The 72089-nt window shown below is 49.2% G+C and overlaps 2 long non-coding RNA genes across 2 annotated transcripts in view; both read right to left on the bottom strand.

The window, feature by feature from the left end:
• Nucleotides 1-36126: 36126 nt before the first annotated feature.
• LOC147115194 (uncharacterized) lies at nt 36127-56926 on the bottom strand. The gene is made up of 5 exons (XR_015079084.1): nt 56710-56926; nt 54374-54627; nt 46403-46558; nt 41372-41420; nt 36127-36549 (listed from the first exon to the last, which is right to left on the bottom strand). It is a non-coding gene; the product is annotated as an uncharacterized LOC147115194 (long non-coding RNA).
• A 12358-nt stretch (nt 56927-69284) lies between these two features.
• The window catches only part of LOC147115193 (uncharacterized), a 14284-nt gene continuing 11479 nt past the window's right edge, over nt 69285-72089 (bottom strand). The window contains exon 3 of the long non-coding RNA XR_015078932.1: nt 69285-69466. This is a non-coding gene — a long non-coding RNA (uncharacterized LOC147115193). The remainder of the gene's footprint in view (nt 69467-72089) is intronic.

Here is a 72089-nt window from a genome sequence, read left to right as displayed (position 1 = left end):
GACCATATTTGCCAGGAATGGGCTGCCGGAACAGATCTGTTCTGATAATGGACCGCAATTTGTGTCCGAAGAATTCAGGAAGTTCTTAAAAAACAATGTGGTTAAGCACTACACGTCCGCCCCATACCATCCCGCCACCAATGGATTGGCTGAAAGGTTTGTCCAGACCTTCAAGAAGGCCATAAAGGCCATGGGTAATGAAGACATAAAACTTCAGCACAAGGTGGATAACTTCTTGTTCGCATACAGGAATGCAACACATATGGTTACAAACCAAACTCCCGCCATGATGTTCTTCAATAGAAGCCTAAGATGCCGGCTGGATTTGATCAAGCCCAACATCAGAAGGGACGTGGAGAACCGGCAATTTCAAGGCATGAATGAAAGGCCAACTAGAACCTTCCAGATAGGTCAACAAGTTTTGGCCCGGGACTACTGTACCGAGAAATGGCAGCCTGGAACTATCTGCACACGACTAGGACCGCTGATGTATACCGTGGACATCGGAGAAAACATAATAAGGTGCCATGCTGACCAAATCATAGAGTCATCCGAAAAGGGACAACCTACACCACAACTCTATACGCCTAACGATGAAGTAGAGATACCCATATCTACCTCCGATCCGGTGATACTGGAACCCGATGAACCCGACACTGGCATTCAAGCCGAATCAGCCTTGCCAAAAGAACCTACTACACCACCAGAAACTACTACACCACCGAGGTGTTATCCGGACCGAGTCAGGAAGCCTCCAGAGAGACTGACTTATAATTAATTAACTGCAGCAATGTGTAGATTATTTTTCTTGTAACATGTAATTAATAATTACTTAAAATATTATGTACTGGTTGGCTAAAAGGGGAGGAATTGTAGTGTATGTGCCTTTAAGAGCCCCATGTGTACTGTAATGCCGGTAATGGCCACTCGGGCTATATAAGCCTGTATATTGTGTTGTATCAGTTAGTTCCCCTCCAAACACCTATGAAACCAACTCCTGTCTTCAGTGTCTCTATCAACACACAGACACAACAGCCACGTGCTAGTGAGTACAGAAATAGAGCAGATGAATGCATGGCTGGAGAGGTGTTGTAGGAGGGAGGGCTTTAGATTCCTGAGGAATTGGAACCATTTCTGGGGGAGGTGGGATCTCTACAAGTCAGACGGGTTGCACCTCAACAGGAATGGGACCAATATCCTTGTGGGGGGGTTTGCTAGTGCTGTTGGGGAGGGTTTAAACAAGCTTGGCAGGGGGATGGGAACCTGAGGGTAGAATCAGAAGGGAGAAAAGTTAAGCTGGAAATAAATGATAGGGATTCAGGTAAAGGGGTATTTAGGAAGGCAAAGAGAAAGGAGAAGACAATAGTGCAGGGCAACGACAGGGGTAATGATAACCAGAATGTATCAGGAAGGGGCAGAGCGTACAAGCATAAGAGTGCACCAGAAAATAGAGTCAGAGTAAGGAAAAAAGATAAGGTAAAATTAAAGGCTCTTTATCTGAATGCATGCAGCATTTGTAACAAGATAGATGAGTTGATGGCAGAAATAGAAATAAATGGGTATGATCTGATAGCCATTACAGGGATGTGGTTGCAAGGTGACCAAGGCTGGGAACTGAATATTCAGGGGTATTTGACATTTCGGAAGGATAGGCAGAAAGGAAAAGGAGGTGGGGTAGCACTGCAGTGGTGAGGAATGATATTGGCTCAGAAGCTCAAGATGTAGAATCAGTTTGGGTGGAGTTAAGAAATAGTAAGGGTAAGAAGTCACTGGTGGGAGTAGTACATGGGCCTCCTAACAGTAGCTATACTGTAGGACAGAGTATAAATCAAGAAATAATGGGGGCTTGTAAGAAAGGTACTGCAATAATCATGGGCGATATTAATCATCATATAAATTGGACAAATCAAATTGGCAAGGGTAGCCTTGAGGACGAGTTCATAGAGTGTATTCGGGATGGTATCTTAGAGCAATACATTGAGGAACCAACCAGGGAACAGGCTATTTTAGATCTGATAATGTGTAATGAGACTGGATTCATTAATGATCTCATAGTAAAGGATCCCCAAGGAAAGAGTGATCATAGCATGGTAGAATTTAAAATTCAGTTTGCGGGTGAGAAACTAGTGTCCTAAACTTAAATAAAGGCAATTACAAGGGTATGAGGACAGAGTTGGCTAAAGTGGACTGGGAAAATAGATTAAAGGGTAAAGGTAAGACAGTAAATCAGCAGTGGCAGACATTTAAAGAGATATTTCATAAATCTCAAAAAGGTATATTCCAGTGAGAAAGAAAGGCTCTACGAGAAGGATACACCATCCATGGCTAACTAAGGAAGTTAAGGATGGTATCAAATTGAAAGAAAAGGCATACAATGTTGGAAGATTAGTGGTAGGCCAGAGGATTGGGAAATTTTTAGAAACCAGCAAAGGATGACTAAAAATCTTATGAAGAGGGAGAAGATACAGTAAACTAGCAAATAATATAAAAACAGACAGTAAGAGCTTCTACAGGTATATAAAAAGGAAGCGAATAGCTAAAGTAAACATTGGTCCCTTGGAGGATGAGACTGGGGAATTAATAATGGGAAATAGAGAAATGGCAGAGACTAAACAATTATTTTGGATTGGTCTTCACAGTAGAAGACACTAAAAACATCCCAATAATAATAGATAATCAAGGGGCTATAGGGAGGGAGGAACTTAAAACAATCTCTATCACTAGAGAAAAAGTACTAGGCAAACTAATGGGGCTAAAGGCCAACAAGTCCCCTGGACCTGATGGCCTGATTCCTAGGGTCTTAAAAGAAGTGGCTGCAGAGATAGTGGATGCGTTGGTTGTAATCTACCAAAATTCCCTGGATTCTGGAGAGGTCCCAGCGGATTGGAAAACCGCAAATGTAACACCCCTATTCAAGAAAGGAGGGAGACAGAAAGCAGGAAACTATAGGCCAGTTAGCCTAACATCTGTCATTGGGAAAATGCTGGAATCCATTATTAAGGAAGTAATCACAAGACATTTAGAAAATCATAAGACAATCACTCAGAATCAGCATGGTTTTATGAAAGGGAAATCGTGTTTGACAAATTTGCTAGAGTTCTTTGAGGATGTAATGAGCAGGGTGGATAAAGGGGAACCAGTAGATGTAGTGTATTTGGATTTCCAGAAGGCATTCGATAAGGTGCCACATAAAAGGTTACTGCACAAGATAAGAGCTCACGGGGTTGGGGGTAATGTATTGGCATGGATAGAGAATTGGCTAACTAACAGAAAACAGAGAGTCGGGGTAAATGGGTCATTTTCCGGTTGGCAATCAGTAACTAGTGGGGTGCCACAGGGATCAGTGCTGGGGCCTCAACTATTTACAATCTATATTAATGACTTGGATGAAGGGACTGAGTGTAATGTAGCCAAATTTGCTGATAATACAAAGATAGGTGGGTTAGCAAGTTGTGAGGAGGATACAAAGAATCTGCAAAGGGATATAGATAGGTTAAGTGAGTGGGCAAAAATTTGGCAGATGGAGTATAATGTGGGAAAATGTGAGGTTATCCACTTTGGAAGGAAGAATGAAAAAGCAAATTATTATTTAAATGGAGTGAGACTACAAAATGCTGCGGTACAAGGGATCTGGGGGTCCTAGTACATGAAACACAAAAAGTTAGAATGCAGGTACAGCAAGTAATTAGGAATGCTAATGAAATGTTGGCCTTTATTGCAAGGGGTATGGAGTATAAAAGTAGGGAAGTTTCGATGCAACTTTACAGGGTGCTGGTGAGACCGCACCTGGAGTACTGTGTACAGTTTTGGTCTCCATATTTAAGGAAAGGTATACTTGCATTGGAGGCAGTGCAGAGAGGGTTCACTAGGTTGATTCCTGGGATGAAGGGGTTGACGTATGACGAAAGGTTGAGCCTATACTCATTCAAGTTTAGAAGAATGAGAGGTGATCTTATTGAAACATATAAGATTCTGAGGGGGATTGACAGGGTAGATGCTGAGAGGATGTTTCCCCTCGTGGGGGTATCTAGAACTAGGGGGCATAGTTTCAGAATAAGGGGTCGCCCATTTAAGACGGAGATGAGGAGGAATTTCTTCTCTCAGAGGGTCGTGAATCTTTGGAATTCTCTACCCCAGAGAGCTGTGGAGGCGGAGTCAGTGAATATATTCAAGGTGGAGATTGACAGACATTTGAACTACAAGGGAGTCGAGGGGTATGGGGAGAGAGCGGGAAAGTAGTGTTGAGGCCAAGATTGGATCAGCCATGATCTTATTGAATGGTGGAGCAGGCTCGAGGGGCCAATTGGCCTACTCCGGCTCCTGTTTCTTATGTTCTTATAATAATAGTAGAGGTTCACTTTCTGTCTGTCTACTGTGTTAGTGATTGGGCCCAAAATAATATTGATGTAAATGTTACTGCCCAACACAGGGGAATATTTTAGTTGTTGTAAATTACAAAGTCAATAGGGGTGAAACGTAACTCTCGTTTTCATATGACTTAAGGTGCAGTTTATTCTTGCTCAATAATTGATTTATTTCCTAACCTCTCGGTCATGTGCCTGATGGATGTTCATTTACGAACTACACACTTGCCCCCAGGTCATCCTGACCTTGCGCTTACACCTAGTGAGTTACAGTCATTAATCAGCCTCTGCTACATGAAGTGAAAATAGTTCCAAAGGTTCATGCGTCACCGATACAGGCCCAACTCATCCTGGCATGGTGCCAGGGACAGTCTTTGAAGGACAATGCTAATGACAAGTCATTTCTTCACCTAGTGCTTTATCATTTATTCTGGTATGGACGTTGTCTTATCTCATGTGTTACGTCCTTCTCATTCCCAGTAAGTTACAAGAGCTTCAGTAAGCATGGTAAATAAACCATTGCAAAGAAAAAGCAGTTGTATTTCGAATGTCAATTGATATGGAAAATAATCATTTTTTTGTATAATTAATATTCAATGCAAGATTACTTTTTTAGAATGCAGACAGAGGAATGCCTTGGGGTCAGCAGAGATACTACAGGCCAGTCTGTTGCACAATACCACTCTGAACACTATTGTCACAATGAAGCAACGAAAACCAAAGCAATTAACATAAACACACTTAAATTATAAAACATAGTTATTGTAATGTATTATCACATGGTTTGTCACATGGTTTAGTATGAGCATGCTCTGTTCACTCTGACCTAGTAAAGCAAACACATGAACTAGCAACTCATCGTGTCTCTGTCCTTCATTTGTTCTACCCACATATATTACAGTTACAACATTCATTTAGAATAATACATCATAAAATTATACGGCACTTGCATCCGCTGAGTTGACATTCTCAAAATTCTCTGCTGTGCTTCCAAACTGCAGGTGTTAACCAAGCAGCCTGTCACAGTGAAAAATGTTGAGAGAAATGATCCATAAACTGGAGGAAGGTTGCAAAAGGAATATAATGTTTGGTCTGTTATACTGCCTCCACACTAAGCTAAATTGAACTCTACTGGGCTCAAGTTTCTAAGTAAAGGACAGTAAGCTCAGAGAAGCCAACACTAAACAATGCCAGTGGTGTAAAAGTTTAATGCGGTAATGACCATCGTACCCAGAGGAAGAGCGGTTATGTCCAGTCAACTTCCAGGGTAAGGACAGCTGCACAGAAGCCTCTTTTGTGCTGGAGATAGGTCTTCTCGGACATGCTCAGAAAGGACTGTCTGGGCAGTAAGTGTGGAATTTGGGGTAAATATAGGTGTGTATGTACAGTGGCACTTGCCTTTAATGTCCCGTCAAGAACTGCTCTCCCGCCTCCAAATCTAGGAATGCTATTGAATCCCAACACAATTCCCATCCTGTCCACTTTGGATGCTGCAAGTGAAGTAGCAGCTGGGAGCGAAACAATTGTAAGAGACAGAGATGGAAGTAGAAGTCTTGCAATGCAAAAACTCAGGCCTAAACAGCAACAAGAGGGAATTCAGAAGAAACTTCTTTATCCAAAGAGTAGTGAGAATGTGGAACTCGCTACCATAGGGAGTGGTTGTGGCGAATAGTATAGATGCATTTAAGGGGAGGCTAGACAAGCATAATGAGAGGGAGGAATTGAATGAAATCAGTATTTGTAGGGAAATGGTGTTCGGGAAATTGACGGGATTGAAAGCCGATAAATCCCCAGGGCCTGATAATCTACATCCTAGGGTACTTAAGGAAGTGGCCCTAGAAATAGTAGATGCATTGCTGGTCATCTTCCAAAATTCTATAGACTCTGGAATAGTTCCCATGGATTGGAGGATAGCTAATGTAACCCCACTATTTAAAAAAGGTGGTAGAGAGAAAACGGGGAATTATAGACCGGTAAGCCTGACATCGGTAGTGGGGAAAATGCTAGAGTCCATTATAAAAGATGTAATAGCAGAGCACTTGGAAAGCAGTGACAGGACCGGACAAAGTCAACATGGATTTACAAAAGGTAAATCATGCTTGACTAATCTACTGGAATTTTTTGAGGATGTAACTGGTAGAATAGATAAGGGAGAACCAGTGGATGTGGTGTATTTGGACTTTCAGCAGGCTTTTGATAAGGTCCCGCATAAGAGATTGGCATGCAAAGTTAAAGCACATGGAATTGGGGGTAAGGTACTGACTTGGATAGAGAACTGGTTGGCAGACAGGAAGCAAAGAGTTGGAATAAACGGCTCTTTTTCCGAGTGGCAGGCAGTGACTAGTGGGGTACCGCAGGGATCTGTGCTAGGACCCCAGCTATTCACAATATATATTAATGATTTAGACGAGGGTACTAGATGTAATATCTCCAAGTTTGCAGACAACACAAAGCTGGGTGGGCATGTCTGCTGTGAGGAGGATGCCGAGAAACTCCAGGGTGATTTGGACAGGTTGGGTGATTGGGCAGATGCATGGCAGATGCAGTATAATGTGGATAAATGCGAGGTTATCCACTTTGATGGCAAAAACAGGAAGACAGATTATTATCTGAACGGCAATAGATTGGGAAAAGGGGAAGTGCAACGAGACCTGGGTGTCCTTGTGCACCAGTTGTTGAAGGTAAGCATGCAGGTGCAGCAGGCGGTTAAGAAGGCAAATGGTATGTTGGCCTTCATAGCGAGAGGATTCGAGTACAGGAGCAAGGATGTCTTGCTGCAGTTGTACAGGGCCCTGGTGAGACCACACCTTGAGTATTGTGTGCAGTTTTGGTCACCTTATCTGAGGAAGGATGTTCTTGCCATGGGGGGAGTGCAGCGAAGATTCACCAGACTGTTAGCTGGGATGGCAGGAATGACGTATGAAGAGAGATTGAGTCGATTAGGCTTATATTCGCTAGAGTTTAGAAGAATGAGAGGGGATCTCATTGAAACTTATAAAATTATAACAGGATTAGAGAGACTAGATGCAGGAAGGATGTTCCCGATGGCGGGGGAGTCCAGAACCAGGGATCACAGTCTAAGGATAAGGGGTAAGCAATTTAGGACTGAGATGAGGAGGAATTTCTTCACCCAGAGAGTGGTGAACCTGTGGAATTCTCTACCACAGAAGTCAGTTGAGGCCAACTTATTAAATCTATTCAAGAAGGAGTTAGATATATTTCTTAAGGCTAAAGGGATCAAGGGAAATGGGGAGAAAGCAGGGACAGGGTACTGACTTTGGATGATCAGCCATGATCTCATTAAATGGCGGAACAGGCTCGAGGGGCCGAATGGCCTACTCCTGCTCCCATCTTCTGTGTTTCTATGTTTCTATATGGGGGAGAAGGGAATAGAGGGTTATGCTGATAGTTAGATGAGGAAAGACAGGAGGAAGCTCGAGTGGAGCATAAACGCTGGCATGAACTGGTTGGGCCAAATGGCTTGTTTCTGTGCTGTATATTCTATGTAATCCTATGTAAGAATTAATGCATCAAAGCAAAATACACAATAATATATAACAATATACAACCAACAATAAAACCTGGTGTAAGATTAATTTGAATAAATTGCGATGCTTTACCGAGGTTTGCACCAGCTTCCAAAAAACAGTTTTCTTTGCCATGGAATGTGTTGCAGTAAGAATTTTCTTTCTCTAGATCTCAGTAGTGCACTTTGGAAAATGCAATGCATTGTTTTTAAGTTCATAATAGAGTATTCAATATTTCATGTACTTCACAAGGGTGTACATGCAAAAGCAATATAGTATTGTGTAGTGTAAGATTCGCAAAATTGAACATTGTCCTATAAGGGTCTATTGGCAGAAGAGGTCTTAATTTCAAAGACTGTTTAAAAGAAGCCCAGAAAAAGGGGGCATACAAAATGGCCACCAGACCCCCGTGACCAGCTTTTTGGGACACTTTAAAATGGTTCCTGCAGTCCCCAGACAGCCTTTGTGGATTCAGCCCACAGTAAGTTCTGGAAGGCCGTTTCGGAGAAAACAAAACCAGACAGAACCACATACATATGGATTGGATGCAGATCCAGTCAGATCGGCCTGTAGATAAAGGCCATCTAGATGTTTACCCAGACAAAGGAAAACAGTTTCATATTCATAGGGGGAACATCAAGGACCGTTTAAGACATCAGAAGGACATTAAAAACAATACAGGGTCATTCTAGACCAGAGATGGCTGTTACCGGCCATCCCAAAGTAGTTTAAAACATAATAACTACCCCGCTGGCTACAAGCCCGCCAAAAGTTAAACAAAGACTAACCTTGATTTGGCGGGAGATAAAGGCCTCTTTTGAAAAGTATAACTGGAGTCCCGGGGTAGCCATCGGTAGCTTTTTAGCTTTTGCAGCTTTTTTTTCAGCTTGGAGCCTGTCGCTGGTGGCTTTTGAGCTAGCTTGCTCTTTCGAGAGCCGTGGAGGAACATCGATCCAGAGACCAGCCAAAAAGGTGATTCGAGTCTGCGTCCCGCCCCGGGGTAACCATCGGGAGATCATCGACAAACCCCGGGCCGTTGACGAGACAAAGGACAGCAGCCCTTCAGAAGAAACCTATCTGAAAATGGTAAACCAGCTGGGCTCTGCGAAGAAACCTATTTGACCATGATCAAATAGGTGGTCTCCGTCCACGCCGCCGTCCAGGCCCGCCAGCATCCAGCCTGTCCATGACCTTCACCTCGAGGAAGAGAGAGAGTCGCAGCCCGCAGCGCTGACCACGTGGAGAGAGGACGCCTGAAAGGATCAAAACGCAGACCTTTTTCAAAACTCTATACTTTCCAACTGGATTGGTGAGCATGTTTCTGGCCCCTCATAATCTGATCTAGATAGGCTTAGGGGGTGAGCATTTAAGGGGTAATTTTAACAATGAGTTATGATGGCCGGGGAGTCCAGAACCAGGGGTCATAGTCTAAGGATAAGGGGTAAGCCATTTAGGACTGAAATGAGGAGGAATTTCTTCACCCAGAGAGTGGTGAACCTGTGGAATTCTCTGCCACAGAGGGCGGTGGAGGCCAGTTCATTAAATATATTCAAAAAAGAGTTGGATATATTTCTTAAGGCTAAAGGGATCAAGGGATATGGGGAGAAGGCAGGGACAGGGTACTGAATTTGGATGATCAGCCATGATCTCATTGAATGGCGGAGCAGGCTCGAGGGGCCGAATGGCCTACTCCTGCTCCTATCTTCTATGTTTCTATGTTTCTATGAGTTGTTGTCCCTCGATGTTCCGTGTGTTTCCCCATTTCGTGATGACTTTTGTAAAGTATAATATGCCTGTATATAGCTTAGCCAGTACTGTGTTATGATTTGTTTTTCCCTCCCATGTACCTTATTGGCTTGCAGTTTGATTTGTTCCTTTATGCAATAAAGTTTCATTTAGTTTTCATTAAACCTGGTCTATAGAGTTTTCTCTGCATTGTAGTTCCTGCCTCAAAGTCCAGTGTCTAGAACCTAAGGGGGAGTGGGTCGAACCACTCAAAATCTTACTGTGCAAGAGAGAGAGAGAGAGACCTCTGCGATCTCTAAGAACCCCTTACAGTAGTATAGTGCCAGTCGTGGCTCAGCGGGTCGCACTCTTTCCTCTGAGTCAGAAGGTTGTGGATTTAAGTCCCACACCAGAGTTGAGCACAAAAATCTAAGGGGCATCAAGGGGTATGGGGAGAGCGCGGGAATATGGTATTGAGATAGAGGATCAGCCATGATCATATTGAATGGCGGAGCAGGCTCGAAGTGCCGAATGGCCTATTCCTGCTCCTATTTTTCTATGTTTCTATGTTTCTATTTAGGTTGACACTCTAGTACAGTACTGAGGGGGAGCTGCACTGTCAGAGGTGCTGCCTTTCAGATGAGATGTTAAACCAAGGCCCCGTCTGCTCTCTCAGGTGGCCATAAAAGATCCTATGGCGCTATTTCAAATAAGAGCAAGGGAGTTATCCCCGGTGTCCTGGCCAATATTTATCCCTCAACCAACATCACAAAAACAGATCATCTGCCCATTATCACATTGCTGTTTGTGGGAGCTTGCTGTGCGCAAATTGGCTACCGCGTTTCCCACATTACAACAGTGACTACACTTCAAAAATACTGTTTCCATGTAGAATAAATAGGAAGGTTTGAGAGAAAGACATTGGCCTAGAAATTCATTATAGCCACTTTTGGGGCGGTAAAGTCAGGCGGCCGCTAAAGTTTGCGCCCGGCGCAAAGTCGAGGCCACTTCGTCGATATTCAGTAGCTTCGCCCTAAGAGTTTGCTCGAGCGCTAAAACTGGCGATGCACGACTCTCTTTAGGCGCTAAGCCGGCGGTGCTGAGCGGTACCGCCGAGGCCGGGCGCAGCGCAGGTGCGGTCATTTCTTGATTGACAGCAGACACCCTGGCGCCGGCCAACTCTTAAGGGGGAAGGGTCGAGTTGGTCTGCTGCCACGCCCCGGACACTGCAACCCTCCAGCTAGGCCTGAACACTGCTGCTGGACCCAAATAGCGCCTGAAAGGATGGAGAAGGCCCGTGAACGAGCGCAGCGCTTCTCAGAGCATGATCTGAGGGTGCTGGTTGGCGCTGTGGAGAAGAGACGCCATATCTTGTTTCCGGACAATGGGAAGAAGCCGGCGGCCCGCGTCTACCGGAAAGCCTGGAGGCATGTCGCCACCAGGGTGACATCCAACAGTGAGGTCCCCAGGAGCTCTGTACAATGCCGCAAAAAGCTAAATGACCTCGCCAGGATTGTCAGGGTGAGTACCCTTTCCAGTGTCCTCCTCATCCTTGCATGTGCACCTCACATTATGGGCAAAGGGACCTGAAAGCCCTAATGGCCAGCCCTCATGCAGCAGCTATGGGACAGTCATGAACATCAATTGCACATTCTGCACTTAACACACTGGCCAAGCTATTCGACCATGGGAGGCAGTGCACACAAGATCAGGGCTACACACTGGCCAGGCTATTCCACCATGGGAGGCAGTGCACACAAGATCAGGGCTACACACTGTACTTAGAGGCCGTCCTTTCTCTTGCAGGTCAAGGTGGCCAATAATAAGAGGAGCCGGACTGAGACCGGGGGAGGCATCATGGGTGCCCGGGTGATTGGCCCCGTTGCATCTGGAGATGCCGACCCTGTTCTGGGCACCAATGGTAAGGACATCACCTTTTGGACCTCTCTCGTCCCACTTGCGCATCAGATCTACATCCTTTGCCACTGTCCGACCAATGCGCTGAATGCCACCACTCATCCATCCCTCGCTGACGCCCTCTCCTCACTCTAAAGCTACTCTTGTGCCTTCCTGCTTTCAGATGGTGAGGAGGAGGTCCCTGAAGTTGCCAGTGACAGCCCCTCAGAAGAGGAGGAGGAGGAGGAGGAAGAGGAAGGCGGCCCATCAGGGGAACCCTCAAGCCATGCCAATGTAGGGGACACGTCTTCCCTGGAGGGGAGCCTGGGGGAAGTGTCGGAGGGGAGTGTAGCTCCTGGGACCAGCGGCCTGCAGAAACGCGGGAGGGGGGTGGAAGATCAGCGGCCTTCTCCCCAGAGGGGGGAAGGTTCAGAGGGGAGTCCAATTGCTGGGCCCAGCGGCGTCCAGCAACGCAGGAAGGGTCGGGCAGCTCGGCGGCCTTCTCCCCAGAGGGAGAGTCCGGCCTCCAGTCCGGAGACGGTCACCGCCGAGGAGCTGCGCCTCCTCGAGGACATGTCCGCGGACTCGGAGCGCCGGCACACGGAGCTCATGGGGGTAGTGGCACGGATGCCTGAGGCCATCGAGTCCCTGTCTCGGAGTGTGACCAAATTCGGGGCCTCACAGGCCACCAGTTTGGCGGAATTCGGGGCAGATCAGGCAGCGAGTCGGGCGGAATTCGGGGCAGCTCAGGCAGCGACTGGCCAGGTGATCAGTGGTGCCGTGCAGTCACTGGCTGCTCTGATGCAGTCACAGAACAGGGCAACACGGGCACTCACTGCTGCCACACTCGCTGTGTCAGCCAGGCATCGCCAGGGCACCCGCCGCGCTGCAGCAGCACAGCGGTCTGTCCCTCGGCAGATTGCTGCGCATGCTGCAGTGCTGGCCCGGGCGAGTGCCAGTGTCTCAGGCGACCAGCGAGCGCCTGCCATCCACCAGCTTGCCCCCATTCCTCCAGCCGCCACTGCCACTCCCCCAGTGGAGTTGCCACGAGCTGCTGCAGCGACTGATGCTGCCCAGCCACAGCTGCAGCATTCACCAGCCGGCCCCTCGAGGGCCAGACCTCGTCTAGGCCGACTCCAAAGGGCATCTGCCATCACGACATGTGCCCCTCAGGAGCCTTCCCCTAGCCTTGCAGCAGCCACTGGCCTCACTTTGAGGAGCAGCAGGGCGTGCAGGGGCCGCCAAAGTTTGCAGAAGGCATCGCCCTCGCGGGCCACAAAGTAGAGGGTGTGGCCAAATGTTTTGTTTTTTGGAATGGGTGTTTTGTGAAGGCCGAGGATGAAGGCCATTTTTGTTTACATCTTTTGTTAATCCTCCCCAGGTTGTGGGAGTGAGTCATGTGTGTGAGTGTTTTTTGGGGGTTTCGTCTGTTTTTGGTTTTCATGTGGGAAGGGCCCTGAGTTTGTACAATAAACCATTTTCTTTATTCAGATTGTCCATGTTTGATCTTTGAAGTGTTTGTTGCCTTAACCGGCTGAGGGCTTGCGGAGCGGCTGCAATCATGTTCTTTCATTGGCACAAGCCATTCCCTGACAGGGGGCCTAGAAGTGACGTTCAATAAGCCGCCGACGGGCGGCCCTTGGACCTTCTGCCTCCCTCCTGGGCTGGTACTCCTCCTCCTCCTCCTCCTCCTCATGCTCCTCCTGCTCCTCCTCCTGAGGTGGTGGTCCAACGTGAGGTGGCAGTGCCTGAGTCCTGCGGATAGCCAGGTTGTGCAGCATGCAGCAAATGACGACGAATTGGGAGACTCGCTCCTGCGAATAATGGAGGGCTCCACCGGAGCGATCCAGACAGCGGAACCGTTGCTTCAGGACGCCGATTGTTTGTTCGATGATGTTCCTGGTCGCTTGATGGCTCTCGTTGTATGCCTCTTCAGCAGGGGTCCTGGGCGCGCGGAGCGGGGTCATGAGCCAGGTACACAAAGGATAGCCTTTGTCCCCGATAAGCCATCCTCTTGGGTGAGGCTGTGCCTGGAACATGTCAGCCACAGTTGTCTGTCGCAGGATAAAGGCATCGTGGCTGCTGCCTGGAAAGTGGGCATTGACAGCTAGGATGCGCTGCCTGTGGTCACACACCAGCTGTACGTTGAGGGAATGGTAGCCCTTCCGGTTGCGGTAATCCTCGGCATGCTCCAGAGGTGCCCGCAAAGCCACATGCGTGCAGTCAATGGCGCCCTGCACCATGGGGAAGCCCGCTATTCTTGCAAATCCCACTGCACGCTGCTGCTGCTTGTCCAGGGTCATGGGGAAGGAGATGAATTGACGTCTCCTTCTGAAAAGGGCATTGGTCACCTGGCGGATGCAGCAATGCATGGCGAACTGGGAGATGTTAGCGATGTCCCCAGCAGCGGATTGGAAGGAGCCGGTGGCATAGAAGTTGAGAGCCACCGTCACCTTCACTGCCACCGACAGAGACGTCCTGCGCCTCAGCTGTGGACGCAGATCTCTGTGAAGCAGCTGGCAGATCTCTGCAACCACCTCCCTTCTGAATCGCAGCCTCCTAACACACTGCGCGGCAGACATGTTGAGATAGGAGAACTGCTGGTGGTATACCCTGGGTGGGTAAGGCCTCCCTTGGCGATGCCTGTTGCCCCCTCTGCATCTAGCCAGGGCTGCCACTCTCTCACGGCATCTGTAAGCCCTTCCGACATAATGCTGAAACTCAGCGTTGGCACCCAATGCAGCCCCCATAATATGCTGGCAAACACTGAGATCTCAATGAAGGCAAAGAGAATTGCAAAGCTCTGGCCTGAAGCCAAAAATACCTGTCCTAGTGTTGGGCCAAAGCAGTAAGCTCTCTTCTTTGGTCTCTCTCCAAAAATCCGTTGCACAAGAGTGAGTGCTGCAAACTGGCTGCCCTTTATAGTGCAGGGTAAGTGCCCTTTAATTTGTGCTCCCCGCGGCCCGCCTCAGCTGTGTACCATTCCACTCAACAGTCGTTAGGGCCGCCCGGCGCACAATGGGGCGGCGCGAGTGAAGTTCCGGATCCGGGCGCACAAAGGGCGTTGCACGACGAAATGACGTCATGATCTGCGCGCGCAGATGAGCGCGCGCAATGACTTTGCGCCGGCGCTAAATGTCTACTGAAGTTGGGGCGAGGCGCAGATCGTGCTGCGCCCGGGCGCTAAGCGCCTAGCGCTCGAGATCTGCTCCTCCTAAGGCGCTAACGGCTGGCGCAGCCAACTGAATTTCTAGGCCATTACCTTTATATTGTGCTTTTCACTTCCTCAGCATGTCCCAAAATGTTTCACAGCCAACAAGTTACTTTTGAAGTGCAGTTACTGTTGATATGTGGGTAAATGCAGCAGCCAATTGGTGCATGGCAACGTGCCACAATCAGAAAATGAGATGAACGACTGCACAATCTGTTTTTGACAGTGGAATGTTGGTTGGAACACCAGGAATTCTCTAAACTTTTCCTTGAATAGTGTCTTGGAATTGTTTATGTAAATCTGAGCAGGCAGACGATGCATTGGCTTAACATCTCATCCAAAAGACAGCACTGCCAACAATGCAGCAATGCCTCAGTACTGCATTGATGTGTCAGCCGAGAATATATGCTTACGTTCTGGAGTGTGAATGGACAGCCTTCTGGCTCAGGAGTGCTACCAACTGAGTCAAGCTGATACCAGAACTAATTGAAGTGTTTGACGGAGGATATCTACAATAGTTACATGCTAATAGATAAATATGTGATGTGACACCTGGGAATCCCTGGCCCAAGACCGCACAAAACGGAGGGGAAGCATCCGGGAAGGCGCCGAACACCTCGAGTCTCTTCGCCGGGAGCAAGTGGAAGCCAAGCGCAAGGCGCGCACGTCAACCCAAGCACCCCACCCACCCGCCCCTTCAACCACCGTCTGCCCCACCTGTGACAGAGACTGTAGGTCCCGCATTTGGACTCATCAGTCACCTGCGAACTCATTTTTAACGTGGAAGCAAGTCATCCTTGTTTCCCGAGGGACTGCCTAAGAAGAAGAAGATGTGATGAGATAATTCATTTTAACAATAGTCATAGTTGGGTTAGGACTGCATCATTGTATGCTTAAAGAAAACCACTCATTATTGTGCATAATTTGGCCAGCAGGTCAAATTTGAATGGATTTATACATTATAGGTAAGTTACTGCATATAGGGACAAACTCAACTATGACTACCGTTAATATGAATTTTCTCATCACATATTTATTAGAGTGTACCTACTGTAAATATCCCCCTTCAAACACTTCAATTAGTTCTGGTATCAGCTTTCCTCAGTTGATACTACTCCTGCATCTGAGTCAGAAGGCTGTCCATTCACACTTCAGAACGTGAGCAAATAATCTAGGCTGACACATCAATGCAGTACTGAGGCATTGCTGCATTGTTGGCAGTGCTGTCTTTTGGATGAGGTGTTAAACCGTTGCACCGTCTGCCTGCTCAGATTTACATAAAAGATTCCATGACACTATTTCCTGCTGTTCCGACCGGCATTCCACTGTCAAAAACAGATTGTGCAGTCGTTTATCTCATTTTGTATTTGTGGCACCTGGTTTCAACCCTTATAAAGCTTTAAAATGAATTAAAAAGCTCTGGGAATGGAGCACAGAAAGACCACAAGACTGCTGTCAGAGACGGAGTTATGAGGAAAGATTAGGGAAAACTCAGGCTGTTCAGCCTTGAAATGAGAGAGGACGTTAAACAGAATCAGGTTGTTTATAAATGCATTTGCTATTGTACTTAGCAGTCAACGAAGGGGAAAAGGGAATATTTTGTATAATGTTTTCTACAGTCAGTCTGCTAGTCAAAATATTCCATAAGATTTCAAAAGAATATGTTGCCCATAATAACCAATAATGGACCTATCCTTTAATTTTCTAGTCATTCGATCATCACTGTCATCATCCTCAGAGTTTGCTTTCCCCTTGAATAATGGAAAGATGCAAAGCCAGTCTTCAAAATGATCAAATTGCTTCTCAAGCTCTTGCTTATAGATCTGTTAACAGTCACTGCAGTTAGTACTCTCATAGGGGGCGAAATTTGGTTGGTTAGCGCCTCCCGTTGGCGCCTCTGGGGGTCGCTAAACAACTTACCGCCCGGGCGCGGCAACGTTAGCGCTGCCGGCGAAATTCACCTGGCGGTTTGCGGTGGGGCTAAACACTACCACCACGATCTCCTGCGCCCACAGATCAAGACGTCATCCAGCCGCACATCACCTCGGTAGCGCCCTGGACTAGAAATTCATTTTCGCCCCCTGCCTCAGCGCCTGCCATTAGGAACGACAGGTAGAGGAGGCGGTTTGCAGTCGGCTGGGAGCTAGGGGAGCACTATTTAAAGGTGTGCACTTCCTGGTTTTTTGTCGGCAAACAATGCTGCCTTGTCACTTTGACAGAAGCAGACAGGCGGTTTGACCCATATGAGGTTTTCCTACTTGAAGGAGTTTTGCTCCTGACAAAAATTTATCAGGTTCATTTTTCTTACTTTTGATAGAGCAACATTTCCAACATTAATGGGGGCTGTACTGGCACTGGACCTTGCCCTACAGCTTCACCGTCAGAGGCAGCGGAGGCAGAGAGAAAGATTGGAAAACGTGGCCAGAGGGCCAACAGGGCTCTCAACAGGAGGCCTTACCCTCCCAGGGTATTCCGGGAGCAGTTCTTCTACATTCATCTCTCAGAGGAGCAGTGCCTTAGAAGGCTCCGCTTCAGCAAGGAGGTGGTCACAGAGCTCTGCCACCTCCTGCAGCCAGAGCTCCAGCCTCAGCTCAGGACCAGGACATCTCTCTCACTGGCAGTGAAGGTCACAGTCATTCTCAATTTCTACGCCAGCAACTCCTTCCAAGCTTCAACAGGGGATATTGCAAACATTTCAGTTTGCTGTCCATTGCTGCATCCGGGAGGTCACAGATGCTCTGTACAGAAGGAGAAGGGAGTACATCTCATTCTCCATCACCAGAGAGAAGCAGGACAAACGCTCATGTGGCTTTGCAAGGATAGCGGGCTTCCCCATGGTTCAGGGCGCCATTGACTGCACCCACGTGGCATTGCGGGCACCTCATCAAAATGCAGAGGTGTTCCAAAACCGCAAAGGCTACTACTCTCTGAATGTGCAGTTGGTGTGCGACCACAGACAGCGCATCCTCGCCGTCAATGCCCGCTATCCTGGCAGCATCCACAATGCATTCATCCTGTGACAGACTGGCGTCCCAGCACTGTTCCACCCACCACATGAAGCTCATGGCTGGCTGCTCGGAGACAAGGATTATCCACTCGCCACCTGGCTGATGACACCCCTCCGCAACCCCAACACTCATTACAGCTCATTACAGCCAGCTCGCGGCCTCTATGACCGGGCAAAGCTCAAATGAGAAACATCACCTCAAAATTTGCTACGTCGAAATAAACATTTATTATTCTGCACAACTCTCTCTTATCAAACACAACCAATAATAAACAAACACAACAATTTATGAACAAACACAACTGGTTCTTAGCAAACGGAACTATTTCTTACCATACTGAACAATATATTTACAAACGCATCAACTTTTGTACACACACTCCCCCCATTTGCTATTAACATTTTATTTACTGGGCCTTCCTCAATGATTTCCCTCCCCCTTGTTATTCCCCCTCCCAATCCTACTGCTCCTCCGTAATGTGGCCCCAGTGGCTGCAGCAAAGCTGGCGGAAGGCTGCTGAGTCTGGGAGCCAGAGACTGCAGATGGCCTTGCAGGACGCCCTCGACCAGCTCTGGGCCTGGAAGGCCCGGCTGCAGACTGCATCAACTCAGCATGGGCGGTAGCAGTCTGGGATGGCTGGGTTACAGGCTGCGGCAAGTGCAATGGCGGAGTGGCAGTGGTGGGAGCAGGAATGCTGTTATCTTGAGAGAGGACAGCACCTTCCTGCTCGACCGACACACTGCCACTCCCCCGGGGCAGAACCTCAGCACCCGGAGCAATCTGCTCGAGCAGAGGTTGCTGGCCTGCTGCGGCACCGTGAGATCCTCAAGGGACTGTGGGCGACCCAGCGACGATGGCAGCAGTCAGCGCTTGCGTGACATCCAACTGAGACTGCATGAGAGCAGTCTGAGACTGGATGCCAGCAACCACTGACTCTATTACAGCACTAAGCTGTTGCGTTTCCTCAGCCTGTGCTGAAACAGCTGCTGCCACCTCACCCATGACACGCGGTGTGAGATCTGGGTCCCCACGGTCTCTCTGCGAGTCAACCATCCTCTGCAAAGCGCTAAGGATGGGCTCGATGGTGTGCGCAGAGATGAGAGCAATGCTGGATGCGGACTCCTCCACGCTCCTAGCCAGTGCATCCATGCTCTCTCAGGCACCCTTGCCATTGCACCCATGAGCTCAGTATGCATGCTCATCGCCTGTGTGGTCATCGCCTCGACATCGAGGTCCTCATCTGAGTCCTGTGCAGCTGAACTCGTGTGCGCACTCACCCTCCGGGTAGATGGCCCCCGAGCTTCCCTTCCCCCATGGCGTTGCTGCAGACTGCTGGGCCCAGGAGCTTCACCCACATCAGAGCCACTTCCTCAGCTCCCCTCCAGCAACCGTGTGGCCCCATTATCAGATGCGTCGCCCTCGGGAGACGCAGGCAGTGAGGCTCTGGCTTGGTGTTCCTCCTCTCCCGCGTCGCTGCCACTGGGAGGCTGAGGGACAGGCTGGTCAGATGGTGGCTGATTATCTGAAAGCATTAAGGCACAAGAGTGGGTTTAACATCGGGGGAGGGGGACAGGAAGGGAGCAAGGAATGGAGACAGTATACTTAGATGGAAAGTGGGAAGGGCTTGTGTTGTGAGGGGAAGTGGTATGAGAGAAAAGGGAGAGGTGATGAACATACCGTTGTTGCCCCCAAGGGGGTCGACCTCTCCGACTGCCACAGCGCCCATGACCTGGGCTGCGATGATGCTATGCACTCGCTCCTCCAGCTGTGTGAGGGGGTGCAGCTCTGCTTGACCTCCTCCTGTGCATTGCTGCCCCCTCCTGCAAGAAAAAGGACAGTGTGTGAGTGAGTGTGCAGCCATGTGTTTGGCAGATGTGCCTACCATAGTTGAATAGCCGTTAATGTCTGCAAGGTGTGAGGTGTGGATATGACTTTTCGTAGCTGGGCATAGTTGGTGGGTGTGTGTTGGAGATTTGATGGTTTATACCATCTGTGCACAGAGTGCGGTTGAGATGGTGGAATGTAGAGGTTTTTGAAGCATGTACTCACCCTGATCACCCGAGTGAGGTCGTTGAACTTCTTGTGGCACTGGGTGTGAGTCCTTTGGACCATGGTTCTGGCCAAGATGTACTGGGCCACCTCCCTCCACATCCTTCTGAAGTCCTGCGGCAATGACCTCCTGCCAGTGTCTGGGAACAGCACTGTCCGTCGGCATTCCATAGCTGCAACCAAAGCCTCCAATGCCTGGTCGCTGAACCGGCGAGCTTTCTCCCTGGGCCTCTGATCAGCCAAGAGATTTGTGGTTGATGGATTGCATCTCCCTGCAGGCCCAGGACACAAGCAGCAATGATCAGAGTGAGGCTGTGCAGCATGATTGAACCTCCCCTTTAAAAACTGGAAGGCGCCAGTCTGTCTGAGTACTTGTAATTGACAGCGCCTGAACTTGAGTCGTGTTCTGCGGTAATGCCCCGCTCCCCAACATTAGCGCCCGAAGAGAAGTGTGTAGCGCTCAACTTCCCTGTAGGGGCGCTAAAACTGAATTTGGCGGTCGCTGGCGCTAAAGTTTGCGCCCGGGCGATGTTAGCACCCCAAAATGGTCGATACCGAATCTTTCCCCCATAGCCTTTAAACTAAGGAGAGATTTTAAAAAAATAGGGTTGTTCAAATTACTTCAGAGATGGTAACAGATAAAAATAAAAATAGACGCAATTTCAAGAAGGTTTTTCTACAGAAATATTACTGGTGGTACCAGTTTTATGGACAAATAAATTGCCATCATGTTTGTGTTTTTATTCAGTTTGAAGAGAGACTCTATGGACACCACACAGAAGCCTGTAGTCAGCTGTAGCTTCTCCCCAGGACTCGAGGGATAATGGGTCGGTCACCATAGGTCATCTATTGTCAAGGTGATCTTTTAGCTATATGTTGTAAAACAAATCAAATCTTGCTCTCCAAAGATGCATTTAATGTAGGTTTTCTGCAGTGTTTTGCACCCCGCTGTGTTTACATCGGAGTCATTCGGACACTGCAGTTTCAATTCAACCCTTTCTCTCATGCACCTGGCAGCCTAGCTTTGCAGAACTGAAGTGTATTCTTTAATTCCAGATTGTATTATATTCTAGACTGTTTCCCCCTTGTACAGATGACACTATCCTGCCAATAAACTGTTAAGAACATAAGAACATAAGAAATAAGAGCAGGAGTAGGCCATATGGCCCCTCGAGCCTGCTCCACCATTCAATAAGATTATGGCTGATCTTCGACCTCAACCCCACTTTCCCGCCCAATCTCCATATCCCTTGATTGCCGTGGAGTTAAAAAATGTATCTATCTCAGCCTTGAATATACTCAAAGACTTAGATTTCACAGCCCTCTGGGGCAGTGAACTCCAAAGATTCACAACCCTCTGAGTGAAGAAATTCCTCCTCATCTCAGTCTTAAGTGGCCTACCCCGTATCCTGAGACTATGGGCTAGATTTTCAGTTGCTTGCGCCAGCAGTTAGCGCCTTAAGAGAAGTGAATTTCGGGCGCTATGCGTGTAGTGCCCGGGCGCAGCGCAGTTTGCGCCTCGCCCCAAATTAAGTTGGCCGTTAGCGCCGGCGCAAAGTTTAGCGCCCGCCCGGATGCGCGCGCAGAAAATGACGTCACATCCTCGTGCAACGCCCTTTGGCCGCCCCGATTCCAAACTTCAGTCGGACCGCCCCATTGTGCGGCTGGCGTCCAGAGCGTTTGTAAAATGGAACGCAACACACCCCGGGGAGCGCAAATTAAAGGGCACTCCTCCTGCACTATAAAAGGCACTCTGCATGTGTTGTGTGGAAGGGTCCAGTGTGTTGTTGTGAACGGTGTCTCCTCCTCCTCCTCCTCCTCCTCCTCCTGCTGTTTTCCCCCCCAGACTCGGCCTTTGAAAAAAACACATGCACCCTTCCCCTTTAAGAGCTCCCTGGCACCAGAGTGTCTGCCGTGTGCTGTGCCCGAGCTCGGGTGTTGCGCTCTGCACCGCCGGCTTAGCGCCTAAAGATAGTAGTGGAACGCCTCTTTTAGCGCTCCAGCAACCTCTTAGAGCGAAGCCACTGAATTTCCGGCAAGGGGGCGCAACTTTGGGGCGGGCGCTAACTTCAGGCGGGCGCTAACGTTAGCGCCCCAAAACTGGCTATACTGAAATTCTAGGCCTATGTCCCCTAGTTCTAGCCAGGGGAAACAACCTCTCAGCATCTACCCTGTCAATCCCCTTCAGAATCTTGTATGTTTCAATGAGATCACCTCTCATTCTTCTAAACTCCAGAGAGTATAGGCCCATTCTATACAATCTCTCATCATAGGACAGCCCTCTCATCCCAGGAATCAATCTAGTGAACCTTCGTTGCATCGCCTCCAAGGCAAGTATTTACTTTCTTAGATAAGGAGACCAGAACTGTGCACAGTACTCCAGGTGTGGTCTCACCAAGGCCCTGCACAATTGTAGCAAGACTTCCTTACTCTTATACTCCAACCCCTGTGCAATAAAGGCCAACATGCCATTTGCCTTCCTTATTGCTTGCTGTACCTGCATGCTAGCTTTCTGTGTTTCTTGCACAAGGACACCCACATCTCTCTGAGCACCAACATTTGAAAGTTTCTCATCATTTAAAAAATATTGTTTTTCTATTCTTCCTACCAAAGTGAATAACCTCACATTTCCCTACATTATACTCCATCTGCCACCTTACTGCCCACTCACTTAGTCTATCTATATCCCTTTGCAGACTCTTTGTGTTCTCCTCACAGCTTACTGTCCCACCTAGCTTTGTATCATCAGCAAACTTGGATACATTACACTCGGTCCCTTCATCTAGGTCATTAATATAGATTGTAAATAGCTGAGGCCCCAACACTGATCCTTGTGGCACCCCACTAGTTACAGCCTGCCAAACTGAAAAAGATCTGTTTATCCCTACCCTCTGTTTTCTGTCCATTAACCAATCCTCTATCCATGCTATTGTATTACCCCCAACCCCATGAGCCCTAATCTTGTGCAATAACCTTTTATGTGGCACCTTATCGAATGCCTTTTGGAAATCCAAATATACTACATCCACTGGTTCCCCTTTATTTACCCTGCTAGTTATATCCTCAAAAAACTCTAATAAATTTGTCAAACACGATTTCCCTTTCATAAAACCATGTTGACTCTGCCTAATCATGTTATGATTTTCTAAGTGCCCTGATACCACTTCCTTAACAATGGATTCCAGCATTTTCCCGACGACTGATGTCAGGCTAACTGGCCTGTAATTCCGTTTTTTCTCTTGCTCCCTTCTTGAATAGCGGGGTTACATTTGCGACCTTCCAATCCGCTGGGACCATTCCAGAATCTCGGAAATTTTGGAATATCAAAACCAATGCATCCACTATCTCTTCAGCCATCTCTTTTAGAACCCTAGGATGTAGGCCATCAGGTCCAGGGGATTTGTTGGCTTTTAGTCCCATTAGTTTCTCTAGTACTTTTTCTCTACTTATATTAATTATGTTAAGTTCTTCACACTCATTAGGCCCTTGGTTCCCCACCAATTTTGGCATGCATTTTGTGTCTTCTACTGTGAAGACAGATACAAAATACTTGTTTAACGTTTCTGCCATTTCCTTATTCCCCATAATAATTTCTCCTGTCTCAGCCTTTAAGGGACCAATGTTTACTGTTGCTACTCTTTTCCTTTTTACATACTTGCAGAAACTCTTACAATCTGCTTTTTTATTTCTTGCTAGTTTTCCCTCATTCTATTTTTTCCCTTTTTATCAATTTTTTGGCCAACCTTTGCTGGTTTCTAAAACTCTCCTGTTGTGTCTGTGTATAATAAGACACAGACTGCAGGAGAACGGTACAACAGGTGTTTACTCAACGTGGCTCACACTGGAACTGATCTGTACAGATTACTACTCAGTGCTATATACAGGTGTGGTCACTGCCGGTACTGCAGTATACATGAGCTGTAAAAGATAGTTCCCCCCTTAAAGGTATATACATTACAATTCCTCCGCTTTTAGATTAACAGTACCATAACACTCATTTAACAATTAAATATCAAACTAATTACAATTAACACTTTTAACATGCAACATTAGCTGAAAATAGTCTATTTATATATTCAGTCTTTGGGGAGGCTTCCTGATCCTTTCTGGATAGCGCCTTTCCCGAGTGTCTTGCTCTTGGTGCGGATGCGATTCTGGCCCCCTGTCGTCGGTTGGTTTATCAGCTTCCAATGCTACTGTTTCTGGGGTAGAAGCGACCTGTACGTCGGGTTCATCACCAGGTACGTATGGGCGAGGCATGGGGTTGACTTGTTCCTGTGACTCTAGGATCTGGTCAGCATGGCGTCTCACGATGCTCTCCCCAACATCCACTGTGTACATTAGGGGGCCCTGCCGTGTGCTGCCATTTTTCTGTTTGGTAGTCGCGGGCCAAGACTGGTTGCCCTACATTGAAGCTCCTTGTTTGCTTCTCATGGATGTGCTGGAATTACTTACTCTCAACATCTCTTCGTACGTTTGGTCTGAGCAAATCCAGGCGAGATCTTAACCTTCGGTTAAAGAACATCATGGCTGGGGCCTGGTTGGTGACTGCATGTGTCGCATTCCGGTAGGCGAACAGGAAATTGTCCACCTTGTGCTGCAGCGGAATGTTGTCATTGTACATAGCCTTTATTGCCTTCTTAAAGGTTTGTATGAACCTCTCAGCCAATCCATTTGTGGCTGGATGATACGGGGCGGATGTGTAATGCCTTGCCCCATTCTTTTTCAAGAACCTCCGGAACTCTTCGGACACAAACTGTGGTCCGTTGTCGGAGCAAATCTGTTCTGGCAAGCCATTCCTGGCAAAAATGGTCCGTAGGACTGCAATAGTTTTCTCCGTGGTGGTGGAGGGCATTTTGATGACTCAGGCCATTTCGAGTGCGCATCCACGGCTATTAAAAACATTGAGTCCATGAATGGACCAGCAAAATCAATATGCACCCGTTGCCATGGAGATGAGGGCCACTCCCATGGGTGTAGAGGGGCCTGTGGTGGTGCATTTTGGACTTTCCGGCATCCTGAGCAGCTCTTGGTCAGGTCCTCGATTTGTTTATCAATTCCCGGCCACCACACATAAGCCCTGGCTAGGCTTTTCATTTTTACCCCTCCCAGATGACCCTCATGAAGCTCATTGAGCACTCTATCCCTTAACTTGGGTGGAATTACCACTCGGGATCCACACATCAAGGTCCCCCGGCACACTGACAGCTGTTCTCTCCTTGTCGAGAATGCTGGCAACAGTGAGTCGCCTTGTGCTGGCCATCCCTTCACCGTCAAATCATATACCTGAGACAGTGTTGGGTCATTTCGGGTTTCCTTTTCGATACAAGCGTTAGTTACCGGTAGGTATTCAACTATAGTCGAATGGAATATTTCGACAGGATCCACTGCTGGTGCTTCCTCCACAGTAGGCAGTGGCAGGCGTGATAGCCCATCAGCATTTCCATGCTGTTTCGTGCCCTCATATTCAATCTCATAGTGGTGCGCCCCTAGAAAAAGTGACCATCTTTGTAGTCGTTGCGCAGTCATCACCGGAACGCCCTTCTTCGGATTAAAAATGGAGACAAGAGGCTGGTGATCAGTCAGCAAGGTGAATTTCTGCCCGTGCAGATAGTGATTGAACTTTTTCACTCCCCACACTAGGCTGAGGGCCTCCCTGTCAATCTGGGCGTAGTTACGCTCGGCTGAGGTTAGTGATCGTGACGCAAAGGCTATTGGCCTCTCTGAGCCATCCGAGAATTTGTGCGACAGCACCACTCCAATGCTGTAGGGTGACGCATCACATGCCAACCGAATTGGTAATGCCGGGTTGTAATGGGCCAATACCTCTTTCGATGTGATTAGTGTTTTGCTCTTCTGGAAAGCTCGTCTACATTCGTCACTCCACTTCCATGGCACCCCAGTTTGCAGTAGGGTGTTCAGTGGGTGTAGTATTGTAGACAAATTTGGCAAGAACTTATGGTAGTAGTTTACTAGCCCGAGGAACGACCTCAGTTGTGAAACATTTTCCGGTGCTGGAGCCTTGACTACTGCCTCAATCTTCTCTGGGGACTTATGTAACCCCTCTTTATCGATAACGTGGCCACAATACGAGATCTGTTTTCTAAAAAACTCGCATTTGGGGCAGTTAGCTCGGAGCCCATATTCCCGCAATCTAGTGAGCACCTGCTCCAGGTTGGCAAGGTGATCACTGTCATTTTCGCCCGTGACCAGGATGTTGTCCAAATAACACTGGGTCCCTGGGATCCCTTGCAGGACTTGTTCCATTGCCCTCTGCCAAATAGCCGGAGCTGATGCTACCCCGAATACCAGCCGGTTGTATTGGTAGAGACCTTTATGGGTGTTGATTGTGAGGAATTTTTTAGATTCGTCATCTACCTCCATTTGCAGATACGCCTGGGCCAGATCAATCTTAGTGAAGCGTTTCCCTCCAGATAGCGAGGCGAAAATATCTTCAATCCGCGGAAGTGGATATTGTACGGTGTGAAGGACCGGGTTCACTGTTACCTTAAAGTCCCCACAGATGCGAACCTTCCTTGGTTCCCCAGGCGTGCTGCTCAACGACTTTTTCATCACAGGGACGATGGGTGTAGCCCACTCGGTCCAGTCTACCTTGGACAGTACACCTGAACGTTCCAGACTCTCCAGCTCTGCTTCGACGGCTGGGCGGATCGCATAAGGTATCAGTCTGGCCTTAAAAAATTTTGGGCTTGCGTTTTCCTCAATTTTAATCGTCGCTGTCATGTCTTTTAGTGTTCCGAGTCCTTGCTGGAACACTTCTTTCGCGTCAGTTAGGACCGTTGACAGTCGCCTAGGTGTGACGTCGTCATCCTTTTTGTCAGCCTCAGTCAGTGCCTGTATGGAATGCCAATCCAGTTGTAGTTTCTGGATCCATTGACGTCCCAGTAATGGTGGTCCTCCATCTTGCAATACATACAGGTCTAGTTTTGGTGTTTCCTTACCGTTATATATGACGGTCACCCTTATTTTTCCTTTGGGGTAGACTTTTTGCCCCGTGTACGTCTTCAAAATAATTTTTGTGTCTCTCAAGGGTATGTGTGAGAATAGCCGCTCATAGTCCCGTCGGTTTATGACTGTTAGGGCTGATCCTGTGTCCAATTTCATCTTTACCTGGACTCCTGCTATCTTGAGAGTGACCCAAATGGTTTGGTGATCCTCCGTTGTGATCACATTATGTAGTTTCAGACAACTCAGTTCCCTGCTTTCGGAGTCGTTATCACTCTTTTGTTCATCTGAACTATTCTCTGTCATCTTATGTACCTTCTTGTCCTTTCCTTTGGTAGGTTTCTTATTGCTGGTTTTCTTTCCCGACCTGCGGACTCGTGCTATGTGTCCTACTTTTCTACACTGTCTGCACACTTTGTCTTTGAACCAGCAATCATTCTGGTCGTGTGTTGTTCTGCCGCAGCGATAGCACTTCTCTGTTCTATATGACATTTCGTTTGTGCCATATTCTTGCGGTCTCTGTTGTATCTCTGCAGCGCCCCGTGCTGCTGCTTCATATGATACCGCAATGCTGAAAGCCTTTTCCAGCGTAAGGTCCTTTTCAGATAAAAGCCGTTTCTGGGTTCCTTCACTTTGAAGCCCACACACAAACTTGTCCCTTAAGGTATCTGCCAGTCCCGCTCCAAACTGGCAGTGTTTCAATAGTTTGCGCAGTTCTGTTAAATAATCAGCATTGCTTTCATCCTTATGCTGGTTCCGTTTGTGAAACTTGAATCTTTCTGCTATCAGCAGCGGTGTGGGGTTTAAATGTTCCTGTAGTATCGTTACTATGTCTTCAAAACTCTTTTCCATTGGCTTCGTTGGGGTTACTAGATTTCGTAATAATCCATACGTCTTTGCACCCATTAAATTTAACAATACCGACGCTTTCTTGTCATCTGACACCTCATTTGCCTTGCAGTATACCTCTATTCATTCGACATATGGGCCTAGAAATTCGGTGTCGCCGCGCCAGGTCTTTAGCGCCCGAAATTTAGCGCTCGCCCGGATTCCCGTTGCGCCCGCCTGAAATTCAGTAGCGGCGGCCCAAGACGGAGGCGGGCGCTATTGCAGGGTTTGGCCGCCTCGCTTGGGGCGATGAAAGTCTATTTCAGGCGTCCAGCTGCCGCTGCGCCACCCGATGCGGTGCGGCAGGCTGGGGTACTGCAGGCCTCCTCCTTCTCTTAAGGAGGAGCTGCCTGCAGCCGTGAGATTGCCGCTGGATTCCCCCGGCAAATGAGCCCGGCACCACGGAGAAGTGCCGGGCTCGCGGGAGTCAGACAGCAATGCCGCGGGGGGGTGGTGCAGGAGTCCGGGGAGGGAGGTGCGGCCAGGCGGCCGCCGGGAAAGCGGCCGGCTGCCCCTCCACCTTTATGCGCCGGCCTCTCGGAGCTGCAAGGCCCCGTTTTACAAACACTGTTTGCGGCCACTGCGGGCGAGGCGGCCGCAACTGAATTTGGCCTCTGGCACGGAATCGCGTTGGAACCGGGGCGCTGCGCACACCGATGACGTCATCGGTGCCGGCGCAGCACTACCAGCTAACGCCGATGTTAGGGACCAACTTAATTTCGGGCACTAAAAAACTTCCGGCGCAAACCACTCTTTCGCCCCTAAGTGGGTGCAAACGCGACTGAATTTCCAGGCCATTTAGTCCAATCTTCGACTTCATTGTCAAACGCGGTGATACTGCCACTCTTTGGCATTTTGGGTGTGGTTTAAAATGGCGTCTCCCAATGGCTTAAAATGGCGTCTCCCGCACTTTCCTTCCTCCCCCGCTGCTGCCAATGCCGCTCCCGGCGGTTCTCGTGGCAATGGTGGCGTCCTGTAGGTTTCACGCGCTTCTCCTGCGCTGCTGCCAACGCCGCTCTCGGCGGTCCTTGTGGCAATGGCGGCACCTTGTGGGTTTCTGCACTTCTCTCTCTCCCTCTCTTCGACGCTGCTTGGCCCCTGAACACTGGCTGCGCCCTGTGCGTTCTGCCCTCTCTCTCTCTCCCCCGTCGACGCTGCTCGGCCCTTTTGCTGTGCCGCTCGGTCGGGCTCTAGCTTGCCGCTGTCCAAGAAGGGTCTGCGCACTGCCTGTTGCCAGCCCGTTTCACTGGACCACCTCGACTGGAAAGCCAAGCCTGGCTCTCGACAGCCTCCCCCGCAATTCTCGAGTCTCTGCTGGATGACTGGGCGGTTGCCCATGGTCGACGCCCGAGTCTCTGGCCTTGACCTCCAATCAACTGATCTCCAGGAACGAATCCCCGGGAGGCGATGCAGAGTTGCAGGTAGGTTCGAACTTGCCTTGTCGCCAATGTTGTGCCTGTGTATAGTAAGACACAGACTGCAGGAGAACGGTACAACAGGTGTTTACTCAACGTGGCTCACACTGGAACTGATCTGTACAGATTACTACTCAGTGCTATATACAGGTGTGGTCACTGCCGGTACTGCAGTATACATGAGCTGTAAAAGATAGTTCCCCCCTTAAAGCTATATACATTACATCTCCCAATCCTCAGGCTTACTATTATTCTTTGCAACATTATGAGCTTCTTCTTTCAATCTAATGCTATGCTTAACTTCTTTAGTTAGCCATGGTTGGATCACTTTTCCCATAGAGTTTTTGTTTCTCAATGGAATGTATTTTTGTTGAGAATTATGAAATATTTCTTTAAATGCTAGCCACTGCTTATTTACCGCCATACCCTTTAATCTATTTTTCCAATATACCTTAGCCAACTCGCCCCTCATACCTATGTAATTGGCTTTATTTAGTTTTGGACTTAAGCAAGTCACTCTCAAAATTAATGTAAAACTCTATTATATTATGATCACTGTGCCCCAGAGGATCTTTTACTATGAGATTGCTAATTAACCCTGTCCCATTACACAATACAAGATCTAAAATAACCTGTTCCCTGGTTGGTTCCATGACATATTGTTCTCAGAAACTGTCCCGAATGCATTCCATGAACTCGTCCTCCAGGCTACCTTTGCCAATTTGATTTGACCAGTCTATATGAAGATTAAAGTCCCCCAAGATTATTGCATTACCTTTGTTGCAAGCTCCTACTATTTCTTGATTAATATTCTGTCCAACGGTATGGCTACTGTTAGGGGGCCTATATACTACGCCTACTAGTGTTTTCTGCCCCTTGTTATTCTTTATCTCCACCCATACTGATTCTACTTCCTGATCTTCCGAGCCAAGATCCTTTCTTACTACTGTCCTTATGTCATCCTTTATTATCAGGGCTACTCCCCCTCCTTTTCCATTCTGCCTGTCTTTTCAAAATGTCAAGTACCCTGGAATCTTTAGGGCTAGATTTTCAGTTGCTTGCGTCAGCAGTTAGCGCCTTAAGAGAAGTGATTTTCGGGCGCTATGCGTGTAGCGCCCGGGCGCAGCGCAGTTTGCGCCCCGCCCCAAATTAAGTTGCCCGTTAGCGCCGGCGCAAAGTTTAGCGGCCGCCCGGATGCGCGCGCAGAAAATGACGTCACATCCTCGTGCAACGCCCTTTGGCCGCCCCGAATCCAAACTTCAGTCGGACCGCCCCATTGTGCAGCTGGCGTCCAGAGCGTTTGTAAAATGGAACGCAACACACTCTGGGGAGCGCAAATTAAAGGGCACTCCTCCTGCACTATAAAAGGCAGTCTGCATGTGTTGTGTGGAAGGATCCAGTGTGTTGTTGTGAACGGTGTATTTATGTTTCCGACCACCAACACCACCTCCTCCTCCTCCTCCTCCTCCTCCTCCTCCTCCTCCCCCTCCTCCCCCTCCTCCTCCTCCTTTCCCCCCCAGACTTTGCAAAAAACACATGCACCCTTCCCCTTTAAGAGCTCACTGGCACCAGAGTGTCTGCCGTGCGCTGCGCCCGAGCTCGGGCGCAGCGCTCTGCACCGCCGGCTTAGCGCCTAAAGATAGTAGTGGAACGCCTCTTTTAGCGCTCCACCAACCTCTTAGGGCGAAGCCACTGAATTTCCAGCAACGGGGCGCTACTTTGGGGCGGGCGCTAACTTCGGGCGGGCGCTAAGGTTAGTGCCCCAAAACTGTCTATACTGAAAATCTAGCCCTGAGTCCCTTCCTGTCACACTCTTCTTATTTTTACCCAAATCGCTACACTGCTCTATTGCCTTGACCTTAGTTATGTAAGCGCCCTCTTTTGGGATACATCTGGCAGAGCTATCAATAGGAATTACTGATTATACCAGCTTGGTTCAAGCCTCACCTTGAAGGAGCAGATGGTGAGCACTCATCATTGGCAGCTAAGTAACCAGGAGCAATTAGCTATTGGTGGAAAATGACCAAAGTCTGACCTTGGGATTTGGCAGCTTTAAACTTTTAACCCTGGAGATGAGCATCCCTTTTTTTGAAAGGACATTGGGAATTGACAAATGAAACAATGGTTCAACCAGTGAATACAGTCTGCTAAACATATCACCCAAATTGTCTCTGTATAATATTAACAGATTTTAAATGCAGGCTCCATTAAGTAATTCAATTTTTTCCTATTTTCTTTCGCCCCTTCACATCCATAGCGTTCATCAGTTGGGACACAGGTGTAACTGGGTACAAAGAGCTGGGGGATATTTGGCGCAATTCTGAGATTTGGAGTAATGGGGAAGGGGACCGTGACCCACACCAAATTGATCTGAGGTAGACATGCACTTCCAAGTGGTTGTGTTTATGAGTTGGGCAGGTAGGATGGTCAAGGCAGCATTATTCTTTTTCTCCTTGATGGACCTGCCTGGAGGCACACTTGAACAGTTTAGGAATAGGCGCCTTCCTATGACAGCTCATCCCTGCCCCGTGGCCCAGCTGAAATGAACAAAGTTTGTCCTCTAAGGGAAGCCTAAGTACAAACAGCTGTCAAGATAGGAGGATACAAATTTCTTCGTTGGGAATTGGGTGAGTAAAGAGTATATTTCAGAGTAACAACACTTGTTGGCTGCTCCCCCTCCCCTCTCCTGCCACTTTACAGTGCATGCACTATTCCTCATCTACTTGCTTTATGTCACACAAGCAAATGCTGTTCAAACTGAGATACAATGAGGCAGCCACAATTTACCTGTTTTTCCACCCTGTTCTCGCCCAACACAACGCTTGCCCATTTGAAATAGGCATTAAAAGCCAGCAAGGTTATGTAACACAGCCCTGATATCCTATTTTCTTTGCCAAACAAGCAATGAATAATTTCAAATGAAGATTAATAAATGTAATTGAAGCTCAACCACTTCAGCACCACTGCGCTCAATGCAGTTAAAGTAGGAGTTACCCTGGAGACATTTAGCAGAAGCGTTGAGCATTCAGCTGCAAGCAGCTTAAAAGTGAATTTCGGTTCCATACCTCTGGATTCCATTAGACAGAAAAAGCTAAAACCTGCAGCTAATGAGTTCTACTCTGCCCTATGACCTTTCCAATCGTAGGCTGCTAAATGGCAAGGATTTCTCACGGAGACTTAAAATGCTTCTTCTGTGGGGACAGCTCCTTGACGTGGTCGGAATGTCTGAGTGCTCTTATGACGCTGAGAGCTGTGCTGGTGGAAGTATAACAACTAGTAGGGCCACCCAAGGAAGCAAGGTAGGAGTCAGGCTAAAGGTAGTCCACTAGTCCTCCTGGTAAGGAGTTGTGAGTCAGCGGCACGACCCGTCCACGTAAAAATTACTTTCGTAATGGAAACCACCCAGAGACAAGACGAGTCTGTTACAGACTCACAAATAGAATCAGAGTCAAATATCTTGCTCTGGACAGGCAGCAGTGGAAGAAATGGGTTGCCTCATATGCCACTAAGCAGAAACGAATTAACTAACCTCAAAATGTTACATGTAGTCAGAATGGACAGTCTAGCAGCAATATGCCTTGCTCACAACAACATTTGTGGCTGAGGTCAAACTACACAACTTCATTTTCATTTTGTAAGCAGATTCTCCAAAGTGCTGTGTCCTAACTCCTCAACAAGGCTCAATAAGCCAGAAACGAGACCGGCTGGTGGATAAATGGGAAGGGAAGAATGCGGTCAGGAACTTGGGTGGGGGCATCAGGCCACTGGGCGGGGCGAGAGAGTGACAGTGGACGGGGTTGGGGAGGAGTGAGACTGGGGAATGGGGTCCGAGAGACTGGGGCTCGGGTGGGGGAGAGAGAGATTGAAGATTGGGGGTTGGGGGAATGAGGCTTGAATGAAGTGAATGGGAGACTGAGGACTGGGCTTGGAGTTTGAGGATTGGGGCTCGGGCGGGGGGGGGGAGAGATTGACGACTGGGGGTTGGGGGAATGAGGCTCGGATGGGGAGAATGGGAGACTGAGGACTTGGCTTGGAGTTTGAGGATTGGGACTCGGGCGGGGGAGAGAGAGGGAGACTGGGGAATAAGGTGGGTGTGTGGCCCAGCATTTCCTGAAAATCCAGGAGGAGCAGCAAATTGGTCAATGGAAACAGCACCAAGAGTGGAGCAGCCAGTAAAGGGATGAGTGAAATCTGGGGACTTTACGGTGAATAGTGAAAGATTGTTTCCACTGGTGGGCAAATAGGGAACAAGGGGACAGAGACTGAGGATTATCATGTGAAGAACCAAAGAAAAAGGGAACAGGAAGGTTTTTATACTGAGGGTTATTCGACCATGGGATGCTGTAAGACGTGCGGAAATCGCCCCTTGGCCTTGCCCCGTCCAACAGTTTCCAAAGTTCAGACCCATCGAACAGACAACACAAAACCCAATGGATCTGTGAAAAACTTCTTTTATTTAAAAATCAGCAAGAGATTACAAGTAAGCATCCGACAGTTACGTAGCATATAACAATTCCCGATTATACTTCAGCGTACACAGAGCTATCCCTTTACTTTAAGCTCAAGCAAAACACCACATACGTACCAACACCAGCAACTGGTCAATTCAGCGATGACTAGACGTATGATTTCTGACAACGGACCAGGTTGTCCAGCTGCAGCAGTGAGTGGTCAATTTACAGCATCTTTTACACCCCAAAACTTGGCAACCCGCCCACTGCGTACGTGTCCCTAACTATACTGCATTAGTTGCTTTTCAGTTACTCTTAACAATAGTCCGTTAAGCATACGTGGGCTTGAAGGCCAGTCACATTCCATAGTCTGAAGATGTTTCTGTTTTTGCAATGATTCCACAGCTCCCACAGAACCTTCAAGGTCTGTCTTCCTTATCTGTTGAAAGACAGCTGGCAGCCTTCACAGCTTACAACCATAGCATCTTTTATTTTTTGCAAAAATTCTCTCAGCAACCAATCTCTTGGCCTCGCGAAGCATGATGGTACATAAAATGTGGTCAACTTTTAAGTTTTGGTCAAGTTCTAGCAGAAGTTACAGCAAATAATGTATTCTTACAATGCTTCAGCACAAGATGCTATTGAGGCAAAGCCTAGAACATAATTTAAAAGGGAATGCGATAAGTATTTGTAAAGGTGGAATATCAAAGGTTCTGGGGCAAATGGGGTTACAGGAGAGAGCGCCTGTACTGGCACAGGCACTGGGGGCCAAATGTAAGAAGTGCCCCAAACACCAATCCCACTGCTCTATGTGTGATCTCTCGGTTTGGTTCAGGCCGGTCTACTTGGGAAAAGGTGACCAATGATATTTCACAGGGGCTTGTTCTGGGACCGCTGCTTTTCACACTATTTATGAATGATATGAAATAGAGGGGATAAAATTCAACTTTGGTGGGGGTGCAAAATGGCGTAAGCAGATCAGCTGCCTGTTATACACCCCACCTGATGTTCCTTTCCATTGTCCAGTAATATTAAATTTATTGCTGACACAAAGCCAATCCGCTAAGTAACAAGTAGAAAGGAGAGTGATCACCAAGGGGACTTGAACCTATTTTTATATAGATGGGCTGAGATCTGGTAGATAGAGTTTAGTAAGGAAAATGATTTGGGAGTTATCATTAATCATTCCCTGAAAGGTTTTGGGCAATTAACAATAAGACAAGTTAGGTACTAGGATTAGATCTGGGCAACATTTGACTCCAAGTCAGAATAATTTATACAGTCATTATATAGATGAATGGGTAAGTCTACATTTATTGTCCATCCCTGGTTGCCCTGAGAAGATGGTGCTGGGCTTTCTCCTGTGGTGGCAGTGCCCCCACAATGACATTAGGTAAGGAATTCCAGGATATTGATCGAGCAATGATAAAGGAACGCCAACATACATCTGAGTCAGGATGGCATGTGATTTTGACGGTGTTCCCATAACATTGCTGATCTTGTCCTTCTTGGCAGTAGAGGCCATGAGACTGAAAGGAGCTGTCAAATTAGGTTTGCTGCAGTGCACCCTGTGGATAGTAGCAGCTGCTGCACGTTGGTGGTGGAGGAGAAGGATATTGAGATCAGTGTCAAGGGAGCCAATCAAGTGGACTGCTTTGTTTTGTATGGTGTCAAGCTTCTTGAGTGTTTTTATGGCTGCCCCAATCCAGGGGAGTGATGAGTATTCCATCACACTCCTGACTTGAGCCTTACTGATGATGAGGCTGTTAAGGGTTAGGAAATGAGCCATTTGCCACAGAGTACCCAGCCTCTTCCCCAATTTTAGAGTAAGGCTCACACTTTTTTTTTCATAGATTCATAGAAGATAGGAGCAGGAGTAGGCCATTCGGCCCTTCGAGCCTGCTTCGCCATTCAATGAGATCATGGCTGATCATCCAATTTCAGTACCCTGTCCCTGCCTTCTCCCCATATCCCTTGATCCCTTTAGCCTCAAGAAATATATCCAACTCTTTCTTGAATATATTTAATGAACTGGCCTCCACCGCCCTCTGTGGCAGAGAATTCCACAGGTTCACCACTCTCTGGGTGAAGAAATTCCTCCTCATTTCAGTCCTAAATGGTTGACTATGACCCCTGGTTCTGGACTCCCCGGCCATCAGAAACATCCTTCCTGCATCTAGTCTGTCCAGACCTGCCAGAATAAAAGAAGAACTTTCATTTATATAGCGCCTTTCATGCATCCCAAAGTGCTTCACAGACAATTAAGTAGTTTCGAAATGTAGTCACTGTTGTTTTGTAGGCAAATACCCCAACTGATTTGCATAACAAGAATATCATAAGCAGCAGCTATGATAAATAGCCAGATAATCTGTTTGATGGTGTTAGTTGAGGAATTAAAGTTGGCCAGGACACGAGGAGAATGCCCTGATCTTCATATAGTGACATGACATCTTTTCTGTCCACTTGAACAAGAAGGCTGGTGTGTCGGTTTACCATCTCATCTACAAGATGGCGCCTCTGACAATGCAGCACCTCCTCAGTACTGCAGTGAAGTTGTAGGTATTCGGGTTCACCTAAGTAGGTATTGGACGAATTCCTACTAAATAACCGAGTTCGACTTCAGGAGAACAATCAAGAAGTTCTTTAATTCAAGAATAACCGAATTCCAACAGGTAGGTACAGGAAATAGATGAAATACAGCAGGTAAGAGAGATGGATGCAGGAGAGCCTTGGAGTAGGTCTTTCCCCAGCGGGGATGCCACGAGGACTGAGTTCGCAGTCCCATGGATAGCGTGATGACCTCATCACGCTCGGCCGCGTTTTCCCGCGCTTAGGTGGTCACGTGACCGCGCCGTGGCGTCAGTGCGTTAGGTCACGTTCTTAAAGGGGCAACGGCCCGAACAGATAAGTTATATACATACATAGTTAGGTTAAAGTGAATTATGTACAATATAATTAAGGGACACTCGGTAGTACCGCCACAAAGTATCAGCCTAGATTATGTGTGCAAGTCCTAGAGTGGGTCTTGATCCAACAACCTTTGGTCAGCCTATTTGAAAAAGGATATAGATGCATTAGAAGGGGTTCAGAGAAGAGTGACCAATGTAATTCCATGCTTTAAGGGCCTATGTTGTGAAGAAAAGCTTTGGAGAAAAGAATATTGAGGGGAAGACATGATACAGCTCTGTAAAATAATGGAAGGCATAGATAAAATTGAACTAAGCAATGAACATAGGACTAGAGGACCCAAGTATAAAATTCACAAGTCTTGTGCAAGGTTAGAGAATAGAAATGATCTTTTGCTCCCTCTGAAACATTGTTTCATAACAACTCCTCGTCAATTTCAATGAAATTTTGAGGTAAAGATGGCAGATTCGTTGTAAATGCTTTCAGAAACTGTAATGTTGTGAAAGTGCGGGAAGAGCTACTGAAGCGATGGTCCTTTATCACATATATGGACCAATAATATGATGGCAGGCACCTGATCCAATGTTGCATATTGGGCACCCGTGCCCTGGTAAGTCAGACAGAGTCCTGAGGCCGTCACAATGCCCAAGACACTTATTATGTCCCAATGAGAGCAGTAAGTGCAAAGGGTCTGCAGCCTGCACACAAGTTGTGTGTTAGGCTCATTAGGTGCCCAGATTTTATTTAAATGAGGAGGTCACCCCATAATGCAGCTGGAGCATCTGAGCAGTCGAGGAAACCAACATAATATTTTTTTTAATTGTGTACCCCCGCCATTTACATACCCTGCTACCATGCCCTATTGTCTCATATTTACCATGCACGCATGGCCACCTGTCCTTCGCTTCTCCCACTAGCTGTCCAGTGCTCTTTCCCCCACCCGCCACTCTGAAAAAGTGGCAGGCACATAATGAACAGCCAGCTGTCCTTCACTACCTGCTGGTGCCCAGTGATGAGGACCTGGTGCTTCCAGCACATGAGATATGTGTCCAGAGTGCTTGTTAATTATGCAAATAGACTGGCCTTGCATTATCTGGTGGAATCAGTCAAGTTGTGTGCAAGATGGTGGTGTGACTCAAATCACATCACTAGCCCCAAGTTCATTGTTATAGGGCTGGTTTTATGAAATCACACTCCCCCTCAACCACTGGGAGTGCATATTGGAATTCAGGTGTGTTCCCGCCACAATTTAAAATCGTGGGAAGACTGCGTTCGATTTTGCCACATGCGTTCCTGGCAAGTGAGGCTCCCTGCAGGAAGGGCAATTTCATAAAACTGGGCCTTACGTTTTGTGGCTCGCCAATCATTTTTCAGGCCTAGCTAAAAAGCACACACTTATTGGAGGCTTCTCACCATTCTGTATCAGTGGGCAACTGTTGTAAATGCTATTCCACAATCAGCTGGCAGAAGGCACAGTTCACAGAGAGTGAAGTGGATGACTCCTCTACCCCATGATCTGGTGACCAGAAATTTCTGCTGACACAAATGGTCATTGAAATTAACAAATTAATTCAGAAGCGCCTTAAGCAATACACTAGGCTTCTCTCTGATGGCCTTTCTTCTGCTGTGATGCTTGGTTGTTCCTTGCCATCCGTCCAGTGCTCCCGTTGAATGTACACAAGAACAAACACTGTGGATTGTGCAGAAATTTCCAGCTTTCGACATAATAGCACCTCCCAGCAGTAAAGTATACTATACTATATACATACTTAATGTAGCACTTTGCTATACTGTCTATTTAAAAAGAACGTCGATATATCACTTCCTTAACCCTTCCCTTTAGTTCTAATTAATCTCACCTGATTTTAACCTAAGGTCATCATGCCTCCTCTGCCAGGATGGCAACTGGAAGGCCTGCTCCCAAACATCAACCAAAGCCTCCTTTCCTAGACACCAGGAGAAGCAAGGTAGCACCTAGGTTGGATGTCGCTATTCAATTTTCCCTTCTCTGCTGCAGTTTCAGCCGAGCATAGCTCAGATTAGGAACCGGCTGAGAGGAGCTGAACCTACATCTTCCCTCTGTATGGCTCTGGGTAATCGTGCCCCAGTGCTCAGTGCCAACATGCTGTCAGGAAGCCCCATTTTACAATTTCTCCTCCCCACCTCTTTTGACATGCCTTTTGTTCCACACACTGTGCTCTGGCTGACAGGACAAGCTGATAGTTCATTTGCAGGTCTCTGCTACTCCTGGTGACTAGGATGATCGGGGGCGACCTGCCCTCCAATTTTCTCAGAGAAAGTGTTTAGTATCTGTACAGCAGCTCCCCTCTAACAACGTGACCAAGATCAGGAACTGATCTTGTGATATTGTCAGGTGGATATCCTTACTCCCTCAGATAGCAGGCTGGAGAACAAGACGGTGTTTGAAAAATATAGGGGGGAATTTTAACCCCAAGGATGGGGGGATTGGGGATGGGTGGGAGGTAAAAATTTTAGATTTCTCAAACCGTACCCCAACACGCCAACTTACCATTTTAACAGAGGTGGGTTGGGGCCGGGCAGGCGACCAATCCACTCTCGCGAGACGGGTCGGTTAGTAAAATCTTTTAAGGAGGCTGCGTGCCTCCATTTTACCTCCATTTTAATTTTTAACCCATGGATGCTGGGTTTCCCGGGCCACGGGAATCCCGGCAGGTAAAAGGAGGCGAGAAGGGCCAGATCCATGAGGTAAGTGCCTTTACAGCACTGCTTGTGGGCCAGGAGGAGCAGGAGTGTTTTCCCCTGCCCCCACCCCCAATCTAACATCTTTACACACCTTGTGATCAGATCCCGCAATCTCTAACTGCCCCACCCCCGCGATCTCCGACTGTCCCACCCCCGCGATCTCCAACTGTCCCACCCTCCGCGATCTCCGACTGCCCCACCCTCCGCGATCTCCGACTGCCCCACCCCTGCGATCTCCGACTGTCCCACCCCCGCGATCTCCGACTGCCCCACCCCCGCAATCTCCGAGTGCCCCGCCCCCCGCGATCTCTGACTGCCCCACCCCCCGCAATCTCCGACTGCCCCACCCCCCGCGATCTCCGACTGCCCCACCCCCCGCGATCTCCGACTGTCCCACCCCCTGCGATCTTAAACTGCCCCACCCCCCGCGATCTCCGACTGCCCCACCCCCCGCGAACTCCTACTGCCCCACCCCCGTGATCTCCGACTGCCCCACCCCCCGCGATCTCCGACTGGCCCCCTGTGATCTCCGACTGCCCCACCCACGCAATCTCCGACTGCCCCCCGCGATCTCCGACTGCCCCCGTGATCTCCAACTGCCCCCGCGATCTCCGACTGCCCCCCCGCGATCTCCGACTGCCCCCGCGATCTCTGACTCCCCCCGCGATCTCTGACTCCCCCCGCGATCTCTGACTGCCCCCCGCGATGTCCAACTGCTCCGCGATCTCTGACTGCCCCCCGCGATCTCCGACTGGCCTCCTGCGATCTCCGACTGCCCCCCACAATCTCTGACTGTCCCCGCGTTCTCTGACTGTCCCACCCCCCGCGATCTCCGACTGGCCCCCTGCGATCTCCAACTGCCCCACCCACGCGATCTCCGACTGCCCCCGCGATCTCCGACTGCCCCCGCGATCTCTGACTGCCCCCCGCGATCTCCTACTGCCCCCCGTGATCTCCGACTGCCCCCCGCGATCTCCGACTGCTCCGCGATCTCTGACTGCCCCCCGCGATCTCCGACTGCCCCTGCGATCTCTGACTGACCCCCCGCGATCTTCGATTGCCCCCCACGATCTCCAACTGCCCCAATCACCGCGATCTCTGACTGATCCCCCGCGATCTCCGACTGCCCCACCCCCTGCAACCTCCGACTGCCCCCCCGTGATCTCTGACTGCCCCCCCGCGATCTACGACTGCTCCCACCCCCCGCCAGGTCCCTACCCGGCTCCAAGTAAATATCGGAGCCACAGTCTACTTTAATGTGTGGAACTGTTAAAAATATTAAGGGGGAAAAATTCGGTTGATTAGCACTAATGGGGCGCAAAGCAACTAACGCCTGGGTGCGGCGATGTTTGCGCCGCTCGTGAAATTGACCAGACATTTTGTGGTGGTGCTAAACACTACCGCCACAATCTCCTGCGCCCGCAGATCGTGACATCAGTCGAGCGTGCAATGCTCTGGTAACGCCCCAGACCGACTATTGCGTGGCGCCCCTGCCTTTCCACCTGCCACTAGCAACGACAGGTAGAGGGGAACGTTTTACAGTCGGGAAGGGACGGGGGTGCGCTATTTAAAGGCGGCCGCTTCCTGCCTTTTTTTGTCGGCGACATCTTTGCACCTCGCATTCTGAGCGAGACAGAGAGAAACTTCTGGAGAGATTCAACGCTGTGTGAGGGAGTTTTGGGTACTGAGCAGCATTTTGCAGGTTCATTTTGATTTGACCTTCCTTGCATCGATTTAGAAGAGATTACAGGGGGCTGCACTCTTAGCTCTTTCCCTGGGCCTCTCCATTGTTCTTTCCAGCAGATTTGACGTACAGGTCTCTCCAGGCCGAGATTCAAGGCTGCAATGAGCAGGGTGTGGATGGAGAGCAAGATCGACCCTCCCCTTTATGAACTGGCTGGCGCCAGTGTGTCTGTGTTCCATTGCTGACTGACATCACATGAGCTTCGCCAGCGCTCTGAGGTAGCGCCTCGCTCCTCGGCATTAGCGCCTTAAGAGAGGTGTGTAGCACTTGATTTAGCGCTCCAATCACATCCAGGGGCGATAGAGGCCAAGCTTGCAGTCGGAGGCGATAATTAGCGGCAGGCGCTAAACTTTGCGCCCGGCCGATAATTGCGCCCCAAACAGGGCGATACCGAATTTCTCCCCCTAAATGTATTAATTACAAAGCTTTCATGGAAAGAGATGCAAACCATAAAACCACCTCGGTAAGGGAATGCTTAGAAAAATCCAAGACTTACCTGTTGAATTGTTTGCATCCCATTTAGTCTGTTCCTGATCATCAAACAACTAAAGAAACACAACATGAGCTTTAATACCAGCACTGGCATTTTTCTTTACTTACATGTGTGATAAGTAACTAAACATGCATCGACTATAATAACTCCCAGCAACTATGTGGTAATTTCTGTAATTTTGACTCTTGCCTTGCTGCTCTACTCATTTTGTAATGGTTTGTATAATGCATGGACTCCTTCCTTGTATGAACCTGTATTGATGTTGGCACCGGCTCTTCTAATTTTGTGCAATTACCTGGAAGGTTACATCTCCACGACCTTCTGTGAGCCAAGTAAAGCAGCCCCAGTTCAACAACACTTCCATACTCACTTTTGTTCTGATCATGTTTGGCTTCTCATCAACCACTCACTATTAGACAGCCACTTTCCAGTTGCCTGGTCTAGACTGTGATTGGTGTCAATTATCAATTGACTGGTATTAATACAAAGAAATCTTTGTTGTCTTCAGTTGGTCTTGCAACAAAGACCGAGGGCAGAAAGGAAAGCATACAAGAATTCTAATAATAGTTGCAATACCTCAAAAATCACTCAAGTGTCACTCATAAATCAGCAATCAATCCACTTTGGAACTGGAATGTACAGTTATTACTCTGTCACCAGTCAGTGGGAAACACAATTGGAATGTTAAGAACCAGGTGCGGTTCAAGTTCATGCAGCCTTCAAAGACGTGCTCAGGTATAGTTTCTGAAGTTGCAAACAAATTCTGAAAAGGTCCTTTTACAGGGAAGTTGTAAAAAACTGCATCTTAGAATATTTTGAAAATCTTTATGAATTGAGAGCTGATTGTATTAATGGTGCCAGGATATGTGAGGTGTTAATTATCGATCCTGTCTCTCTCTCTCTCCAGTCACGTTGTACCAATTGGTAATCAATGTTCTTTTGGTTTCTTCTGAAACTGTGCCATTGCACCTCAACAAACATGTAGACCCCTCTACCGTGGTTGACACGGCCCTCGACCGTGTCCATTCTATCTCCTGCACTTCTGCCCTCACCCCTGCCCTCCCTCCCGGAACCACGATAGGGTTCCCCTTGTCCTCACCTTTCACCCCACCAGCGTCCACATTCAACGGATCATCCTCCGCCATTTCAGCTACCTCCAAAGTGATCCCACCACCAAACGCATCTTCCCCTCCCCTCCCCTTTCAGCATTCCGTAGGGACCGCTCCCTCCGAGACACCCTAGTCCACTCCTCTATCACCCCCAACAGCCCTTCCCCTTCGCCTGGCACCTTCCCGTGCAAGCGCAGGAGATGTAACACCTGCCCCTATACCTCCCCCCTTCCCACTGTCCAGGGCCCCAAACACCCCTTCCAGGTGAAACAGCGATTTACTTGTACTTCTTGCAATCTAGTATACTGTATTCGCTGCTCACGATGCGGTCTCCTCTACATTGGGGAGACCAAACGCAGATTGGGTGACCGCTTTGCGGAACACCTCCGTTCAGTCCGTAAGGGTGACCCCGAGCTTCCGGTCGCCTGTCATTTTAATTCACCGCTCCATTCCCACTCGGACCTCACTGTCCTTGGCCTCTTGCATTGTTCCACAGAAGCTCAACGTAAACTCGGGGAACAGCACCTCATCTTCCGATTAGGCACTTTGCAGCCTTCCGGACTCAATATCGAGTTCAACAATTTCAGATCATAACCTTGGCCCCTATTACATTTTTACTTATATTTTTTTCCACCCCTTTGTTCTGGGTCTTCCCTTCCCCCCCCCCCAATTTCCTTTTTTTGTTCTCTCTCCCACATGGCAGCTCTGTCTCATCCTGCCAGTGCACTTCACACCTAATCTCAGCCGTCTTTTGTCTCCACTTGTCCTATTACCATCTCGTCTGGTTTTGAATACCTCTTAATATCTCTTTTACTTCTTTTGTTCTATCGCAGCCCTGCCTTCGATCTATTTTATTTCCTTTCCAGTTTTGAAAAGGGTTTCGACCCAAAACGTCAACTCTAATTTCTCTCCACGGGTGTTGCCTGGCTTGCTGAGTTTTTCCAGAATTTTCTGTTGTTATTATGTAGACAGTCTAGGCTGACACTTCAGTGCAGTACTGTCGGAGGTGCCGTCTCTCCAATGAGATGTTAAACCGAGGCCCCATCTGCCCTCTCGAGGATGTAAAAATCCCATCGCACTATTCGAAGATGAGCAGGGGAGTTCTCTCCGGTGTCCTGGCCAATATTTATCCCTCAACCAAAATCACTAAAAAATGTTGGTCACTATCTCATTGCTCTTTGTGCGACCTTGCTGTGCGCAAATTTGCTGCCACATTTCCCTAAAATACAACAGTGACTACACTTCAATAGTAATTCATTGTCTGTAAAGTACTTTGGGACGGCCTGAGGTTATGCAAGGTGTTTATATAAATGCAAGTTCTTTCTTTCTAGACACAATGATACAACTCTCGGAGATTTGGGAGAACCTGGAAAAGCTTGTGCTTTACTAAGCTATATGCACTGAGGCCTACCTACTGACGCACGTTTACCAGCCTGAGGGTCAGGGGTGCGGGAAGATGGAGGAGTGAAGCTCACAGTGGCAAATGAATAGGGGGGGCTTTACAATGTGGGTCATAATGTCATGGCACTGGGCTGACACAGTGCTGCCTGCTCCAGCATCAAATCACATACTTAGATGACCTCTTTAGGGGTGGGGCAGCCAAATTGGAGTGTGATCTGCTGCTCCAGATTAGGATTTTCACATCAAATTCACGAGTACAGGCGAAAATTCTAGTGTTAGAAGGGCGTGTGTCTGTCCCTGTACCTCCTTCCACATGTAATAGTTCACATTCATGTGGAATAATAATTATTAGGCCAACTGAGAAAAAGTTATTTCAACTGAGGCTGGCGTTCTTTAATTAAAGGCAACCTCCGAAATTGACTTCACTATCATTTGGGCTAGCAGTAAAATTATTTTTTTTTCCTTTGAATTTTGTTGCATGTTTAAGAAAAGCAAGCTTAAAAACAGCTTTCATGCAGCCAGAATCTAGTGTCATAGAGAATTTTCATTAAACACGGAGGCTGGTGATGGGATTAATGTTGCACTATACTTTTACAGACTGTTCTTTATGGCATTCCTCACCGCTGTTATCATAAACATCCAGTCACAGTTTTCCTTGATCAGATTCGAAGATCTGGATCAGACCTGAAAGATGATGACATCATAACCTGTCCAACAAAGGTAAGTCCTTGTAAATTTTCTCTGCACCCTCTCCAGTGCCTCTATATCCTTTTTATAATATGGCAACCAGAACTATACGCAGTACTCTGTAGTCTAACCAAGGTTCGATACAGATTTAGCATAACTTCCCTACTTTCAATTCTATCCCTCTAGAAATAAACCCTAGTGCTTGGTTTGCTTTTTTTATGGCCTTGCTAACCTGTGCCGCAACTTTTAGAGATTTGTGTGTTTGTACTCTGAGATCCCTTTGTTCCTCTACCCCACGTAGACTCGCACCCTCACATTTATCTCTTGAGCATCCCTGATTATAATCGCTCAACCTTTGGTGGCCGTGCCTTCTGTTGCCTAGGCCCTAAGCTCTGGAATTCCCTGCCTAAACCTCTCCGCCTCTCTACCTCTCTTTCCTCCTTTAAGACACTCCTTAAAACCTACCTCTTTGATCAAGCTTTTGGTCACCTGCCCTAATTTATCCTTATGTGGCTTGGTGTCAAATTTTTTGTCTTAAAATACTCCTGTGCAGCGCCTTGGGACGTTTTACTACATTAAAGGCGCTATATAAATACAAGTTGTTGTTGTTGTTATGTTGAATTTCATTTGCCAATTATATGCCCACTCTGCAAGTTTATTAATGTCCTCCTGTAATTTGTTGCAGTCCTCTTCAGTATTGACTATCCCCCCCATTTTGGTGTCATCCACAAATTTAGAAATTGTGTTTTTGATTCCAAAGTCCAAATCGTTAATAAAAATTGTGAACAACAGAGGTCCCAGCACTGATCCTTGTGGAACACCACTACCCACCTTTTGCCACTGTGAATAGCTACCCTATTGCAGACAGTTGTACTGTTTGCTGAATGCAGTCCGGATCTCAATTTTGATGCAATAAACAAATCTGATTGCAAGTATTGGTCACGCTGACATATCTTTGTGATAGATGTGATTGTGCTTTCTCTGATGACTTTTTGTATCTCGTACACCAGAGAAGGATATAAGGATTTGGAAGATGGACATAGAAATTGGATTCTGCCGTGCCAGTGTTACAGGTGGCAAACAGGTGCCCAAGGGCCCAATATGGCAGGCGGCGCGTGCATGATCATTATGTGGTGGAAGTGTGCCGCCTGCCATATTGGTAAAGGCTCCTCCATAGCCATCCAGGGCGCGTGCCTGAAACAGGCCTTAGCCCCTTTGTATATGTAAATAGGAGGATCTGACGCCTATTTGAGACCTTCTACACAAAATTAGATTGTGCATGGCAGCCTGACTAATGGTCCTTAAAGATACCCCTGGAGGCTGCCACCAGGAAAGGTAACTTTTAATTTTTTTTTACTTACTTTATTGTGGAGCCGGGAGAAGCAGGACTGCATCCTCCTCGGACTCTCCGTATGAAATTGGCCATAGTCCGAGCTGACCGATCTTGGTGATTCTCGAGACCTGTGAGCTGCCTGTGGGGCTGCAACTGGTGCCTGGAGCTCACTGGTAATAAAGTAATGAAGCTGGTGAACCAATTTCCCTTAGTCCTGCCACCAGCCTCTTTAGGCACAGGGAGCGTGCACAGCACTGAGATCGTGCGTGATCCCATTTTGGGTCACAGCTTCAGGAGTGACTGGTGCGCCACCATTTATTATAGAAGTAGAATGGCCTCGAGGGGGCTGAATGGCCTGCTCTTGTTTCTATGTTCCACACAGGAATACAAAGCAACCCTGCTAAATAGCTGCTTTTTGTCCGTATTTTGTACATGATTATATTATAAATGAACTGCAGACAAGTGGCATCAGGAATAATAAAACAAGTGTAACAAGTTATTTACCACTTTAAAAGAATTCACCATTCCTTGAAAATTGGGCTTTTGCTTGTAGCTGACAATACGTGACTCCAGTTTCTGTCCAGCACATTCCACTTTTATCTGTAGTTGATCTGTTGAGAACCCAATTTTTTTCAGGTCTTGCAGTCCCCAGAATAAGGCCTGCAAGGCAAATATTCAAGCCAAGTACATCAAAGTGCAATTTTATTTAACTCATCCATAGCTTCTCCAGTGATTCCTGTTATAGGGGCTAACAGTATTTATATTTTAAACGTTTATCACAGGTTCTGAATCTGAGCAGATGTTGTTCGGGCATTAGTGGTATTCTGTGGTAAATGAAATAAAATTGCAAATGCTATAAATCGGAACTAAAAACAGAAAATGCTGGAAACACGCAGCAGGCTGGTCAGCATCTGTGGAAAGAGATGAGTTAACATTCCAGGCTAGGTCATTCTTCAGAGAATCGGAACAAAAGAGAGGGAGAGGGGGAAAACCATGAGAGGTAGTATTGCTGGAATGGCCTGCGACCTGCTGAAAAGAAAAACAGGAGATGGATTGATGACTGATATCATCTTCATGGTAGCTAATGGAAAGAAGTATTGAAATGTGAATGTGTGAGTTGCCAAGGTAGTGGGAGGCACACACAAGGAAAAGGCAAGAAGATGGGTTGAAATTGAAAACACAGAAAGCCCGTAGAGACCAAGCCTGAAATTAAAACAGAAAATACTGGCAAAAGATAGTGGCCTAGAAATTCAGTATAGCCACGTTTGGGGCGCTACAGCCGGGCGGCCGCTAAAGTTTGCGCCCGGCGCAACTTCGCGCCACCTTCGCCGATATTCAGTGGCATCGCCCCAAGAGGTTGCTGCTGCGCTAAAACAGGCGATGCACGACTATCATTAGGCACTAAGCCGGCGGCCCGGGGCGAAACCCCCGAGGGCGGGCGCAGTGCAGGTACGGCGAGTTGCTGATTGACGGCAGACACTCTGGCGCCGGTGAGCTCTTAAAGGGGGAGGGTGGATTTGTTTGCCTGCCACGCCCTGCACACTGCAGCCCTGAAGCAAGGCCTGACCACTGCTGCTTGACCTGTGCAATGCCCAGGACTATGGAGAAGGCCAGGGAGAGAGCGCAGCGCTTCAGCGACGGTGACCTGCGTGTGCTGGTTGGCGCAGTGGAGCGCAGGCACCATGTTCTGTTCCCTGAAGGTGGCAGGAGGCCGCTGCCCAGCGCCTATCGGAAAGCCTGGAGGGAGGTGTCAAACAGGGTGACCTCCAACAGCGTGGTTGCCAGGACTCCTGTGCAATGCCGGAAAAAGTTCAACGACCTCACTCGGGTTGTCAGGGTGAGTACCCTTTCCAGTGTCACAGAAATCACAGAAATCACAGAAACCCCGCAGTGCAGATAGAGGCCATTTCGGCCCATCGAGCCTGCACCGACACATATCCCACCCTATCCCCGTAACCCCATGTATTTAATCCCCCTAACACTAAGGGTCAATTTTATCATAGCCAATCAACCTAACCCGCACATCTTTGGACTGTGGGAGGAAACCGGAGCACCCGGAGGAAACCCACGCAAACACGGGGAGAATGTGCAAACTCCACACAGACAGTCACCCGAGGCCGGATTTGAACCCAGGAACCCAGGTCTCTGGCGCTGTGAGGCAACAGTGCTAACCACTATGCCACCGTGCTGCCCACCTCATCCCTGCATGTGCACCTCAGTTTATGGGCAAAGGGACCTGAAAGCCCTAATGCCCAGCCCTCATCCAGCAGCTATGGGACTGTCATGAAAATCACTTGCACATTCAGCACTTTACACACTGTACAAGCTATTCGAACATGGGAGGCAGTACAGCCAAGATCAGGGCTTCACACTGTACTTAGAGGCCGTCCTTTCTCTTGCAGGCCAAGGTGGCGCACAACCGAAGGCAGCAGCGTGAGACCGGGGGAGGCCATCCTGACCTCAAAGAGCTCTCCGACCTGGACCAGCGTGTGGAGCACATTATGTCAGGCCGGCTGATTGGCCCCGTCGCCAGTGGAGATGCCGACCCTGTTCTGGGCCCCAATGGTAAGGGCATCACCTTTTTGACCTCTCTCTTTCCACTTGCGCCTCAGAACAGCATCCTTTGCCACTGTCCGACCAATGCAGTGCATAGCAGCACTCATGCCTCCCTCGCTGCCGCCCTGTCCTCACTCTAAAGCAACTCTTGTGCCTCCCTGCTTTCAGATGCTGAATCGCCAGGTGAGGAGGCGGGCCCTCAACCTGGCACTGTGAGTGAATCGGAGGGCGAGGAGGAGGAAGAGGAAGAGGAAGCTGGACCATCAGTGCCACCCTCAGCCGAGGCAGCCCATGGCGATGATGGGGACACGTCTTCCCTGGAGGGGAGCCGGGGGGAAGGGTCGGAGGAGAGTGAAGCTCCGGGGCCCAGCGGCCTGCAGCAACGCGGGAGGGGTGGGGAAGCTCGGCGGACTTCTCCCCGGAGGGTGAGTGCGGCCTCCAGTCCTGCGACGGTGAGCGCAGAGGAGGTGCGGCTCCTAGAGGAAATGGCCGCCCAGGCTGAGCGCAGGCACACTGAGCGCATGGCTGCAGTGGCAAGGATGCCTGACTCCATAGAGTCACTGTCAAGGAGTGTGCAGGAATTCGGGGCAGCACAGGCGGCTTCTAGCCAAGTGCTCAGTCGTGCCATCCATTCACTGGCTGGTGTCATGCGGACACAGACCAGGGCCACACGGGCACTAACTGCTGCCACCCTCGCTGGATCGGCCAGGCATCGCCAGGGCACTCGCCGCGCCACAGCAGCCCAGCAGTCTGTGCTTCAGCAGATTGCTGCGCATGCTGCAGTGCTGGCCCGTGCGAGTGCCACTGTCTCAGGTGACCAGGGAGTACCTGTGATACCCCTTCCAGGTGAAACAGCGATTTACTTGTACTTCTTGCAATCTAGTATACTGTATTCGCTGCTCACGATGCGGTCTCCTCTACATTGGGGAGACCAAACGCAGATTGGGTGACCGCTTTGCGGAACACCTCCGTTCAGTCCGTAAGGGTGACCCCGAGCTTCCGGTCGCCTGTCATTTCAATTCACCGCTCCATTCCCACTCGGACCTCACCGTCCTTGGCCTCTTGTACTGTTCCACGGAAGCTCAACGTAAACTCGAGGAACAGCACCTCATCTTCCGATTAGGCACTCTGCAGCCTTCCGGTCTCAATATCGAGTTCAACAATTTCAGATCATAACCTCGGCCCCTATTTCATTTTTACTTATATTTTTCCACTCCTTTCCTCCCCCCCCCTTTCCTTTTGTTTCTCTCTCACACCTGGCAGCTATCTTTTGCCCTGCCAGTACACTTTACACCTAATCCCAGCCTATTACCATCTCGTCTAGCTTCTAATCTCTTTTACTTCTTTTGGTTCTTTTATTCTTTTGTCCGATCGCAGCCCTGCCTTCGATCTAGTTCCTTTTCTCTCCAGTTTTGAAGAAGGGTCAAACCCGAAATGTCAACTCAAATTTCTCTCCACGGATGTTGCCTGACCTGCTGAGTTTTTCCAGCATTTTCTGTTGTTATTTCGGATTTCCAACATCTGCAGTATTTTGCTACAGTACCTGTGATCTGTCAGGTTGACAGCATTCCTGCAGCCGACACTGCCACTCCTCCATTGCAGCTGCCACCAGCCGCTGGACAGACTGCTGCCGCACAAGCAGAGTTGGAGCAGTCAGCAGCCGGCCCCTCCAGGGCCAGAGCTGGTCCAGGCCGACCCCCAAGGGCATCTGCCGTCTCGCCATCTGACCCTCAGCAGCCTTCCCCCAGCCTTGCTGCAGCCACTGGGGTCCCATTGAGGAGGAGCTGCAGGGCGGACAGGGGCCAGTCACGGATGCGAAAGGCATCGCCGTCGCAGGGCAAAAAGTAGAAAGTGTGCCCAAATGTTTTGTTTCACATGTAAAGGCTGAGACTGGTCGATTTGTGTTTTTTGAAAGGCTGAGACTGGTCGATTTGTGTTTTTTGAAAGGCCGAGACTGGTCGATTTGTGTTTTTTGCGGGGGCTTCTCTCCATTAGTTTGTTATGTGGGAAGGGCAGAGGTATCAAAGTAATAAATGTTCTTAAATCACACTGTCCATGCTTTCTTTTGGAAGTCCTGGTTGCCCTGCTCGGCTGAGGGCTTGTGGAGCGGCTACATTCATCTTGTGCTGGCACAAGCCATTCCCTGAGAGGGGGCCTAGAACCGACGTTCAATAAGCCGCCGACGGGCGGCCCTTGCACTTTCTGCCTCCCTCCTATGCTGGTCCTCCTCCTCCTCCTCCTCCTCCTCCTCCTCCTCCTCCTCCTCCTCTGGTGGTCCTCCAATGTCTGGTGGCAGTGGCTGAGTCCTGCGGATAGCCAGGTTGTGCAGCATGCAGCACACGACCACGAAATGGGAGGCTCGCTCAGGCGAATATTGTAGGGCTCCTCCGGAACGATCCAGACAGCGGAACCGTTGCTTCAGGACGCCGATTGTTTGCTCAATGATGTTCCTGGTTGCTTGATGGCTGTCATTGTATCCCTCTTCAGCAGGGGTGCTGGGCGCACGGAGCGGGGTCATCAGCCAGGTGCACAAAGGATAGCCTTTGTCCCCGAGAAGCCATCCTCGTGGGTGAGGCTGGGCCTGGAACATGTCTGCCACAGAAGTCTGGCGCAGGATGAAGGCATCATGGCTGCTGCCTGGAAAGCGGGCATTGACAGCTAGGATGAGCTGCCTGTGGTCACACACCAACTGCACGTTGAGACAATGGTAGCCCTTCCGGTTGCGGTAATCCTCGGCATTCTCTAGAGGTGCCCGCAAAGCCACATGCGTGCAGTCAATGGCGCCCTGCACCATGGGGAAGCCCGCTAATGCTGCAAAGCCCATTGCACGCTGTTGCTGCTTGACAAGGGCCATGGAGAAGGAGATGAACTGACGTCTCCTTCTGAAAAGGGCATTGGTCACCTGGCAGATGCAGCAATGTACGGCAAACTGGGAGATGTTGGAAATGTCCCCAGTAGCGGATTGGAAGGAACCGGTGGCATAGAAGTTGAGAGATGCCGTCACCTTCACTGCCACCGACAGAGACGTCCTGCTCCTCAGATGTGGCTGCAGATCTCCGCGAAGCAGGTGGCAGATCTCAGTGACCACCGCCCTTCGGAATTGCAGCCTCCGAACACACTGCTCGTCAGACATGTTCAGATATGAGAACTGCTGGCGGTACACCCTGAGTGGGTAAGGCCTCCTTTGCCGATGCCTGTTGCCCCCTCTCCGTCTGGCCATGACTGCCACTCTCTCACGGCGTCTCTGAGCCCTTTGAATGCAATGGAGAAGCCCAACATTTGCACCCATTGCAGCCCCCGTTATATGTTTCCAATCAATGATTTGGCTCTGAAGTTAAAGACAAGTGCAAAGCTGTGGCCTGAAGTCACAAGTACCTGTGCGAGTGTTGAGCCAAAGCAGAAAGCTCTCTACCTTTGTCTCTCTGCAAAGCTCCGTCTCTCACAAAGAAGGAGTTTTGCAAAATGGCTGCCTTTTCTACTGCAGGAGGAGTGCCCTTTAATTTGCGCTCCCCGCGCCCCGCAGTGACTGGGAACCGTTCCCCTCTACCAATCGCTAGGGGCGCCAGGCGCACAATAGGCCGGCGCCACTGAATTTCCGGTTTGGGGCGCACAAAGGGCGTTGCACGATGAAATGACGTCAGGATCTGCGCGCGCAGCTGAGCGCGCGCAAAGGCTTTGCGCCGCCGCTAAATCTTTACTGAAGTTGGGGAGAGGCGCAGATCGCGCTGTGCCCGGCCGCTAGCCGCCTAGCGCCCCACATCTCCTCCTCCTAAGGCACTAGCGGCTGGCGCAAACAACTGAATTCCTAGGCCAGTGGGTCTGGCAGTCCCGTAAAGAGAATAAGGCAGGCCAATGGCAAGGATGCAGACTCCCCCACCAGCATTGGGAGGGACTCTACCCCAAAGGTCAACTCGCCTTACCTCCTGCTGGATACCGACAGGCCCACCATACATCACCAGCATCCGCTGCTATGAAGAAAACAAAGGATATAGTGAAAGTAAAGGCAGTGTTCATGCCAGAGGGCTACAGAATGCCCAAGAGACAGGTAAGCTACTATTCATGGAGTTGGGTTGAGCTTCCTTGGAACAGTATAGAAGGCCAAACACAGAGAGGTCAGAGTGGGAATGGGAGGAGGAATTAAAGTGGCAAACTTAGAGTCGCAGAACCAAGGTGTTGGCAAAATGGTCACCTCATCTTTGTTTGGTCTCCCCAATGTAGAGGAGACTGTGAGCAATGAATGCAGCATACTAGATCAGAGGAAGCACACATAAATTGCTGTCTCATACCTTTAGGATTTGAACAGTGGTATAAGGGGCGGTGTTCTATCTCCTGCGGTTGCACAGGAAGGCGCTAGGAGATAGTAGCTGGAAGTTGGGAGAGTGAATCAGAGCATCACAGAGGGAATGATCCCTCTGGAAAAGAAGAGGGAAGGGGAGACAAAGGTAAGTTTGGTGGTGGGAGGATATTGTTAAGTGTCCAAAATGGTGGAAGATGAATTGGCGAATGTGGAAGTTGGTGAGGTGCAAATTGAAGACAAGAAGGATCCGGCGGCGGCGGCGGCGGTGGTAGAGCAGCAGCACAGGAAATGGCACAGTGACTATGGAGGGGGATCCAGAACATTTCAGAAGCTCTGATGCAGAAGGTGAAGTCAACTGATCAGATTCGACAGACATAAGCCCCGATCGTAACCTGCCCCACCCCGTGCCCGATGGGAATGGGGTTAAAATCACAACAGCGTCCTTATCTACGAGTATGCGCTGAATTCTCACTGGCTGTTGAGTGGAACTTCTTAGACTGAAGTATAATTTCTAAGGCTTCTATTGGCTGATTTACCAAAAAAATAATTAAAAAAATTTAAAATTAAAGTTTAAAAAAAAACTTACTTTACAGACAGGAATAAAGGAATATGTCAGAGCTGGCTCCCAGCCGAGAGCAATGATAGTACAAAGGCAGATGTTATAGACTCAGTTTGAGAGTCACTATTTCAAACTCTGGAATATAAGGAGTGTTAGGAATGATCCAAGGAAGCTGATATCTTTACTGTCTTGGTTTACAAATGAAGAATTTGCACTTGAGGTACTGGAGACAGACTGGCACTCATGAAGCAGTCTCACCACTTTCGGGAGGAGTCTTTGACAAATCCTTTACAGTTTGATTTCAAGCATAATTGTGTTAAAGGACATCAGTGCCTCACATTACAATGGACACCCACAGATATTCTAGCTCTTCTTCTCCCCCAACTGAAAAAATGATTTGCCAGATACTTTTTATGAAGCCAGTGTCCCATTAATGGTTCTTTTCATAATCAGAAGTTCAGCATGCAATTCTGAAATCTATGTGTGTGAAATTCAATCGAGCCTAAAATAGGTAAGATCTGACATGTATTCTCAACACAGTACAGCTATAAAGTCACCGCTATTTTATGGGTTTTCAGCACTGGACAAATTCCATCTGGAATAGTGAATCCTCATTCAAATATATCTCCTGAGGTACAACATCAGCAGGAATGTGTGGCTGTGCGGGCACAATGTGAACAGTGTTAATATTGTCTTGAGATTGTTATATCTTGTGGTCAAACAAAGGCCCTTACTTTTCAGCTGAAGGAAATTTACCAGAAATGTAGGGAACCCATGCTAATTTCAAACTGAGATTTAGAGAGGACGAGGAGGAAGGGTAGGGAAAATTGGAGGGCAGGTCACTCCAGCAACTCTGTGTACCTGTGGGTACAGAACATTGTTGCCAAATTAGGACCTGTACACTGGCCCACTTCCCTGGTGTGTGGCATAATGGGGGCACAAAATAAAGGGAAACGTGACTAAAAACAAATTAAAAAGGGAAATCATGTTAACATACAGCCTCTTTTTTATATTACCAGAATTAATACCCAGCGCTGTGCAAACCACAGAATTGAAAATGTACCTTATTGTAATATCACAGGAACCACCGTTTGTATTCCATTCTTCATCAGAATCTTTGCAGGACAGCCTTGCACAAGGCATAGTCTCATTGGCCAGTTTTTTTGTTATTTGTGTTTCATCTTCTCTTGGCGAATAAAACTACATGATAATTCTTTTATTATCCATTCCTGTGCTGAGGCATTGCTATTCATTAACGCCAAAATGTGGGATGATGCACCAATTTGTATTTCCACCAGGGGGCTCCACGCTATCATACTGGATAACAACAACAATAACTCGCATTTATATAGCACCCTTTAAAACGTGCCAAGGAGCGATCAAACAAAATTTGACACCGGGCCACATAAGGAGATATTAGGACAGGTGACCAAATGCTTGGTCAAAGAAGTAAGTTTTAAGGAGTGTCTTAAAGGAGGAGAGGGAGTTAGAGAGTTGGAGTGGTTTAGGGAGGAAATTCCAGAGCTTAGGGCCCAGGCAGCTGAAGGCACGGCTGCCAATCGTGGAGCGAAGAAAATCGGGGGTGCGCAAGAGGCTAGAATGGGAGGAACGCAGATATCTCGGCAGGTTGTAGGGCTGTAGGAGGTTACAGAGATAGGGAGGGGCGAGGCCATGAAGGAATTTGAAAACTAGGATGAGAATTTTTAAATTGAGGTGTTGCCAGACCGGGAGCCAATGTAGGTCAGCGAGCTCAGGGGTGATGACCGAGGGACCAGGACTTGGCGCAAGTTAGAATGTGGGCAGCAGAGTTTAGGTTGAGCTCAGGTTTATGATTGGTGCAAAGTGGGAGACTGGCCAGGAGAGCATTGGAATAGTTGAGTCTCGAGGCAACAAAGACATGGATGAGGGTTTCAGCAGCAGATGAGCTGAGGCAAGGGGCAGAGATGGGATTTTACGGATGTGGAAGTCGGCGATATTGGTGATGGAGAGGATATGGGGTCGGAAGCTCAGCTCAGGGTCAAATAGGATGCCAAGGTTGTGAACAGTCTGGTTCAGCCTCAGACAGTGGCCAGGGAGAAGGATGAAGTAGGTGGCTGTGTGGTGGGGACTGAAGACACAGCTTTGGTCTTCCCAATAATCAATTGGAGAAAATTTCAGCTCATCCAATACTGGACGTCGGATAATCAGCGTGACATATTAGAGGCAGTTGAGGGGTCACGAGAGGTAGTGGTGAGGTAACGCTGGGTGTCATCAGCGTACATGTGGAACCTAACGTTGTGTTTTCGGATATCGCCGAGGGGCAGCATGTAGATGAGAAAAAGGAGGGGGCCAGGTAATGGTGCAGGAGCAGGAACAAGAAGCCATCGCAGATGATTCTCTGGCTATGATGGGATAGATAAGAATGGAACCAGGCAAGGGTAGTCCCACCCAGCTGGACGACGGGGGAGAGGCGTTGGAGGAGGATGGTGTGATCAACCGTGTCAAAGGCTGCAGACACGGTCAAGAAGGATGAGGAGATATGTTCCAACTAAATATATTTTTGAGATAGGCTTCTTTCACTTTTATAATAATTGGTTTTTCTTTTTTAAAAAAATGTTCTGAATTATTTTTGAAAAATGGCTGGTTTCACTCAGTTATCCAGGATGTATTTTTCCAGCAGAATCGAGTCTGAAGACCTGTGGATGATATTCGACTTCCACCCCAAATGGAGGTGAAGTCGGCCGAACAGCCGTGCCGACCGACCAAAGCCGGCGTTGGGAAGTCTGAACAATTTTTGTTTGAATGCCTCCGGTGAGATGCCTGCACCAAGCAGATGCCCTGTTGCAGCTCGCTGGTTGTGCGGCTAGGGTTGGTGGGTGGGCGGGGGGGGGTGGGGGCAGTTCCCATGCTGAGCCAACTAACAGGTCGGGCCTTGGTGAGGCGGCAGCAACGCTCCAGGAGAGGGTCGAGCACGGGCCAGCGGCCGCCCACTGCAGTTTTTGTAGAGCAAAGAGGAGTACTGACAACCAGCCAGCCGCTGTTGCAGACCTTTGACACCTGGAGAGGCTCCAAACATGTCCTACAACTGACAGAGGAGCCCAATTTGCACATTTAAGCAGCCTCCTGCCAGAAACAGACAGGCATGCTGCTCGCCCATTTCCAGGGCCACTTGCATCAGGTGGGCCTTGGGCATCAATGAGGTGGTCAGGTGCCCACCCACCCCCCATTTTCAAATGCTGGATGCCCATTTTTCAGGGCAAGAAATTGGCAGCTGACAGTTGAAAATCGCCACCCTACCCAGCACCCCCCACCCCTGCACTCAAGTGGTCAAGGAGACAGAAAGCCTGAGGGAGCGGTAATTTGAGTTTAAAGTACTCTCTCATTTCTGTGTTAAAATATAAATATAACAGCATTTATTACCTTCATTTTTAATGGGGCGGTAATTCCTCCCCAAACGCGTGAGTACGGAAGGGGTACTCACGCGTCTGGCCGGAGGAAATGCCGGTTTTCAGCATGCACAGCGCATGCGCTGAAAACCGGCATTTCCTCTCCTCTAACCCAAGAGTTGAAGAGGCTAGCACGTGCGCTGTAGGGGGCAGCGCGTGCGTCTTGGATTTCCTCTGTTTTGGGGGATTTGCGCATGTGTAAAGGCCTCCGGTCTTTACGCTTGTAAAAAGCACACGTAAGTATTTATTTTTACAGGTAAGTGATGTTTTATTGCAGTTTAGAATTTTTTTTTCCACAGGTTTATTATTTTAAAGAATCTACAATAAGGTAAGTTTAGTTTTAGACCCTTTTTATTAAAAATTTATTTTTTTCAAAAAAAAAAAAATTATTTAAATTATTTTTAAAAAACTTATTTACACTTAATTTAATGATTGTAATGTTTTTTACATTTTTATTTAAAGTTTAAATAGTGTTTTGGGCCCCCGTAGTTTTCATGAGTTTGACAGTTCTTACTCTCAAACTCATGAATGAACCTTCCCCTCCCCTGATTGGTTGTACAGTGCTCACCTGATCCCAGCCGGCACATCACACTAACTACGCCGCTGGATCAGGTAAGCACTGCGCGCTGACAGCTGAATCGGGCCTGTGACAGGAAATGCAAGCAGGCCCGGGCTTCAGATATCAGCGCGCAGGGTGAGTGCAGATCGGGGGCTTGTACGCGCGGCAAGCCCCCGACACCAAGTTCTGGGCCATTATGTTTTTTCAGGCTCGTAGAGAAAGCCATTTTGGAATGAAGGACAGAGAACTCATTTAAGACACCAATCAACAGCCACATACTTTAATTAGCTTAAAGCATTCCATTTTTCCTTGGCCTCGCCCTACCCTATATCTGCGACCACCTTCAGCATTACAACCCCTCCCACACCCTTTGATTCTGGCCTTTAATTTATTTCCCCCTTCCTTCACCCCACTATTAATGGCAGGGCCTTCACCCACCTAGGCCCTATTTTCTGGAATTTTTCTCGCTAATCCCCTCTCCAGCTTTAAAAACCTTCTCAAAACCCATCTTTTCGATCAATCTTTTGATCGCCACTCCTAACTCTTTCATACAGAAACCAGCAATGGAGTCAGACAGTCATTATAAAATTATTGATGTAGATAATCAAAGCTAAATCAGCTTCACATCACACTCACCATACATGAACAAATTTGCATCATGGAACATGTAACATCAATCATCAATCAAAATGAAATGTATAATCATCAGATACTTCATTGTTTTTAAATTGGCTAAGTGTCAATTGGGCCACATTAACTCAGAAATAACTCAAAGATGCTTCTCCTCTGGATAAACTGGCTTGCTAGGATTGTCATGTTGACCCCACGTCCTCTCACAAAAAACACCTCCTTCTACCCCCGTGACCTCACCCGCTTCCACCCCTGCCTCAGCCCATCTGTCACTGAAACCCTCGTGGGTGCCTTTGTCGCTTTGAGGCCTCGTGATTCCAGTGCTCTCCTGGCCATCTCCTCAAACTTCAGCTCATTCAAAACTCTGCTGCTTATATCATATTCCGTATGAAGTTCCACTAACTCATCACACCAAACCTTCGCTGACCCACGTTGGCTCCCAGTCCTCCATCCAATGCCTTAAATTTAAAATTCTCATCCTTGTTTCTAAATCCCACCATGACCTTACTCCTCCCTATCTCTGTAACCTCCTCCAGCCATAAAACCCTCAATCTCTCCATTCCTCTTTCAGCCTGTTGTGGATTCCCCCTCCCTTCCCTCTACCGTTGGCTGCACATTCAGCCACCTCGGTCTTGTTCTTTGGAATTCCCTTCAAAAGCTCCTCCACCACCCTCGCTTCATTTGACTAAGCTTTTGATTAGCATTCCTAAATTCTTCTTTGGCTTAGCGTCCATTTCTTGCTCACGCATCAGTGACATTACATTTTTTTCATATTACATCACATTCGCATGATTTCATATGGACACAGTGGGGTATATTTTGACTTTGAGCGATAGTGTAAAATGGGTGATAGCAAATTGGCAACCCGTTTTACATCTCCCCCCATTTTTATTTCCATTGCAGATTGTTGTGTATGTACCTTTAAGGGAATAACTGGTCTTAGACTGCAGTACCGGCAGTGACCACCACTGTATAAAAGGCCCTAGCAGGCTTCTGTAGTTTCAGTTTCAAGCTGCCTCTTGTTCAGTAAAGTACCTGTTAAACTGTTCTCCCGAAGTCCGTGTATTATTGAGGCGCGGACTTTACAGTGGCGACGAGTAAGTTTGAACTCACCTGCAGTGTGGCATCATCTCACGGGGATCTCGCCTGAAAGGAAGGTCCTGGAAGGTCGTAGTCTGAGCAACGGGCGTCGACCGAGGGCAACCGCCCAAAGAATCCATCGGTGTTTGGAGAATTGAGGGAGAGACTGTGGTTCCAGCGAATCGTGCTGGAAGCAGGTAGCGCGTTGACCCTTCCGGACTGCGGCGGGCTCAAGCTCGATCAAGCGGCTCTACAAATCGGGCCGCGCAGCGTCGCCGGGAAAAGAAAACAAGAGAGGGCGGAGCGCACAGGACAGCGGAGAGAAACTAAACGGGGGGGAAGGAAAGCAAGACGCGCCGAAGCTGCGGGTTGCCGCCATTACCCCGTAGAATGCTAGGAGCAGCATGGCAGTAAGGGGAAGAAGCAAAAGCACAGGAGGTGCCATTTTATCCCGTTGGGGAAGAAGCAAAAGCGCGGGAGGCGCCATTTTATTCCATTGGGGAAGAAGCAAAAGCGCGGGAGGCGCCATTTAAAATCGCCCAAGATGCCGAAAAGTGGCAGTATCACTGCTTTCGACAACGAGGTAGAAGACTGGACCACGTATGTAGAAAGAATCGAAGTGTACTGCAAGGCAAATGAGGTGGCTGATGGAAAGAGGGCGTCGGTATTATTAAATCTGATGGGTGCGAATACGTACGGCCTATTGCGGAATTTAATTACCCCAGCTAAACCAATGGAGAAAACTTTTGAGGAGATTGTTCATATCTTACAGGAACACCTAAGCCCTACACCACTGCTGATAGCAGAAAGACTCAAGTACCATAAAAGAAACCAGCACAAAGATGAGAGCAATGCTGACTATCTTACGGAACTACGCACGTTATCGAAGCACTGCCAGTTCGGAGCAGGACTGGCAGACACCTTACGGGATAAGTTTGTCTGCGGGCTCCAGAGTGAAGGAACCCAGAAACGACTACTTTCAAAAAAGGACCTGACGCTAGAACAGGCTTTCAGCGTGGCAGTATCCTACGAAGCAGCAGCACGGGGAGCTGCGGAAATACAACAGAAACCACAAGAATACAGCGCTAACGAAATGGCGTATGGAGCCGAAAAGTGCTATCGCTGCGGCAGAACAACCCATGAGCAGAAGGACTGCTGGTTTAAAGACAAAATATGCAGGCAATACGGGAAGATGGGACATATAGCAAGAGTCTGCAGGTTGGGAAAGAAGACCAACATGACAAGAACTACTAAGGAACAGTACAGGAAAGTAAAGAAACTGACAGACAGTAGTTCAGAAGATCAGGAGAGTGATAAGGACTCCGGGAGCAGGCGACTAAGTTGTTTAAAGTTACACAACGTGATCGCAAAAGAAGATCACCGAACCATTTGGGTCACCCTCATGATAGCAGGGTCCCCAGTGAAGATAGAATTGGACACAGGATCAGCCCTAACTGTCATGAATCGACGAGACTATGAGCGGCTATTCTCTCACATACCCTTAAAGGACACGTCCATTGTATTGAAGACATACACGGGGCAAAAGTTCTACCCCAGAGGAAAAATAAGGGTGCCAGTTGAATATAACGGAAAGGAAACACAGAAACTATACATGTATAAACTACGAGATGGCGGACCACCATTATTGGGATGTGAATGGATCCGAAGACTACAATTGGATTGGCATTCCATTCTGGCACTAACTGTGACTGACAAAAAAGATGATGACGTCGCACCTGGACGTCTGTCACAAATTCTATCTGACGCGGAAGAGGTGTTCCAACAAGGACTTGGGACTCTAAAAGGAGTAAAGGCAACCATAAAGATTGAGGATAACACAACCCCAAAATTTTTCAAGGCCAGACCGGTGCCATACGCGATACGCCCAGCTTTGGAAGCTGAACTGGAGAGTCTGGAGCGTTCGGGGGTGCTGTCTAAGGTGGACTGGAGCGAGTGGGCCACACCCATCATTCCTGTAATGAAGAAAGCATTGAGCAGCACGCCTGGGGAGCCAAGGAAGGTTCACATCTGTGGGGACTTCAAGGTGACTGTGAACCCAGTCCTGCACACAGTACAGTATCCGCTTCCGCGGATAGAAGATATTTTCGCCTCACTATCTGGAGGGAAACGTTTTACTGTTGCGATACCGCGGCAAACGTGGGAGTCGAGACAGAGCTATTGAAAACACAACTGCTTTATTCTGACCACATGGCAAACAGGAACTAGAAAAGCCCGCACATCCACTTAAATACTTCCCAGACAGGAAGTGCTCCCGGCAGCCTGTCCCTGCGGGAAACAAGTTGCTGGAGGAAAGGGCCCCCGGCTGGGGGCTTCTGCTTAGACTGTCTGTGCCGCCGTGAGCGGATTATGTCCAGTGGTGGCGTGTCGCCACAGAGCTCCCCCCAGAATCCGCTTAGGAGGAGTGGGCGAGTCGTGACGGTGGTCTAATGGTTCTGCCGCAGCGGCTCTGAGTGGTCGCCGGTCTGATTGGTTGGGTTGGGCGGTTCGCCGCCGGCTGTGCTGGCTTGCCAGGGGGACGGCCTCTGGCTGGAGGCTGGGCCACAGGGACCTGTTCCCCTGGTTCTGTGTGTGCTGGTTTGAGCCGGTCGATGGAGACTGTCTCGACCCTGTCGCCGAGTCGCAGCTTGAATTCCTTGTCCCCGGTTTGTAGTACCTCGTACGGACCATCGTACGGGGGTTGCAGGGGCCCGCGGTGCGCGTCGTGTCGCACGAAGACGAAGCGCGCCTGCTGTAAATTTGGCGGGACGTGAGGTACGAGTTCGCCGTGGGGCGAACTGCTGAGCGGAAGAGAAAGAGTCGAGCCGCTGCTGTTCGGCCGACCAAGACTTGGTAGGCTCCGGAAGGAATTCGCCTGGGACGCGCAGCAGTTGTCCGTAGACTAACTCCGCTGCCGAGGACTGGAGGTCTTCCTTGACCGCGGTGCGTAGGCCGAGTAGCACCCACGGTAGGCGGTCAGTCCAGGTACTGTCCTGCAGGCCGGCGCGGAGTGAGGCCTTGAGTGACCTGTGGAAGCGTTCACAAAGTCCGTTGGCCTGCGGGTGGTACGCCGTGGTGCGGTGGAGCGTCACCCCGAGGTTGCGTGCTGTGGCCGTCCAGAGTTCGGAGGTGAACTGGGCGCCTCTGTCGGAGGTTATGTCGGCCGGTACGCCGAACCTCGCAACCCAGGTGTTAACGAACGCCCTGGCGATGTCGGCTGTGGTGGTGGAGGTCAGCGGCACTGCCTCAGGCCAGCGTGTGTAGCGGTCGACCATCGTGAGGAGATAAGTTTGGCCTTGCGATGGCGGCAGGGGACCGACGATGTCGACGTGTACGTGGTCGAAGCGGCGGCTGGGTACCTCGAAGTCTCCCAGGGGTGCTTTGGTGTGCAGCTGTACCTTAGCCCATTGGCAGGCGAGGCAGGAGGTGGCCCAAGTCCGAACATCTCTGCTAAGGCCGCGCCAGACGAAGCGCTTGGAGAGGAGTTTGACGGATGCGCGGGAACCCGGGTGAGAGAGCCCGTGGAGCGCGTCGAAGACGCGGCGGCGCCAGGTCTCAGGGACGACCGGCCTGGGTTGGCCGAGTGAGACGTCGCACGTGACTGCCGTGGCTTCGGGCCCGTGCGCGACCTTGGCTAGGCGTAGCCCTGGCAGGCTGGTAGCTGCCGAGAGGAGGTCTGGGTCCGTGAGCTGGGCCGCTGCTAGTTGTGCGTAGTCGACCGCGAGGTGATTCGCACAGACGCCGGGACGGGAAAGGCAGTCGGCGACCACGTTGTCTCTACCGGAGACGTGCTGGAAGTCCGTAGTAAACTTGGAGACGGCCGCGAGCTGGCGTTGCTGCCTAGCGGACCAGGGTTCGGTGTGCTTGGCCATCGCGTATGTGAGTGGCTTGTGGTCCACATACACGGTGAAGGGGCGGCCTTCCAGGAGGAACCTGAAATGGCGGACCGACAGGTGGAGTGCGAGAAGCTCGCGGTCGAAAGTGGAGTATTTGACCTCCGGGGGGCGCAGTTGGCAGCTGTAGAAGGCAAGTGGCTGCCACGCGCCATTGACCCACTGCTCGAACACGGCCCCGACCGCGTGGTCGGAGGCGTCGGTGGTGAGCGCGACCCGGGCATCGGCCCTCGGGTGCGCGAGCAGAGTGGCGTCGGCGAGCGCGTTTTTGGTGGCGTCGAAGGCGGCTGCCGTGTCAGTGGTCCAGGCTACGTCCATCTTGCCGGATTTTCCTTGGAGGGAGTCGTATAGGGGCTTCATAAGGGCTGCGGCTCTGGGGATGAACCTGTTGTAGAAGTTCACCATCCCGAGGAACTCCTGGAGGCCCTTGATGGTTGTGGGGCGGGGGAATTGCTGGACGGCCTGCACCTTGTTGGGCAGGGGGACGGCCCCAGCAGGGGTGATGTGGTGACCGAGAAAATCGATCTCGGTTAGGCCGAATTGGCACTTCGCCGGGCTGAGGATGAGCCCGTGTTGGGCTAGGCGCCCGAACAGGATGCGAAGGTGTTCGAGGTGTTCCTGTTTGGAGGAGCTGGCCACGAGAATGTCGTCTAGGTAGACGAATAGGAAGTTCAGGTCCCAGAGGACTGAGTCCATAAGGCGCTGGAAAGCCTGTGCTGCATTCTTGAGGCCGAAGGGCATCCTCAGGAACTCGAACAGGCCAAATGGGGTGATGACGGCCGTTTTGGGGATGTCTGCGGGGTGTACGGGGACTTGGTGGTAACCGCGCACCAGGTCGACTTTGGAAAAGACGGTTCGTCCGGCCAGTCGGGCCGAGAAGTCCTGGATGTGTGGCACCGGGTACCGATCGGGGGTGGTGGCGTCGCTGAGGCGGCGGTAGTCCCCGCAAGGGCGCCAGCCTCCGCCGGGCTTGGGGGCGATGTGGAGGGGCGAGGCCCAAGGGCTGCTGGAGTGGCGGATGATGCCGAGTTGTTCCATGTTGGTAAACTCGGCCCGCGCGATTTCCAGCTTGGCCGGGTTGAGTCTGCGGGCGTGGGCAGAAACTGGGGGGCCGGTGGTGGGGATATAGTGTTCCACACCATGCTTGGCGGCTTTGGCCGAAAAGGTCGGGTTAGTGAGGGCGGGAAACTCAGCTAGGAGTGCCGAGTAGTCGTCCGTGGCTCTGGCGAGGCAGTAGGTCGTCGGGCCGGCCAAACGGGCCGGGGTAAAGGCGCCGGGGATGGGGGCCATAGTGTTGATGTCGACGAGGCGGTGCCTCGGAATGTCGACAAGGAGGCCGTGGGCGCGTAGGAAGTCGGCGCCAATGAGTGGGCAGAGGACCTTGGCTGTCAGGAACTCCCAGCGGTAGCGGCGGCCCGCGAGGTCGAGCGTGACCATGCGGGTGCCATATGTGTGGATTTCAGAGCCGTTGGCTGCAGCCAGTGTGATACCCCGTGTGCCGCGTTGGATCTCGAGGGCGGAGGCGGGGGTGATGCTGTGCTGGGCCCCTGTGTCGCACAGAAATCGGCGGTTGGTTCTGTCGTCAGTGACGTACAGTAGGGGCTCCTTCTGCCCCGCGGCCATCGCGGGGGCCGGTGCGGGGGGGGGTTTGAAGGAACACGGTGGCGTGCAGCGTTGAGCCCTAGCGCCAAAACGGGTGTGGTAGTAGCAGTGACCCGGAGTGGTAGGGCGGTCGGGCCTAGCGGCCCGGGAAGACCGCGTGGTCGTTGCCGTGAGGTCGGGCGCGACGTCGCGAGCGGCCTGTGCAGAGAGCAGCCGGTCGGCCTTTTCGGCTATCTCATTCAGGTCCGTGGAGTCAGACTCCACAAGGAGCGGGCGGATGCTGGCGGGGAGTTGCCGAATGAAAAGCGTGCGAAAAAGGGCGCCGGGATTTTTGTCGTCGGAGAGGGACAGCATGTGGGAAAGCAGGTCTGATGGTGAAGCGTCACCAAGGCCGGGGAGGTCCAGGAGTTGGCAGTGGCGCTGGTAAGAGGACGTTTGAAATTTTTTAAGTAGCGCAGCCTTCAGATGCTCGTACTTGCCCTCCGTTGGTGGATTCTGCAGCGCTGCCCAAACCTTGGGGACTGTAGCGTAGGTGAGCGAGGCGACGAGGTAGTCGTACTTCGTGGCGTCGACTGTAATGCCTTTCAGCCGGAATCTGGACTCAGCTTGAACGAACCAGGCTTCGGCGAGGTTCTCCCAAAAGTCAGGTAATTTAACCGTGACTACGTTTGTATCCGCCATGCTAGCTTAGGATTCGTCCTGAGCGTCGGGGTCACCAGTGTTGAGATACCGCGGCAAACGTGGGAGTCGAGACAGAGCTATTGAAAACACAACTGCTTTATTCTGACCACATGGCAAACAGGAACTAGAAAAGCCCGCACATCCACTTAAATACTTCCCAGACAGGAAGTGCTCCCGGCAGCCTGTCCCTGCGGGAAACAAGTTGTTGGAGGAAAGGGCCCCCGGCTGGGGGCTTCTGCTTAGACTGTCTGTGCCGCCGTGAGCGGATTATGTCCAGTGGTGGCGTGTCGCCACATTACAAAGATTGACCTGGCTCAAGCGTATCTACAAATGGAGGTGGAAGAAGCATCTAGGAAATACCTTACGATAAACACTCACAAAGGCCTTTACCAGTACAATCGACTGGTATTCGGGGTAGCATCGGCCCCGGCTATGTGGCAGAGGTCAATGGAACAAGTCCTGCAAGGGATCCCGGGGACCCAGTGTTATTTGGACGACATCCTGGTTACGGGCGAAAATGACAATGAACACCTTGCCAACCTGGAACAGGTGCTCACTAGATTGCAGGAATATGGGCTACGAGCCAACCGTCCCAAATGCGAGTTCTTCAGGAGACAAATCTCGTATTGTGGCCACATGATTGATGAGGGAGGGTTGCATAAGTCGCCGGACAAGATTGAGGCTGTAGTCAAGGCTCCAGCACCAGAAAATGTGTCGCAACTGAGGTCGTTCCTTGGGTTGGTGAACTACTACCATAAGTTCTTGCCGAATTTATCTACAATTCTGCACCCACTGAACGCCCTCCTTCAAACTGGTGTAACATGGAAATGGAGTGATGAGTGTAAGCATGCCTTTCAGGAATGTAAATGCCAAATCACTTCAAAAGAAGTATTGGCCCACTACAACCCAACACTACTGATTCGGTTGGCATGCGATGCGTCACCTTACGGCATTGGAGCGGCGCTGTCACACAAATTCCATGACGGTTCAGAGAGGCCAATAGCCTTTGCATCGCGCTCGCTAACCTCAGCCGAACGTAACTACGCCCAGATTGACAGGGAGGCCCTCAGCCTGGTGTGGAGGGAGAAGAAGTTCAATCACTATCTGCACGGGCAGAAATTCACCCTACTGACTGATCATCAACCCCTGGTCTCAATTTTTAATCCAAAGAAGGGCGTTCCGGTGATGACGGCGCAACGGCTGCAAAGATGGTCACTTTTTCTAGGGGCACATCAGTACGACATAGAGTACAAAGGTACGAAACAACATGGAAACGCTGATGGGCTGTCGCGCCTACCATTGCCTACGGCGGAAGAAGCACCTGCAGTGGACCCTGTGGAGATATTCCATGCGACCATAGTCGAATGTTTGCCTGTTACAAACGCAAGTATTGAGAAGGAAACCCGAAATGACCCGACACTCTCTCGGGTCTATGATTTGACGGTGAAGGGATGGCCAGCATATGGCGACTCACTGTTGCCAGCATTCTCGCCAAGGAGGGAACAGCTGTCAGTGTGCCGGGGAACCTTGATGTGTGGATCCCGAGTGGTAATTCCACCCAAGTTGAGAGATAGAGTACTCAATGAGCTTCACAAGGGTCATCTGGGAGGGGTAAAAATTAAGAGCCTAGCCAGGGCGTTTGTGTGGTGGCCGGGAATCGATAAAGAAATCGAGGATATGACCAAGAGATGCACAGGATGCCAGAAGGTCCAAAACGCTCCACCACAGGCCCCGTTACATCCATGGGAGTGGCCCTCATCTCCATGGCAACAGGTACACATTGATTTCGCTGGTCCATTTATGGACTCAATGTTTCTAATCACTGTGGACGCCCATTCGAAATGGCCAGAGGTCATTAAAATGCCCCCCACCACCACGGAGAAAACTATTGCAGTCCTAAGGACCATCTTCGCCAGGAATGGGTTGCCAGAACAGATCTGTTCCGACAATGGCCCACAGTTTGTGTCTGAGGATTTCCAGAGGTTCCTGAAGAATAATGGGGTGAAACATTACACATCTGCCCCATATCAACCAGCCACAAATGGATTGGCTGAGAGGTTTGTTCAGACCTTTAAAAAGGCCATAAATGCAATGTATAATGACGACATACCACTGCAACACAAGGTGGATAACTTCCTGTTTGCTTACCGGAATGCGACACATGCAGTAACCAACCAAACTCCAGCCGTACTGTTTTTCAACCGGAGACTAAGATGTCGATTGGATTTGCTCAAACCAAACATAAGACGAGATGTTGAGGATAAGCAGTTCCAGCACATAAATGAGAAGCCAACCAGGAGCTTCAAGATAGGGCAACCAGTCTTGGCCCGCGACTACCGAACAGAAAAATGGCAGCCAGGCACGATATGCACACAGCAGGGACCACTAATGTACACAGTGGACATTGGAGCGAGCATCGTGAGACGCCATGCTGACCAGATTCTAGAGTCACAGGAACAAGCCAAACCTGTACTACAAGCATGTGCACCTGGTAATGAGCCCGAAGTACAGATTGCGTCTACCTCAGAAGCAGGGGTATTGGAAGCTGACTAACCAACCAATGACAATGAGCCAGAATTGACTCCACCGCCAGAACAGGATACTCGAGAAAGGCGCTATCCAGTCCGGATCAGGAAGCCTCCTCAAAGACTGAACTTATAAATGACTATTTCAGTTGATGTATATATTACTGAGAAAATTGTAATTGTAATTAGTTATTATTTAGTTGTTAAATGAATGTTATGTACTGTTTATCTAAAAGGGGAGGAATTGTTGTGTATGTACCTTTAAGGGAATAACTGGTCTTAGACTGCAGTACCGGCAGTGACTATCCCTGTATAAAAGACCCTAGCAGGCTTCTGTAGTTTCAGTTTCAAGCTGCCTCTTGTTCAGTAAAGTACCTGTTAAACTGTTCTCCCGATGTCCGTGTATTATTGAGGCGCGGACTTTACACAGATAACAATCAAAAGAGCTGTAAAATGGGCTGCCGATTCACTGTCACCCATTTTACACTATCTGAGTCAAAATCTACCCCAAGGTGTTGCTGTCAGCAAAAGGATGCAATAAACAACAAGCAATGCACTCATGAGTCCGACTGCACTTACGGCTAAACTGTTATATGCTAATTTGTGTAAAGTTTAACTAGAATCAAAAGATGACAATTGTGTAAGGCATAATGTAAATTTTGTCAGCTGTCTAAGAAGGTAAATTTTAAGCTGACCTCTGGAACGGACTGTTCTTGGCTGTTCAATGAAACTGCTTCAAAACTCCTCAATGCCCTGACAATGTCCCTTTAAATGTAGTTTGCTGGATCCCAGAGTTAAAATATCAATGAAAACATTGCCTGATTACCGAATGTGTTTAGTATGTAGAGGTGGAATAAATGGCTGGTATCTCTTCAGGACTTGCTTGTTACAGGAAATTCTTTGGTATCCGGCACCCACGGGACCGGCGTGTTGCCGGTTGATCAAAAATTCCGGATGACGGAGAGGGTTATCTACTGAGGCTATTTTTAACAAAGAAAAATAAAAAAAATCAAGAAATGTGCAGTATACAGTAATTGGGTACTCACCTACAGAATGTTGTGTTAAATGGATGGCGGAAGATGCTTGATTAAGTACAGTACTGCCAGTTAATACGATGCAATGACTACCAGCAGCGTGGGAGACACACAGTACGCCTGTAAAATGGCGGATCAGGCGAGACTAGTGGGAGAGTCAGACTCCTGTTACAGGGATATTGAGGTGTTCTGACTTTCGACAGCGCCAAGAAGCCGAGTAGTGGCAGTTTGGAGAACTACCCCCACTGACTAACTCGGCCACCGCGGGAGACTTGGACTCGGCAACATTGCCGGTTATTGAGGTGTTGTTTTCGGAGTGAGAATTTTGATGGTTAATAGAGAATTCCAGATATTTAGGTGCCATTTAAACGAGAGTTTCCTAAATACCTAACAGAGTTCTAGAATCCAGCATACGTGAAAAATCGCAGAAGGTCTAAGTTTTCAATTACTTCGATTTTTCTTCTTAAAAAAATGCCCATGTTTTATATATTATTGGTAAATTTGGAAACTCTGAAGACTTTAACTATAAATAAATGCATAGGAGCCAGTTATTGTCTTGCACACTTTAGAATTCCTTCTCATTTATTGCAGCAGATTTTTACTTCTCTACACAAATGTACAGAATACTTGCAAATCTGTCTTGATCGTAGAACTTTATACTGACAGGTGTTGGCACCTTCTGGAACTCTCTGCTGCCTTCAGCCAAAACGTGATCAGATAACAAGGTCTCCTGCCAGTTGGGTGAACAAGTTTCATTAAACACCTGGAAAACATCCTAATATACAACAGGTGCACTTTCTCCCATCTGAATGGTAAAGAATTTACCATCATCTGCTATCCACCTCAATACACTTGTTCCAGATTCCAAGCACCCATCTGGCACTTATATTGAATAGCAACTGCAGTCATGTCCCCCACTCAGTCTACAGCCACTTGCTTAGAGGCAACTTAAACCATGCCTAAGTGAATAGGTGCCAACTGGCGCAAAGCGTCGGAGAAGCAAGGAATGTTGGGATCTACTTCCATTCCCAAATAAAACCTCTATATCGCGCCAACCTCCAAGGCCAGATCCTGGCCTCATTTCCCCGAGAGAAGATTCCCAGAAGAGGCCGGTGCTAAAGCTGGATGAGATGAAAGGGATGGTGCCAACCAGAACCGACGAGAGAACATGTGCTGTACTGCGCAGTGGCATGTAAAACAAAGTGGGCTTGGTGCTGGAGCTATCTGAATGGCAGACCAAGGGCTGGATTTTCATTGGGCCGTGGAGGTGGGATTGGAGGCATGTGGGGGGTTAAAATCCCGAAATCGGGGGTCCCGACCCCAACCCGCCTCCATGCCAGTTTCAAAGGAGGCGGGTACCCGACCCGTACTGGGACCCGACTCCCCGAGGCAGGAAGGGGATTAGTGCCAATTAGCTGCCTGTTAACAGATAGTTAACAGGCAGTTTTTAGCCTAATCCCTATTTTTATTATTGAAATGTGGACCCTATTTTTATTGTTGAAATGTGGGATTCCCGACGGCTCCAAACCACGCCAAGTTAGCAAGGCGGGCCGTCGGGTTGAAGGGCTTGGAGGGATCGAGATGTCCGGTGTTCAGGTGCATGAGTGCAGAGGTAAGTGTGTTTGGTGTGTTTAAAGTGTTTAAAGAAGTTCTACTAACCTTTACTTACCTTTACAGCCTTCCTTCCTTCAGGTCTCGGGAATCCCTTATCTCACCGGCACAGAAAGCAGAATGGCCGCCAGCTGTCAAAAGTTCCAGCATTCTGCTTTCTGTTCCGGGGAGATCTCTAAATCATCCTGACAGGAAGGAATTAACTTAGAGTACAGATTGTCAGTGTTTGACAACTTCAAACAGCTGTTGAACGCTGATATTTCATCTGTCAAAAGGTCTTGACAGATGAAATATCAATCTGTGACATCACCTGTTGCCGGGTGGCCCATAATTGGCCTGCTGAGCCTGCTGGGCGGGCTCAACAAGGTCAATCAAGTCAAAATCGCGTGGGTTGGCTAGAACTCGATGGAGGCGGGACTACAACCCCGAAAGTTGTAGTCCCACCTCCTACCCGACTCCTCAATGAAAATCCAGCCCCAATTGTCTGAGCTTGTAGCCAGTTTAGTCAATGGATTCAAATTTGGTGTGCTCCAGGTAGCCACCTCATCAGCTGTTGTGCTTCTCTGCAGCATGGGGAATTTAAATCCAGGAACCTAACTGGTTGCAAATGCAGACAAGCAGGCCTGCAAGTTCCAGCAATAGCCTGCCTTATCATCTTGTTTCTGGCTCACTCACTCGGGGCCAGGCTTACTGCCATTAGCTGGTCCATGTTTATTGCAGGGTGGCTCCCTGGACCTTGGTCAATTGAAGGAGATTGATTTGAACTCGCTGATTTAGCTGCAACAAACATAAACAAGCAAATTCTGACAACGAGTCTGTCTCACCATGGCAATATCAATCATCTTGAGACTGACGATACTTTGCACCTCCAATACTAACAATGGGGGAGTAAATCTTCGTTTGCTCTCCCTAAATGGGTGCCTATGCCTATTTGTAGTGTTACTCATGTTGATGATAGTTAAAAGAAACATTTACCACCAGAAAGTCCTAACATTTTTTCATAAGTGGAATCATCACAAAGGATTATTATGTAACAAACTTTACTTAAAAAGAATAAAAAATAACATGGATTTACTGGGGAGGAGGTGGTTCGGCCAAGACTATGCAGGAGATGGAGAACAAATTCCAGCGTTAACCTGCACAAGCCCTATCCAGTGGAAACCATGTCCTAGAAGGCAGGCCAGCGCGAATTAGGCGCAGGGAACAGGTCGGCCAGAGGCACACCCGATATTGGGCCTCGGGCCTTGTTTAAATGAGACCGGCAAACTGTCGACGCCCTGCTGGGTGCCCCCAGGCAGCTCACTGGTGATGAAGCTTCAAATTTTGGGTTGTTGCGTCACCTCAGGTAAGTGCTCAAAGGGAAAGAAAAGGCAACGGTAAGGGGATGGTTTGGAAGGGGAGGGTGCTTAAGGTGGGGGTGACCAGGAAAGGGAGGGAAGATCGAGAGGGTAACAAATGGGAAAGGGAGGGCGATCGAGAGGGAGTTGAGAGGGCGTCTGGGAAGTATGTTGATCAGGACATCAGGGCGGGGGTCGAGTTGGCAATCGGGGTGGGGGTGGCGAGGCGATGACTGGCTGGGCAGGAATCGCATGCTCTATACCAGCCATAAGTGCGCCGCTCGCCATATTAGAGACTTTGGCGCCCATTTAGTGCCCAAAAAACAGGAATGGCGCCACCTGAACTGACAAATGGTCATCTAGCACGCCTTAAATTAATTAAAATAACAATTCGGCTTAGACACC

This window comes from Somniosus microcephalus, chromosome 7 (genome assembly GCF_052327205.1).
Source record: "Somniosus microcephalus isolate GS21.2 chromosome 7, FLI_Smic_1.0, whole genome shotgun sequence".
Taxonomy (NCBI): Eukaryota; Metazoa; Chordata; class Chondrichthyes; order Squaliformes; family Somniosidae; genus Somniosus; species Somniosus microcephalus.
Note: the sequence above shows the minus strand (reverse complement) of the source record. Positions and strands in the feature narration are given on the sequence as shown.